The 71,295-nt window shown below is 42.1% G+C and overlaps 3 protein-coding genes across 3 annotated transcripts; all 3 read left to right on the top strand.

Annotated features, from left to right (window-relative positions):
* Nucleotides 1-12,755: 12,755 nt before the first annotated feature.
* Nucleotides 12,756-16,317, top strand: LOC112947823. Its single transcript, XM_026039964.1, has 4 exons — nt 12,756-12,807; nt 13,947-14,567; nt 15,508-16,155; nt 16,298-16,317. Exons 1-4 carry the CDS (start codon nt 12,756-12,758, stop codon nt 16,315-16,317), a joined length of 1,341 nt encoding a protein of 446 aa, XP_025895749.1.
* Nucleotides 16,318-16,605: 288 nt separating this feature from the next.
* LOC112947831 (zinc finger protein 431-like) lies at nt 16,606-18,721 on the top strand. The gene is made up of 2 exons (XM_026039972.1): nt 16,606-16,622; nt 16,841-18,721. The coding sequence occupies exon 2, from the start codon at nt 16,857-16,859 to the stop codon at nt 18,153-18,155; it is 1,299 nt and encodes a 432-aa protein (XP_025895757.1). The 5' UTR covers nt 16,606-16,622; nt 16,841-16,856; the 3' UTR covers nt 18,156-18,721.
* A 1,626-nt stretch (nt 18,722-20,347) lies between these two features.
* CDC5L (cell division cycle 5 like) lies at nt 20,348-53,065 on the top strand. The gene is made up of 16 exons (XM_026039969.1): nt 20,348-20,451; nt 22,214-22,317; nt 23,272-23,433; nt 24,189-24,316; nt 24,951-25,050; nt 25,300-25,518; nt 26,423-26,567; nt 27,076-27,264; nt 28,612-28,760; nt 30,925-31,087; nt 32,667-32,831; nt 34,299-34,379; nt 34,716-34,961; nt 37,466-37,663; nt 50,414-50,626; nt 52,645-53,065. Exons 1-16 carry the CDS (start codon nt 20,407-20,409, stop codon nt 52,744-52,746), a joined length of 2,409 nt encoding a protein of 802 aa, XP_025895754.1. The 5' UTR covers nt 20,348-20,406; the 3' UTR covers nt 52,747-53,065.
* The last annotated feature ends 18,230 nt before the right edge of the window (nt 53,066-71,295 follow it).

Here is a 71,295-nt window from a genome sequence, read left to right as displayed (position 1 = left end):
GTCTCTGGGGTACAGAGGATCCCCTCCTGGGAACATCCCTGCACCCAGCACAGCACACGGGACACCAGGGCACTGGGGCCAGTGGCGCAATGGACAACGTGCCTGAGCACGGATCAGGAGACTGCAGSTTCSACTCCTGCCTGGCTCGGCCTTTTCCTTTGCCCAGCTCAGCCACAGTGCAAGTGATGGTGACAGTGCTCTCGTTTCTCCTTCGTGCTCCACCACTGCCTGTTCTTTCTCCCAGCCTGATGCTGCAGAATTTGACATCTAGAAGCAGCATTTGAAGGAATGGAGCCTTATCCAGAGCAGCAGACATCTCAGCCAGGGACCATTACATCTGATCTCGTTGTGGACACCCARCAGGACTGTTGCTTTGACAGGCTCTGTGTCCCACAGGCAAACTCTGGTGGGAAGGGGGAGACACGAATGGAGGAGAAGCAGGAGGGAGAATGGAGGGATTAAGGTAGGTGGGGAGGAAGCGGCAGCCAGCAGTTGCAAAGAGGAGCTTGCCAGATAACACAGTCTTTAGAAAGTATAGGAGTTTCTGGGGCACCCTAAGAGATCACTGAGAGAGTTGGTGAAGAAATCGTGAGCACGTTCTAAACACCAGAAATCCAGATGTCTGTAGGGAAAAACATCCCCAGCTTCTCAGCTGTCATGATGCAGTTGGATCCCCCAAGGACAGAAAGACATCTGTGCAAGGGCCCCCAGATCCCCCAAGGACAGACCTGGCTCTCCAGGTCTGTGGTGCGGCAGCACTTGATGCCTGTCTCAGAGACCAGGCAAGGGAAAGGCGAATGGTGGTCTCTGCTGCACGAGAAGCCTCTGCTCAAGCTGCTGCTGTGGCACATGCAGGACAAAGTGAGCAGACTCCCAGAGACCAGAGAGGGAAAGACTTAAGCCTTCTTCATTTTAATTATCTTGATATAAAATAGTGTCCGTTGTATGACTGGAATAGGCTAAGATTTCACATATTATTTCCTGCCCAGGTCCTTAGAGTTGATGTAGCACCTGAGGACACACAGACCAAGATGGCCCTAGACTTTACATGAGATGCTGGGAGGCACCTGAAGCAAGAATATTGTAATCCATTTATTAGAAGGAAATCAGAAGGAAAGGTCCTCCTATGTATAAGTAACTGAAGGGGCAACGTAGAGAGGTGTAGGGAATCGGCCAGGGTTACAAGGAATGGACTCAATATGAGTTTATCACCTTGCCCCGCTTATTGCACACTCCAGCACATTTTTATACAGTAAGCTGTGCTCCCAGCCAATCATAATTTAACACGCTCTCCTTTCGTCCTGATCGTGTCACTTGTCTCCAGGCTGCATCCAATCATTGGGCTGCTGCATGACCATGAAGCTGATTGGATAGTTCTGATGTAATCCTTAAAAACTATGTTTCACTTGCTTGACCCAGTTGAGTTTGGCTGTATCAGCAGTTACTGCATACACTTATGCTGCATCAGCAGTTTACTGCATACTCTTGTCCGTTAAGGATCCCAACATGGAGCAAGGGGTCAAGCTCTTCTCAGTGGTAGCCAGTGACAGGACAAGGCGCAATGGGTATAAGTTGAAACCCAGGAAGTTCCATCTCCACATGAGGAAGAACTTCTTCACCGTGAGGGTGACCGAGCCATGGAACAGGCTGCCACAGAGCTTGTGGAGGCTCCTTCTCTAGAGATTTTCCAAATCTGTCTGGATGCCACCCCATGCTCTGTGCTCTACGCGTCCCTGTTGGAACAGGGAAATTGGCCTAGATGATCTCCAGAGGTGTCTTCCAACCTTAACCATTCTGTGATTCTGTGAATCTGTTTAATCCTCTTTAATTCATGGCTTCCAGTTAAGCCTTCACTGATTTGCCACTGGATCAAAATGGATTTTGGAGGAGAAATGACTTCCTCTTTTCTGTATTCCACTGCAGATTTCTTCTGAACATTTTCTCAAAAGGAGAGCATCTCTCTAGAGTGGCATGAAGAACAACTGCTAGAAAGTCACGAGGGGGCAAACAATAAGCATTGTGAAATGGGGATACCAAAGAGTTCCTATAAACAACAAGGCCGTGTCCTTCCCACATTTTCAACGTCTGCAGTATATCGTGGATCACCACAGGAAGCTGTCCTAGAGGCCTGTCAAAATCTGCCCAGTTGACTGTCATTCCTTTCCTATGTTCAGCCCCATGGACCATCAGGAAGAGAAGGGGAAACTCAACACAAGGGGATCTCCACAGGTCACAGKGGACAGGGAGAAGAGACAACAAGGCAGAGAACAATATGAATTTATGCGCACGGCATACAATTATGGTATGGACAATTACTACTTTCTGCTCAAATGTGTGTTGTCATAAGTGCAGTTCAAAGGTCAAGATAAGAAGTTAATCAGGACATAACGACCCAAGAAGTACAAAATTGCTCTGAGCATTGCATTCCTCACAGCTGTTCACCATGGCAGGAGAAAGAGGAAAAAAGGACAGGAAGAAGAATCATCATATATCTGTTTCTTTAACAAAAAAGGGGAAAAGCGTGCTCACTGAGAAGCAGATTCCATGTCATAAGTAGGTAAAGAGACCACAGAATCACAGATTGCTTAAGGTTGGAAGGGACCTCTAGAGATCATGTAGTCCAACCTTCCTGCTCCAGCAGGGACACTGAGAGCATGTGGCACAGGGTGGCATCCAGGCAGGTTTGGAAGACCTCCAGAGAAGGAGACTCCACAACCTCCCTGGGACCTGTTCCAGTTCTCTGTCACCCTCACAGGAAAGAAGTTCCTCCTCACATGGAACTTCCTGTGTTGCAGTTTGCACCCATTACCCCTTGTCCTGTCACTGGCCACAACTGAGAAGAGCTTGGCCCCTTCCTCCTTTTATTCTCTCTTGATGAACTTAGACATGTTAATCATATCCCCTCTCAGYCTTCTCCAAGCTAAACAGGCTCAACTCACTCAGTGTCTCCTCATATGACAGATGTTCCAGTCCCTTAATCATCATTGTTGCCCTCYGCTGGACCCTCTTGAGAAGCTCCATGTCCCTCCTATACCCGGGTACCCAGAACTGCACACAGTACTCCAGGTGCAGCCTCACCAGAGCTGAGCAGAGGGGCAGGATCCCCTCCCTTGACCTGCTGGCAACATCCTTCTGATGCAGCCAGGATCCCATTGGCCTTCTTGGCCACGAAGGTACTGCTGCCTCATGGTTAACTTAGTGTCAACCAAGACTCCCAGGTTTTTCTCTGCAGAGCTGCTCTCCAGCAGGTCSACCCCTAATCTGTACTGATGCCTGGGGTTATTCCTTCCCAGGTGCAGGAAACTGCACTTGTCCTTATTGAACTTCATGAGGTTCCTCTCTGCCCAACTCTCCAGCCTCTCCAGGTCCCTCTGAATGGCCGCACAGCCCTCTGGAGTGACGGCCACTCCACCCAGCTTGGTATCATCCGCAAACTTGCTCAGGTATGCTCACTTGCTCACTTCCATTCGCAAGGGCTCTCTTCAGCAGAGTGCACAATGACAGCTATGAAAAGTGCTTCTTAACTAATTAACTTACATATTTTTTAGCTGAATTGAGAAAAAATATTTGTAGGTCCTCATAATTACACAGCAAGGAAGAGCTTAAGTCTTCTGCTGGAGCAGATTGCATTAGAAAACACTTTAAAGTCTAAAAATTTTACTCAAACTGTCCTTCACTTCTGCCCAGAAAAGTCATCTGTGACAGATATGCTCCTTCCCCACTTCAGCCTGGCTTTTCACATGTACTGGTGGTGTTAACCACCAGTGTGGTGTTAACCACCAGTGATATTATGTGATCCTGGTAGGTGCCTCCTTGATTTCTTCCCCCACTCAGACATTAACCAGCTATAACAGTCCTGATGGCTGCATCTTGATGGGGAGATAAATCTAATAGTGCAGACACCAGCCAAAAGTTGTTTGAAATGAAAGAATGACTATAAGTCAATCATCTTATCCTATAAATATGGGGAGAGCCCAAGAACCCATTGAGGTCTCCAAGCACGGCAGTGGGCTGCATTCCAGGATCTCCCCTCGAGCTGGGATGCCTCTGAAGGACACCACTTAGGGTTGAGAGACCCTTGCTACAATGTATTTATGGTTACGTGACTATAGAGCAMTCTCTTTCTGAATTTGTGAATTTAACTTGGTAACTGTGCAAAAAATACCTTAGCCATAAACTGTTGACCAGGTCWGGGACTGGGATTGGATCCAGCCACACCCACACTCCTCTGAGAAGGAGCTTGGAAAGCAAGAGGGTCCAGTCTGAACCTTGTGACTCAACAGGAGGGTGTCCTTGATAATTCCATTTACCATCTTGAACCTTCATCTAGTAAATAATAAGCGATCTTGCCAGAGAGTCTCGTGAAACCATTGTCCATATCAAAAAAAAAACTATTATTATTTATTTCTTGAGTGAAGCGCATTGTGTCATTATAAAATGGTGCAGAAAAGCAACTCTAAGCCTGTAGTGCAAGACAACATTTTATTTCTACTTACTAAATTTAAGCATTTAATTACCAAAAAGGACCCATGACAACAGCAAAGTTAACAGAGATCCAAATGGCTTGTACATAACTACATGGAGAAGAAAGACAGCTAATTATTTGCTGAATATTGTCTGGGTGCTCTGTACTTAGGGTCTGCGCAGTAATGGTGTCTCTGCAATTGTGGCAATGCTGACACCAGCAGCACACACCGAGCACAGCATAACTGGAATTCAAGCCCTGTATCCTTTAAACATGAGGGCACCTGCTCAGCTAAGGTCCTGCCTACAAGACACTACTGGAGAGGCCAGGACAGCTCCATCTCCTCACAAAGGCAGAAATTGGCTGCTGGGATGTTTTTGTCCCAGAGATATGGATAGACAGCAGGATAAACGCGGGCCAGTGCTGCCCCCTGAGAGCCAGGAAGGAAAACGGTATCCAGGGATGATCAGAGCCAGCATAGAGAGCACAATGATTCTTCCCCTTCGCTATCCCCTCTCCGATAGCAGGGGGTAGGAGCAGATGCCATCGCTGGCCTTGCCCACGGTCGCCCTTTATAGGGCGGCCTCGCGGGCTGCCCAATCTCAGTGCCGCATCACAAGGTGCCCCAGTAGCAGTACAGAGCCCTGGGGAGGACCCACGGTGCCCATGCTCCCGCGCRGCACTGTGCTGGTGCGAGGCAGYRTGGACAGASGTGTCTCCGAGCTCGGCGTCGCTGCTCGGCAAGGGGACACGCGTCCAGGAGAGCCTCTCGAGTGCCAGCTGGGTGCRCGGTGCTGCGCGGCGTGGGACATCACTGCAGCGCAGCCGCCTGCCCGTCCCGGCGCCATGGGACAGGCCAGTTGCTGCGGCACCCGCCGCGCTGACGGCCCCGCTGCCGCCACGTGGCCACTGTCCGCGGCGCCCGACCCCGCGGCTCCTGCCGCCCGCCGCGGCCTCTGGGGCAGGGCGGCCTCACGGCCCCCGCTGGGCACCTTTGTCTCCAGCAGGAGCCCCCGGCTGCTCCTCGCCCTGCGCGTGCAGGTGACGCGGCACTAGCACACGTGCGACCGCTAGCTCCTGCTCTTCGACCACCCCGTTGCCATCGCCAGCCTCAAGTAAGAGCAGCCCCCGCAGCCCTCCTGCCTCCTTTCCTCCCGGGCACTGTGGGGCTGCCCCGCACTGCAGCCCTGCACGCCACCGAGGGGCCYGCCATGGGGGACACCTCCTGCTCTGCCCCTGCAGATGCGGCCCCTTCTTCCGCCTGAAGCACCGCGTGCGGCTCCAGGAGCTCTGGGTGCTGTACAGCCAGRAGGAGGAGGAGGCCGCGGCCGGGCCTGCGCACGACGACGAGCTCCGGGGCCTGCGCTGCAGCCGCTCCATCGTCCTGGCCTGACCCACGGGCGGCTGCGTGGTGACCTTGCGGTGAGTTGGGGCCCAGGGCCAGGGCCGCGCGGGAGCCCCGTCCTGCTGCCCGCCCGGGCGCAGCGCTGGCCCACGGCCTCTGCCCACCCGGGCAGGAGCCGTGCGGGGCCGGCGCTGTGCGCGGAGGCGCAGCAGGAGCCACGTGGCTCACGCCGCCTCTCCCTGGCRCTGCAGGTCGCAGGAGGAGAAGCAGCTCTGCCTGGACGCCCTGCTCCGGTGAGCCCTGCGCGGGAAAGGGGCCGCGCGCCTGTGGGGCTGGGCCGTGGGCAGCGYGCCCGGGGRCAGCGGGCAGAGCAGCCAGGCCTGGCGCTGAGCCCGCTCTTCCCTCCCCTTCCCTGTGCACAGGCAGAGCCCGGGGGYRCCGGCAGCCAGGCTCACCCGCCTGCGCTCCCTGCGCCTCCTCGCCAACATCGTCGGCTTCTCGCGCCCCGTAAGTGTCCTGGCGCCCCGCGCTCGCCCGGAGCCCCTGYGCTCCCCAGAGCCCCTGTGCGCAGCGCGGCTGCTCACGCCGCCTCTCTGCTCTCTCGCCCAGGAGCTGCYGCCCRACACGGTGCAGAGGCTGCTCTCGGGAGAGGTAAACGGGGGCTGCCCTGGCCCTGCCATGCTGCGTGGGCGCGCGAGTGCTCCCAGCAATCCCGGCATCCCTGCGGGGGGGGCTGGCAGGGTAAGTGCAGCCCTCTCCTGCCAGGACTGTCCTGGGCTCTGCCTTAGTCCCACAGGCAGGAGCAGGATGAGCCCGAGCCACGTCCCCTCGGCACTGCCAGCAGCACGGTGCCCTTCTGGGGACACCGGGAAGCTCCAAGCCCCCTCCTCACTCCTCACCTCCCTTCTCCCTCAGAGGTACCCAGGCATGGATGGTGGGGTGKCTGAAGAGCCTCATGGTGCATCCCCACCTCAATGCCGTGTGCGGTTTGGGGCTGACCTGGTGGTGATACTGGGGAAGGGTGAGGAGCACAAGCTCCTCCACTGACTCCGGAAGGAGCCCCACCTGAACTGGCCCCCAAACCAGGTGCGCAAGTCCATCTTGCGGCGCACCAGGGCACCCACTCTGCTGGTCACTCGGGCTCCATCACCGCCCAAGTTGACCAGCATCTCCAGCTGCGAGGAGCCCTCCAGCACCCCAGGCTTCCAGTGCTGGGACACCATCCAGCTCTGCTCTGGGCACGCTGAGTCTCCCTCCCCTACCGCAGGCAGCGCCAGCTGGTGACTGGCGTTGGGCTCCCTGCTGTAGCCCGGCTGCGTGTGCAGAGGCTGGCGGTCCCTGGCAGGGGGCTCTAACAACGCATGGCCGTATTCTAGAGCAGGCAAGGACACATGGGCCTCCACCGGGCCACAAGTGTCACCTGCAGGACGCTGTGAAAGCAGCCCCTGCGCAGAGGTTGCGATGAGCAGCACCCACTGACCTGGTGCCCCTGTCCCCTTGCGGTTGTGCAAAAACATCTGTGCACCATGACAGAGGACATGAGGCCAATCTGCGCACTGCAACAGAGGATGTGAGGCCACCATCATCGGGGAGAGATGCAGAACAACAGTCCCTCTCCCTGGGCCTCTCCATCCATTGACCCCTCATGGTGGTGCAAGAAAACATCTGTGCACCGCCTCGTGGGACTTGAGGCCACTGTCATCAGGGAGAGGCACAGGACACCAGGGCCTCTCCCTGGGCCTCTCCTGTGCCCACAGGCAGGCAGTGAGCACCGGGATGGAGCCACAGCAAGTGATGGTCTGAGAAGTGGCCCAACAGCTGAGCTCAGAGCTGAGCTCTGGGCACAGAGAGTCAGGGAAGTCCAGAGCTTGCGGGGGACTCCCCAGCTGCCTGGCCTTGGTCCAGTTGAACCAGACGGAGCCGCTGGGCCAGAGGGAGATGCTGTGGGAAACCAGAGAGCTCACTGCCAGAGGAGCACAGGAGGCTCCTGGGCTGCAATGAGCCCAGTGTCCCTGTCACCTCCAGTCAGTGCAATAAACATTTTACATGTAAATATGCAATAAACATTTGTTCGCTGTGCAGTGGGAGTCAAGAGTGATTCTTCTTCCCCAATCTCACCCTCCCCTTGATCACAACAGTCCTGCGTGCGGACAGGCACCATTGGGGCAGAGCCAGAGGAAGCCCCCCTGCTCCAGGCACTGCCCCATGGCAATGGTAGGTCTGGCAGTGCCACCTCCAGCCCCGCAGCAGCTCTGCGTGGAGGCCAGCTCCAGCCTGGAAGGAGGAGAACAGGGTAGTCAGACACATCCCCAAGGGGAAAACATGCTTAGCAACCCTGAGAGCCTGCCATGACGGCTGGGTAGATGAAGGGAGGGGAGAGCATGTGGGCTACCTTGTCTTCAGTAACACCTGGACATTGTCTTCTTTACTTGGCATGTGAAGGGCCAGAAAGGCAGAGCGTGGAGTTGTGCCTGGGGGCACAATGTCCAGCTGGAGGCCTGTGTCCCTACAGGTCACTCCTGTCTCTGGTCTTGTTTAACCATCATCGGGGAGAGGTACCCTTCCCCAGGCCCGACCCCCTGAAGAAAGGTGTCACTGGGGAGTTGCTTTTTATGTGAGAAAGCAACTGGAACATATGGAGCTCCGCCTAGAGGTGGATGAAGAGTGATGTGAGAACTTCTGGGTAAAGGTTAAAGAGCGGGCAAACACAGCAGAAGCGGTCTTTGGTGCTTACTACAGGCCATCTGACCAGGATGAGGGAGTTGATGAGGCTTCTACAGAAAGATGGAAGTAGCCTCATGATCATAGGCCACGATTCTTATGGGGGAATCTAACCACCCTGGTATATGATGGAATGACAGCACAGTAGAATATTGACAGTAACTTTTGGACACAGTGGTGCAAGAGCCCACCAGGAGTGGTGTGCTCTTGGTGCTAACAAAGAAAGAAGGACTGGWTGAATATGTGAAGGCTGGGGTAGCCTTGGCTACAGTAATCATGAGATGGCAGAGTTCAGGGTCCAGTGAGAAGGAAGCAGAGTGGTAAGCGGGATTGCAACATGGGCTTCAGGAGGGCAAATGTTGGCCTCTTCAGAGAMCTGCCTGGAGGAGTACCATGGGGTAGGGCCCTAGAAGGAAGAGGGACTAAGAGAATAGTGGTTGCTTTTCAAACATCASTCCCTCCAAGCTGTAGGTCGCTGCATCCCTGTAAGGAAGATGTCAAGCAGATGGGGCAGGAAACCTGCAAGGATGACCATGGAGCTCCTGGCAAAATGCGGACAAAGAAGAAGGTAGACAGAAGGTGAAAAAGAGGGCAGACTCCTTGGGAGGAGTACARGAATGCTGTCAGGCCATGCAGGGATGCAATGAGGAAGGCTAAGTTGCTTCTCGAATTAAACCTGCTCTGGGTTGTCAAGGAGAACACCAAGGGTTTCTTTAAATGCATCAAGAGAAAAGGAAGACAAGGGAAAATGTGGCTCTACTGCTGCATGGGATGGGTGTCCTGCCTATAAAAGACACAGAAGAGGCAGAGTTACTGTATGCCTTCTTTGCRTCAGTCTTTACTAAGGCCACGCCTCTGGAATCCCTGACAGCCACAGAGGWTGTCTGGAGAAAGGAGGAATTGCCCTTGGTTGGGGTTAGAGGTCTCTTAGGCAAACTTGACCTAACTTGACTAACCAAATTTGACTTGGGATGTACCCAAGAGTGCTGCAGGAGCTGGAAGAAGTCCTTGCTAAGGCACTCTCTGTTTTGAAAGGTCATGGCGAAGAAGAGACAAATCTAGAATCTAGAAGAAAGCCAATGTCACGCCAGTCTTCAAAAATGGCAAGAGGGAGGAACAACTATGGCCTCATCTCCAACCCTGCGAGGGTCTCTAGGCATTTGAAGGACAAGAATGTAGTCAGCATGGATTCACTAAGGGGAAATCAAGCTTAACCAATCGAGGAGCCTTGTGTGGTGGAATGACAGGCTGGGTAGCTGAAGGGGGAGCAATGATTGTTGTCTACCTTGACAACAATCTTTTTGACTTTTTTTTGACTCTCCCACAACATCCTCATAGGCAAGCTCAGGAAGTGCAGGCTATTTGAGGGCCCAGCGAGGTGGACTGAGAACCATCTGAATGGTGGAGCTTACAGGGTTGTGATCAATGGCAGACAGAGTCAAGTCGGAGGCCTGTTGCTAGCAGTGTCCCCTGTGGTCAGTAATGGTTTCGATCCTGTTCACTCGTGGATGAATATCAACGACGTCGATGAAGGGACAGAGGGCACCCTGAGCGATTTTGCTGAGGCTACAAATCTGGGAGGGGTAGCTGATACTCCAGATACACCAGTGTTGCCATTCAGATGGATATGGGCAGGCTGGAGAGATGGGCAGAGAGCACGTTCAGCCCAAGCAAATGCAGGCCCTGTACCTAGTGATGAATAATTGTGGAGGTCACTCTCAAAGAGAGCAGTAAGGAATGTCTGCTGAACAGAAAAGGAATTATATAAGAAAAACAAGAAACCTCAACCACATGGCTAGCACGTGAYCAAGAAGTTTATTGGACTATTCTGTGTGTGATCAGTTACACTATTGGTTGAACTGCAGCTGCGCTTTGCCTGCCAAAGTTGTGTCCAGGGTGGTAGAATATGTAACTTCTTGCTGTTGCTAAGAGAAGGGTTTTTGGTATGCAACACCAAAGTCTTCATATACTGCACATTACCCCATTGCACCAAGACAGGCTGGGGGCTGTCCTTCTGGAGAAGGTGAATGGTGTCCTGGGCTGCATTAGGAAATGTTGCAACAGGTTGAAGGAGGTGATCCTTCCCCTCTGCTCAGCCCTGATGAGGCCCTATCTTGAGTCACTTTCTGGGCACAGTACAAGATGGATGTGGAACTACTGCAGAGAATCCAGCAGAGAGCTGGAGATGATGAGGGGACTGCAGCATCTCTCCTATGTAAAGACGTTGAGAAAGTTGGGCCTGTTCAGCCTCAAGTCACTTTCTAACTGCAGAAATGGGCAGACAGGAATTTCTGAGAGTCCAACAAAGGGAATCACCAAGTGCTTTAATATGGTATTTCCTTTAATATAATACTTGGGCTGCAGGGAATGATTAAACGAAAGTCTCTTCAATGAAAAATAGGGTAATCTAAGTGTCCCACTGCTGCAAGGTGTAGGCCTGCTTGCTGATGTACCATGAGAGTGACAATGTATGTATCTGGGAGGACACATAAAAGATAACTGATGAAGACCAAGTTATTCTGATTCCACATACTCTGCTGCTTCTGCTCGTTAGGTCCTCTCCTGTTCCCACTGGCCTCAGTGTGGAGAGCATCATCACCACCTTCCTCATAGAGAACTGCCAAGGCATTTTTAARAAGGACATCAGCCTGTCCCTTGATGCCTCAGCCGAGGAGTCCYCCGTGGACACCAAGACCTCCACAGGTAGGACGATTCACTGAGGCCTSTCAGGCCAGGGCTGCTGGGGGACAGGTTTGTGTTGGCTCTGGGAATGCATCTATGGAAAAACAGAGAGCTGCAGTGGGTGCTCCCACACACACAGCGCCCTGCGATCTTCCATTGCCCCAACAWATCCCCAGGAGGCTCTTTCTCCCCACAGGACATGCAGGGACTCCTCCAGATGAAGGCTCTACCAGCGACTGCCCAGAGCCAGCGGCTGAAGGCAGCTCCCCAGCCRTGSAGMYGGAGCAGCCCCAGGGGAGGAGGAGCAGCAGCRTCCCCAGGCCATCCCCAAGATGTGCCTCTGCCCCTGGCCTGACAAGCGCTATCAGGGACACSAGCAGGATGGTCTGGTTTTGCTCAGAGCCAGACCTGTCCATCCAAAACTGCTTTGAAGATAGGAGGAAGGGGCAGCTGCTCAGCAGAAGTGAGGCAAGTTTCCCACTTTAACAATAACAGCTGGGGCTGGAGAAGGCAGCACTTGAAACATACTGTTCAATATTGCGTTCACAGTTATCCAAGAGTTCTCTATAATCAGGTCTTCCTTCAACCGCTGCCTAGAGAGCTCCTTTCATAGTATGATGCTTCCTGTTCCAGCAGCTCCACATTAATCTTCTCTCACACACACAAAAATCACCCTTTTACCATAGACACAACTGGAAGTGTTTCTCCTAGACTGACTCATCCTTACAAAGCACTTTGAAGCTAGGAGGGAGCTGGAGTCACACTACCAAACAAAGGCTGTAAACATGGTTAATTTATTCATCCTAAGATTCTATTTGCAAAGACCAAATGATAAGCTTGGCCCATGTCAACACTTTTTTTTTTTTTTTTTTTTTTTAAATTTTCCTTTGGGAACTCTCCTTAGGTTACCAATTTGCACTATTAAGAGAGAATAGGCTCCTTCTAAAACGCTGTGCTGGAACACTAAACAGCTGTTAATCAACATTCTTGTGTTTGTATTGCAAAAAGAACTATTTCTAGGCCAGCAGGTACAAAATAGCTCCACCTTGTGTTCATCTGGCACTTACCAGAATTAAACAGTACAACAAGGACAAAGTCGAGATGCCACTCTTAAGCATCAGATATGTATATATCAGATAAGCATCAGATACGATGCTTAAGATACGATGAACAGATAAGGAGATGGAAAAATCTGCTTGGGTATGTCAGAACAATATCAAGCATCCTCACATCTTCAGAGGAAGAGAAATAACAGCTTGATCAAGAAAATTGTGTGTCTACGCTCCTCCTTTCGGAAGAAGCGGTGTTTGCACGACTTTGAGAGAGGGTTGATGAAGGAGAACAGCCTCCCCAACAACAGCACCAACAGCACCAACCGCCATCGCCCTCCCGCCTCTCTCAGCTTAAAATGGCGCCGCCTCCACYCCCCGGGCGCGCGCGCGGCGCCGCCCCCTCCTCTTTCCCGCTGCGGCGCGTGCGCACTGCGGCGGCGCCGGGAGAGCTGTGGGGCTTCGTGGGCGCGCAGCGTGGCTGCGGCGGGAGATGGCGGCGGAGGCGCCGGAGGCGCCGGTGGGTTCGGAGGCTGCTGATGGCTGTGAGTGTTCGCTGCCTTCATGGCTACCCGGCGCGGCCCGGGCCGTGTGGAGAGGAGAGCGGGGCGCTGCGGAGCCGGCGGGGGTGGGGAAATGGAGCGTTGGTGTGGTGCTGCGTACGCGCACGAAGGGCTTGGTGGGGGAGGACGCGCACTGGCCATGGTTCTTGCTGTGAGTTTGTGGTGGTGTGGTTTTTTTTTTTTTTTTTTTTTTTTTTTTTTTTTTTTTTTTTTTTTTTTGTTTTTTTGTTTTGTTTCGGAGTGTTTCTTGATTCGTTTTTGTTTTTTTTTTTTCCTCTGTCAACGCGTCATGAACGCTGAGGGTGGAGGGGGGGCACCTACAGGGGCTCTCCTGAGAGAGATCTGCTGTGCAGAGGGAGCTGCCTGTGGCGCAGTGGAGTCCAAGTATGTGGAAAAGCAGCTCCTGGGCGCTGGGCAGGCCGAGCAGGTAGGCAGGACCTGTGCCTACTGCCTAGTTCACTACCAAAAGCAGTGTGAGGAAGCAGTTGCACCCACTGGGCGAGTTAAGCTGAGCTGCCATCAGGCAGAGTTTTTTTTTTTTTTTTTTTTTTTTTTTTCTTTTAGGCTGTGTTTTGCTATTTGCATTGGTTTACACTGTGTCTTACCGGGTGGTTTTCCAACTTGAGAGTGAGAAGTCTCATGGCTTAACGTGGAGTCTAATGAAGATAGTGCAGGGGGTTGAACACTCTGTTCCTCGATGCTTTGTTGACTTAACATTTTATCTTCACCAAGTCACTTTATCACTTCTGTTCCTGTGCTGTTGCATCTCCTCTCTGGTATGTTTTCTGTTTTTCTTTCTGTTTCTCACCTAATACAGGAGTGAGCTCTGCAATATCTATATAGTTTCTGTAAAGATAATTTCAGCAGTGAATGCTAGGCACTTCTAGAATGCAAGTAAATTATAACACTTCTTAGTGCTTGATGGTGAGGGTTGCAGAATGGTATCACTGCTGTCTGCAACTATAAATGTCAGGGGTTATTTGTGTGTGGAAAAATTGAAGAGATGGAGGTGCTACATCTTGTAGCTGTGGGATAGTGCTGTGCTATGTATTTGATTTAAGAAAAATATTTACTTTTCATGTTTTCATAACATTATTAATATTTTCTTTTTCTATCCTTAGGCTCAGATGTCTTTGAAGTTGTCCTCCCAATCACTATCTTTGTTCTGAGTGATGATGATTTTATCCAAGATGACAGTGAAGAGCAGGCAAAGTTGCTTCCTGAACTGAAAGCAAAGGACGAGCAAGAGGCCAGCTGGGATAACAGCAGCTTCTTAAAAAGCAATGTGATACCTGCAGGTGAAAAGAACAGATTAAGGAGTTGGGAAGATGAGACTACTTCAAATAAGCATGATCAGGTAAAATGCTTGGAAGAAAAATGTGCACAGAGTGTGTGTAACAAATCAACATCAACTTTATCATCTTTAGCTGACCAGTGTGATCTAAGCAAGGATAGATACAATCCAAATGATGCATTACCTACATCAGCTTGGAAAACAGAGCTTGCAGAGGTAGATGAAACAAGTGAGAACCAGGGATGTGACAATGTTGACTGTTTTCAGAAGATTACTCTTCTCTCCCCTGCTGGCAAAGAGACCATCGGTGCAGATGGAGAGTTGACTTTAGCACCGACATCCAAAAATGAACGACCACTTGCCAGCACTGCAAGTATTCTTTTTTATGGCAGTCAAGAGAAAGAACCTGAAATTCACCCAGGGCTGGAGACAACTGCTGAAACAGGAGGTAACTTCCTAATGATATGAGTGCAAGGGTGAAAGAAACCATATAGATATGAGCCCTAGTGTTTAATGTTCAAGTTTGAAGTAGGTAGGAAGGCTTATAGAAAGGATGCTGAAAGAAGATGTGTTAGTAAGAGCCTTCAAATAGAAGGTAAGATGCAGCTGAAAGTGGGCACTGGCTGGAGTGTTTAGTTCATTCACAGGCCTCTATGAAAAAAGAGTTAAGACGCAAACTGAGAATGTTTCATTTGACTGCAGCTTGGGAGAGGGATGCCTTTCATTCAGAAAGAGAATCTGAAAACAAAGAAGTCTTGGGGATTTTCTATTCATAGGTAGATAGATAGGGAGAAAAAAGCATTGGGGAATTTATATTCATCAATGTAGACACAGACAGGGAGATGCGTGACTTGGGTTTAAGCTTCAGCATTTTTTGTAGCAGATAAAATCCTTCAGGAGGGATGGGAAAAAGCATAGTACCAAGAGTACTTTTAAAAGAGAAAGACAGAAGACAGCAAAGTACACCTTGTGCTTCTGTGATAACTAAGCTGATTGCTGAGCTTCTTTCTTCAGATGATGAAGTTCAGTAGTGCCCTGATAGGAATTCTGGCATAAAGCTGTTTTGTGAAAGCTTTAAAAGAGGTGGTGGTGTGTCTTGTGAAATTCAGAGCTTTGAGCAAAAGAGTGAAGCAGGCACAAGGTAGCTTCCAATTAGAATTACTTTTCTTACAATATTACTCTGATGGTTGGGTGGGTGGGGTTTGAGGAAAGAAGTGGCCAGGGAAAAAGAAATGGAATAAAAAAATACTAAGAAAAAGAGAAAAAAAAAAAAAAAGGGAGGAAGTACATAGTACAAAGTACATAGTAGGCAGTTTTGGAGTATTTCTATGGAATACTCATGAACATTGGTTAATGTGTGAAATCTCATTTGTGTGTGTGTTTTCTAGATACTGAGTCTTCAAAGAATGGAAGTAATGAAGTTAACAGAGCAAGAAAGAGACGCAAATCTGAAGATGAAATTCAGAATTTTCTCTTGGAGCATGAGCTGAGAGAAGAACTGAGGCTTACTCTTAGTAGTTCTCCTCCAGTTATTAATAAGCTTTCTCCTAATTCAGAAGAATTGCTAAAAGATGTAGGGAATATAGAGAGAAATCCTTTTCTTTGTGCTGAATCAAATTCTCCCACAGAGCATATTTATCAATCGTTAACTCCATTTTCCAGAAAAAAGTATCGTCGACAAAATGCAATTTCTCATGCAAGCCCAAAAGAATTAGAAAACCAGCAAGAAGGTTTATCGTGGCTAAGTAACAGTGTGAGCATCAAACCTCTTTCTAAGGGATCATGTTCTATAAATAAGCATGAAAAGCCAAATTTGAAATGCAGGTTCTGTAGTTCTGTATTTAAATATAGTGCACTTCTAAAGAAGCATGTTTATGCAGCTCATAAAGATAAGAAAAAATATAAATGCTGCTTTTGTAAAAGAACTTTCTTCTTTTCTGCCAACCTTAAAAATCACCTTAAATTTCATAAGAAAGTTACCAGATTGCAAAAGACAAGAAAAAATAGGATGAATGCTAAAAAAAGAAGGCAGAGAAAAACTGAAGAAAGAAAAACTGAAATGAAGAAAAAGGAAAGTAAATATGAGAATTTTTTTGTCAAAATTGAGAGGGACTTTACTGTCGATGTTCCTGTTACATTTTCCTGTAAAATTTGTTTCTTTGCTTCCTCAAATCCTAGGATGTTTATCCATCATCTGAAGGGTCATAAAGAGAGACCACCTTACCAGTGTCCTCAGTGTGATTATTCCTGTGTTACTTTATCCTATATGTTGAATCACATGTACTGGCATGCTGGGTATAAGCTGTATAAGTGTAGGTTCTGCACCTTTCTCTCATTGTATTTTACAAGCATGGTGAGGCATAGCTATGTCCATTCAAGAACTAACCCATATAGCTGTGAGTTGTGCCAGTCAGCGTTCACAACCGCCGCTGGATTAGAGAGACACAGAAGAAGATTACATGCCGTGAAGGAAACAGGCCAAGGGCAGCAACTCAGTGAATGTGTAAGTAAAAGAAGGAGAACCCAAAGACCTTTAACGAGTTATGTATGTGATGAGTGTCACCTAGTGTTTTATACTAGGGAACATCTTAACTTTCATAAGAAATTTCATGAGCAGACTAACAGTTATATGGATCAGAGTAATGAATACTGTGAAAGCAAAATATATCAAGTTGACAGTGATTCCCATGACTGTGTTTCTCTATTTCTTTCTGAGGACAGTCATCCAACTGGAGAAATGTGTAAAATGATGGAATTGGACTTTAAGCAGGCAGGTGGCATGTGGGACAATAAGAAAATGTGCTCTGGGCAGAAATTCCTTGAAAACAGCTATGGAAGCAGCGGTTTATCTACTTCTGAAAATGAATCAAAAGTTTTTCCAGAGTCGAACGTAGCAGACACTGTGATTTGCAAAGAAGAGCCTTTCTTCAGCCCTGTGGGCACTTATTCCCAAGTTCAAGATAATGATGATGCATACCATAAACGTGTGGAAAATTTTAAGGATACATGGCCTTCGAGTTTGTCCTCATTCAAAATGTACAAATGTGAACACTGTGATTATGCAACTGCTGCTTATAACAGCCTTAAGGCGCACCTAAGAGTACATAGACATAAACTGTTTGAATGTAAAGAATGCAGTAAGACGTTTAGAACTTCAAGCCATTTGCAGAGACACAGCCGTCTTCATGTGAAGAATCAATATGAGTTTGGTCACTACTTCTGCGTAGATAGCTGTTTAGAGGATTTTGAATTGCGTCGTGAAGGGCATCTAGGTATGTATCCTGAAAGAAACTTTGTTTCCTCAGAAGGTTTAAATGATGTCGATTCCTTGCTTTCTCTGAAAGCGAGTGGTCAACACACAGAAGTCCAGAGGATCAAACAGTGTGATTTGGCAGCACAGAGTCAGCCTCAGTTCTATCAGTGCTCAGAATGTGAATACACTACTTATATTTTAAGCAATCTTAAGCTGCATGTGAGAACTCATACAGGTGAGAAACCTTACAGCTGCAATGTTTGTCAAAAGAACTTTCGTACTTCCAGTCACCTGAAACGACACAAGGTCTTACATTTTAATGTGAAACGTCTCAAATGTAGGAACTGTGACTATTCAACAGACAAGTGGTTAACCTTGAAACAGCATCTGACTTTACACTCTGGTAACGAAATCTCATCTAGTGGGAATGTCTATGAACAAAAGGTACTGCCTGTCAAAACATTCACATGTGAAGAGTGTGGCTATAGCACAACCCACAATGGAAACTTTAAGCAGCACTTGAGAATTCATACAGGGGAGAAGCCATTCAAGTGTAGTCAGTGCTCAGTTTCTTTCCGCACATCTGGCCACCTGAAGCGTCATTTGCTAACTCATCTAAAGTTACACTGCAAAAGGTGTGCGTTTTCTACAATAGATAGATACGCTATGCAAAAGCATGCAAAGACACACAAAGTGTGCAGGTGTAAAAAGTGCAACGTCACTTTTTCTACCAAAAAGCTGCTTGAAAAGCATAAATGGCAACATTTAAAAGCTGGGATGTAAACATAGAAGTTGGAAGCTGGGTCTTGATTTTGGAGGGTTTTGCATTGTTTGAATTTACTCATTGCTTTGCATTTATAGTTGAGACTATAAAATCAAGATTGTCTTGCCTCTGGTTCTTCTGAGAGCTGTTCCAGCAAAGGTTGTGCTATAAAGAAGCTCTTGGAGTTGCATTTTCACGTTGAAGCAATTTTTCTGCTSTCTGAGGTCAGAGCTGTGATTTGCCCTATGCTTATCAGCTGAAACACTCGTAAATGGGTGATCGTATTTTCTGTCACTCTTTTTTCCTAAACTGAACTTTTGTTTAGGTGAAGTAATGTCTAAAGGGAGAGTGATGTGTATTGTAGTGCGAAGTAATAACATTTGAACTAAAAATTTGTAGATGTAGTTGGAGGCTTAATGCTAACTTCCATCTGCTGAAACATGTATTCCTTCCTGCAACCTTCCTTCACAAAGATTGATGTAATTGCTGGGTAACTAGGATATGGAAGTCTTTACTACTTATAGATGTATATATGAAATGTTTTTAAACACTTAATCTTGCCTGTAATTATCATTGATAGTTCTTTTGAGATGTCTGAAAAAAAAAAAAAAAAAAAAAAAAAAAAAAAAAAAAAAAACAGTAATGTTGCTAACTAACCAGATCTTTTAAGATACTGAGAAACCTCAAATCCATTTTCACGGATTTTATGTAGATGCCTAATAGTAGTCCCCTATGAAATGCCTTATCTTTCCTCAGGCTGGTAAAATGTAGTGACTGCTCTTCGGGGGGGGGGAGGAAAAAATAACCATATTGTCTATTTTGAGAAACAAAGAATATATCCATTCATTTAGTCACTTGTCTGTTGCAAATACAACCTGGATTACATTAAAAACTTTAGCAGTATCTTGAATTGTCAAAYTTATTTTGTTAAATTAAGAGCTTTATTGTACTTTTTAAATGATATGTATCATGACATGAACCAAACCACACTTATTATATAATAGAAATGCAATAAGGTGAACGTTACATCCACTTTGTAATCACACTTTGAGTTATATAGTGCTGGACACCATGAAATCTCTACTATTGCTTTCTTCAAAGGTATCCATAACAGCAGTGTTATCTTGAAGGGAAATAAAATGGCAAAGGATTTGTACTAATTGTCCTTTGGTGCTGTAGTTCAATCCACAAAGTAGAATAAGCCTATAGCTAAACTTGGAGGTTATTAAAATAAATCATTGTAATTTAAACAGTTATGTTACTGTTCTGAAATTTATGTTTTTCTTTGTTAATAAGGATGATACCTTGTAGAGATAAACTTAACCAATAGGTGCACGTATAKAAGGTAGAGCAGCAAAGGAATTTAAATAATCTGGTGATTTTAGTGAATCTAGTGATGACTTCTATTGATGAGGTTATAGTAAAACTCTGTAACCCCATGAAGGTGCTGCTACTATTGGGAAATGAAACRAGAACGTTTCAGATCTTAAAATTACTGTGCTAGCTCTTGGAATAAAACTGTGACAAGGAAGTATGTTAGATGCTAACACGTTGTTAGTACCCAATTGGGAAATGCAGCTTCAGCGTTTTATCATCATTATTATTGAAACAGAAGCTCTGCAATCTTAGGTAAATTCTAGGTAAAGACCACGATACACTAGAAGGTCCAGTAAGCTGTCTTAACATGGATGTATGAAACCTGGATGCCACTGCTCCATTTTTTTTTTAATTAATAGTAAAAGTAACAGTGGTAAAATCSTAACTTTCTTCTGCTCTTCTGTCTCCTTCCCCTGCTTTTTGTAGGTTTAGGAGCACGAGGGGCTTAGTGAATAGTCAGCTTGTCCKTTAAGATCAGCTGCTCTTCCTATGTGCTTCCTCATAGAGTGGAGGAAAAAAAAAATGCCCCTCAAATATGTATCAAAATATTTGATGAGTTAGTTAAATAAATATTTTTTTTACGCGCAGTATTTTGTTGCGCTCCCAGGAAAAGCTCCGCCCCCTCCTCCTGGCCCCGCCCCCAGGCCCGTCAGCGCCCAGCGCTTGGCGCCTGCGCACAGCGCCCTGCCGGGCGCACTCTTCGCTGCGCGTGCGCAAACGGTGCCGCCCCCTCCGTGCCGCCGTTGCCGCATCGCCCGTGCGCATGCGCAGAGCGCGCACTCTTCCGCGGACGGCGCCTGCGCGGGGTCTCTACCGGGGCCGTTGCGACGAGCGGCGCTTCGCCGCCTTCCTCCCTTTCTCCTCTGCCCAGCTTCGCGCCCCTTCGCCGCCAAGATGCCGCGGATTATGATTAAAGGCGGTGTGTGGCGGAACACCGAGGTAAGAGCCGTTGGTTTCAGTCCCCCCCACTCCTACTCTGGGCCTCCTCAGCGATGGGGGGAGGTGGGGGGGGCGGTCCTGGGTAGGTGCGCATGCGCTATTGGAGGGCGCCGTCCTGCTGCGCATGCGCGGAGGGTGTCCCTGTTTTTCTCTAAATTGCAGATAAAAGTGAAAAAGAAAACAATAAAGCAAAAAAATAGTTATTTTAGATTATTTTTTTCCAGGTGTTATGTTCAAAAGCAGAGGAGGCACCTGACACTAAACTGTCATGTGCCACTATATGCTGTGGACACTAATCATTTGCATTGTTCAAAAAGAGTGGGGAAAAAGTAATAAATCTGTTGTATTCTCTTAAATATCCTCGGTCTGTATCAGGAGATTGTTGAATYGCAGGTCAGCTGCGGGTAGGGAGTACCACTGTGTATTTGCCCTGTTCTTRATTTCATAGCTGACTTGTTTTCACAGCATGAGTTGCATAAAYCATTTTTTTACAAGTGTTTCTGTATATCAGAGATGAAATAGAAAGCTCCTTTTATTTGCTCCTTTGTCTATGATTGATCTAATATCAATATACAGTATTAAAAATACAGGAAGTGGAAATAGTTGATAGTTATTAGAAAAATGACTGATAACTTGCAAATCAGTCTGCGAGTGTCATCAGTATAGCTCTATCATCGTCAGTATAGATAATTTATGTATCTGTTTTTCATATAAATCATATGAGCTTCTTTGCAGTAGCACCTGAAGGCGAAGCTCAGTTTACAGTGAAAGCTGCCGTGTACTGCAAGAGCTGTGTGCACTGGACAGGTGACTTGCACTGCACTGTGCACCCAAACAGGTTCTAAACAACTGCAGGTGCTTATTGGATAGAGAACACATCCATGATTGTCAAGGGTACAAAAACGAGTTGTTCAGTATTTAAAATACTGTTGCTGACTTGTGAGAAAAACAGAAGTAATGAACTCATTTGTCCAGAGAAGGAGAAAATAGTGGATTGACGAGTTGATCAGATTATAATTACTCATTTTCGGCATTTGATTATTATCTCTGGGCACAGTTCTATGTGTATAAACAGACTGATCTCCAAGCTAAAGTAGTAGTAACTGAATCCATTACATATTTTTCTCTATAAACTTGTAAGGAGAAGCATTTCTGATCTTCAGATTCAGAATGTTTAAGAGATTTATTTTAAGGATTGTTTGCAATAGAGGAACTTCATAATTTGTGATGTATCTTTTTTAAAAACTGAAGTTTTTAAGAACTTTTTTCACTAGCAGGTAAATATTTCATTGCAATATAGATTTACATTAAAATTTGCAAATAAATCACTTCAGGGTGTTATTTAAATCAAGACATTCCAGAGCATTTTCCTTTTTTTTTTTTTTTCCTTTTTTTTTCTTTTTAATGTATTTCACTAACAGACAAACAAACCTCTCCTTTCTTATTGGTATCCTTTAAAAAAAGACCTATCAGAACTATCAGAAAAGATCTATCAGAAGCTAAAAATATAAGAGCACTGAAACTGTTCTGTCAGGTTGGCAGTTAGGCTGGTCTTTTTCATCTCTATCAGTTTCAGCAGGCTTTGGAGTACAATTCTCATTGATCTTGAAATAAAACATGGAAAAGAAATATCAACGCCATGTCATTTCTACTGGGTCAGCCCTTTAGATGAAACCAACTGCCTTCCTTTTTGCTTGTGCTTAGACTTTCTGCTTTGTGAGCTTTGGTAATCTGTAACAATATAAATAATTTTCATTTTAAGGATGAAATTCTGAAAGCAGCTGTGATGAAATATGGCAAAAACCAGTGGTCTCGTATTGCTTCTTTATTGCATAGGAAATCAGCAAAACAGTGCAAAGCCAGATGGTAAGTAAGATAAATTCCATGACTGGTAATATGAGATTCGGAATTACTGTGAATTTAGAGTTTGCTGCAGATTAATTTATGCACATGGAGGAATAATGATTTCAARGTTGTTTGAGTTCCATCTTTGTGTACATTGCAGTTTCCTATTGCATAAAAGGATGATGAAGAAAAATAACCAAATGATCATTTTACAAGTGATCACAGTGTGATCAAATAGAGGGTCACTGAATTTTTATATAAGTATATATAATATACATATATATACACACATACGCCTATTGCTTTGTATATTTGCAAGAGTTTTAAATCTTTTTTTTTTCCAAAGAATTAAAATTCTCAAGTAATTTACAGACATCCTGTTTTTATATAATAAGAGTTTGTCTTGGGTATTGATTTTTAGAATTTTCACTTCAAAATTTCAATTAATAGCAAAAATGTAAGTATAAAACTGGTGCAGATAATGCAGCATRAATCCATTTAAGAATAAGATGAGATTTCTTAAGTACTGAATTAATGCGTATTTCTTGGATTCTTGGATTGTTTAGCCTGTGAGTAACTACTGATACTGTTAAAGATAAGACAACTCTTTAAAGGATCCAGATCAAACAAGTCTGCTCCTTCTGGTACCTCTAGTTGCTGTGGGTCTTGTCTCATCTTTCTTTTCTTTTGAGTTAACTTTAAGATTCTCTTCTTTGTCAGAAGAGAGGGAAGAATCAAAAAAGAAGCAATATCTCTAGGAAAAATGATGCATTATTAATSCATTCTAAAATCCAGATATATATTATAAAAGTACATTGCAGTGATATCATTTTATACACAAATAGGCTTAAATATATATTTCTATCAGGATTRCAAAATCTTCCTACAATGATACTTAGAAACACTGCTTCAAGTTAATTCAGGGTAGATCACTGCACAGGTTGCATCCCTCTTAACTACTTCACTTTTTAATAGGTACGAGTGGCTAGACCCAAGCATCAAAAAGACCGAGTGGTCACGGGAAGAAGAGGAGAAACTGCTCCACCTGGCAAAGCTGATGCCCACCCAGTGGAGAACCATTGCACCGATCATTGGAAGAACTGCTGCACAGTGTTTGGAGCACTATGAATTTCTGCTGTGAGTTTCTGTTCTGTTGGAGGTGCACAGTTGCAAAGTCTGTGCAGTTTCCTGTATTGATGTGTCGTTCTCTCCTTTCAGGGTGCTGAATAGTTTCCGGTTGGCAAAGGTATTATTTTGTAAGCAGTCCTTCCATTTTAGGTTTATATGGAGTTTTTTTTTTTGACTGACCAGCATATCTATAAAGAGATAAAGAGAGGGAAAAAGAAAAAAAAACACATTATTGATATGACTTAATGTACAGTCTGTACCTCTGTGCACTACTGAGAGTTTTTTGGGTCAGGACAAGAGAGGGCATGTACTGTCTTCCCTTGTGAGCCTTTTTTTTTTTTTAAGTTTTGAAATGACTGGTAATATTCAAAAACATAATGTGCAACACTTAAGCATTCATCACTGCTTGATTTCTTGTCATTATTATTAAACTTCAACAGTTTACAAAAGCAAACTTCACTGTTASCTCCTTTGTTGATACCATGTTTTAGTACAGTACTATGTAGTTTCTTTCTGCTAACCTTTGATTATTTAGGTAACTGTATCATGTTCATGGTGATTTCATGTTCGTCATGATGTTCATGATTATTTTGCAGTAATTGTATAAAGATTCTTTTATGGTACGTGGTACAAGCTTTTATTTCTTAGTCAGTCTAATGGTCTGTTTCTTAGACCTTTCTTTGGGATGGTCTAAGAAAGGGATGGCTAATATTAGCCCAGGGGAAAACAAAAAGCTAATTATTATATATATGACATTTGTTCAGGGACAAAGCTGCTCAGAGAGACAATGAGGAAGAAACTGCTGATGATCCTCGGAAACTTAAACCTGGAGAAATTGATCCAAATCCAGAAACCAAGCCAGCCAGGCCAGATCCTATTGATATGGATGAAGGTTAGAAAGGAATTTGTTTACTGTTTTGTACAAAAATCAAATGTCTCAAATTTTTCTTTTTACATACCTTCTGTACCTATAAGAAAACCTATTAAAGAAATGAGCTTATTTTCTTCTTTTTCTCACATTTTTTATCCTGTTTCTCTGGCAAGTCTATTTCTGCTCTTTCAGGTTTTCTTTTCCCTTTATTAGTATATTTGATACTTTCTCACCTGTCTGTTATCACTTGCTGTGACYAGCTCTTCTTTGCTTTCAAAACTGCTCTGAATCTTTCTGTATTTTAATCTTATTTAAATCTTTCTGTATTTTATATTCTAAACCTTTCTGTATTTTCATACTTTCCCATATTTTGCCTCTTTCTTTACATGTTCTGATTTGATGCAGAAATAAGCAGAATCATTTTCAATATTTTGGTATTTTTTTTTCTAGAAATCTTGGTTTGAAACATCTGGCTGATGGTTTAGAAAATATTTTTAGAAATTCAGAGAAAAATAGAGTTTGGAGATGATATGGAATTCTGTCAAAAATTGATCCCTTGAGTTTTTAAAGATTGCTTTCAGATCTTAACATCATTTTTTCTCTACTCCCCTCTTTAAATGCAGAACTGATAACTGTACTTATCTTACTTTTACAGATGAACTTGAAATGCTCTCTGAAGCTAGAGCTCGTCTAGCCAATACACAAGGAAAGAAGGCCAAAAGGAAAGCAAGAGAGAAGCAGCTGGAGGAAGCTAGGTACATTTATGCTTAATTTTATATAGTGGGGCTCCTTTCATTGACTTTAAAGCGTTTAAAAATCTATCARGTCAGACATAGAGATTTGATAGTGCTCTTTGATAGTAAACCATGAATTCCTTCTTGTGTAAGCATGTACAGCCCCTGTCACAAAAACAGTTTTAGGTTGTCCTAAGATCAGATTTTAGGATACAGTAGTTGCCAACAGCTGTGCACTTTAAATCACATAGTACTGCTGCATTTCTGCAGACGTCTTGCTGCTCTTCAGAAGAGACGAGAGCTTCGAGCTGCTGGGATTGAGATCCAGAAGAAAAGAAAAAAGAAGAGAGGAGTGGATTATAATGCAGAAATTCCATTTGAAAAGAAACCTGCCCCGGGTTTCTATGATACATCAGAGGAAAGCTATCTGTCACTGGATGCAGATTTCAGAAGGCTACGTCAGCAAGACCTGGATGGAGAATTAAGATCGTAAGTGTGCCTATGTGTGTGTATTCTACTAAGTAGGGAATACTACATCAATATACATGCATGCTAAAAAAAAAAGGGGGGTCCTGAAATGTCTGAAATATTATGTGGTCAGGAATTGTATTTTCCTTAGGGCAGGTTCTATCTTCTATGCTTCTATTCTATGTTTTGTGCTATTAACCAGAATCATCTTAAATCTAACCCCTGCTTCCCAACATGCGTTAGAGATGGTAAATGCAGATTTTCTTCAGCGTACTTAATGGTACAATTACCTTCCTATTATTTCTGACATTTTTTTAATTGAGATATCAGATCTAATACTACATCTGTTTTTTTTTTTTTTTTTTAACTTTTGGTCTAATTAATTCTTTCTGTTTTAATTCTTAGTTCAGAGAGTCTGTCAGGAGCTTCAGACTGCTGTGATTTACTAAACTAGAATTTCACAGGCTCACTGCACTATTTGAAGAAAACAGTGTATACATTAAACACCAAAGAGAAYTTGGTTCCTATATCCCACAGAGAATGTTTTTCCTATATCAAATGCAGGAGGAAGAGGGTCTGCTTCTMTACACTGATTCCTGCTGTCTAAGTTCTTGTACTGACATGTTTCATAACTCCAGTATTTCTGAATTGAATAGATGAAGCAACCCGCCTTCTCCCCCCCATTGCCTAATTCCATAATTTGGAAGCATTGCATTGCTTTGCTGTAGGTTTTGCTGCAAGATCTTCAAACTGTATGTAATGACATAGCCTCTAAACCCCAAGGCCATTTCCTGTAGCATGTTCTATTTCAGCATATCCAGCTTTTAATTAGGACACAGACTCTGTTCTTTATTGATCTGCTTGTTTATTTTCCTGTGCGGCTGTTTTGTGTGTTCTAAAGTGACTCTCTTGTCCATAATGACAGTGAAAGGGAGGGAAAAGAGCGCAGAAAGGACAAACAACACATGAAACGAAAAAAAGAATCAGACTTGCCTTCGGCCATTCTGCAGACCAGCGGAGTGTCAGAGTTTACAAAGAAAAGAAGTAAACTAGTGCTTCCAGCTCCTCAGGTAAACTGTTCCTGATCAGTAAATATCTTTTAAGCACAGTGCCAGGCAACAATTYCTGTTTTATCCAGAGGATCTAGTTGTCATGTGTTTTCTTGTGTCTTGGGATTTTCTCCCTACTCTAAAGTATGAGTTGACCAAAGCCAAAAGGCATATACGAAAGATTTATCTCAAAGTGATTTATTTTAAGTTAGARTTACAGGAAAATGTTGGGGAGAGGTACTGTGTTATCTTAGATTTATGCACATAATTGGGCTGGCTCTTGTGACCATGGCATTTTAGAGATGATAACTTGGAGTATTGTTTGTTTGCTTATTTATTGGATAGACATAGTAACCATGTAGGCACGGTTTTAAGTAGTGTCACCCAACGTACACCTGTGAAAGGGGTAAAGGTGAGAGGAAACCATGTGCAGAGCTATCAAAGCAAGTACTAAGTATTTCTGACTTGAATCTATGAGTTACATTCTTCTTATGGCAATGCATTACTTGGTATTGTTTTCCTTTTAAAGATATCTGATACAGAACTTGAAGAAGTTGTAAAAGTAGGCCAGGCAAGTGAGATTGCACGCCAAACTGCTGAGGAATCTGGAATTACAAACTCRGCCTCCAGCACCCTTCTGTCTGAATATAATGTGACAAACAACAGCATAGCCCTAAGGACACCCAAAACACCGGCAGCACAAGACAAGATCCTGCAGGTGATGTATAAACTTACAGAGCAGGCTTTYGGTTTTAGTGCAATAATGAATTGAATGGGAGTTGTAAGTACCATGGAAAGCATTGCTTAGATTTTGTACTGGAATGGAGTTTGAATTTGTGCGTGATGCACAACGTGCACAGAAAAAGGGTAGATGCTGATCCACTTGTACCTGATCAGTTGTGTGGCACCACACTTGAATTTTTTTTTTTTTTTTTTTTTTTTTTTATATATGGCATGTCACTGTTAGCACGTCACTGTTAGCATTCAGCCCTCTTGGTGTTCTGTGCAAGTCTCCGGAACATTTCAGTTTTAAAATTGTATATTGTATTCGTGTCCTTAAGACCATTTCTTGTGCATCATTTGCTATTTAGTTTTATCATTCAGCTTTTATTTCAATTAATTGACAATAATTAGTGGAAATAATAAAAATATTCTTTTACCATCACTTTATTGTCTTAAAAATATTTAAGAGTAGGATATTCAAAACCTTCCTTTTTAACCACCTGAGTTAGTTTTGAATTGTGTTGATTGTATGAGTGAATGTAAGGGTTATTCCACAAACTGGTAGCGCTATGTGTAATGTTTTGTTAGATTTGTAGAGATGAATAAATTGCATTAGTGCACTCAGTGCATTTAAAAAAAACTGATTATAAGTTGTTTTTCATTCATTTTTGTTTCCTGTCATGATCTATAGTCAGGAACTTTCTCACTTTTCGTAAGTCTCTGTGCAGTATTTGCAGAAATGGCCACATATGTCAGCTTGGAATGATGTACCTCACATCAGCTACAGTACCCAAGTAGATGGATCATTATTACATCATAATTATCTTGCTAGTATACTGAGCAATTTGATATGGGACAATTCCATATTAGTGCCTAAGTCTTTATCACAAAAAAAAGGGCAAAATCATTTATTTATTTATTTGTTTATTTAGTAAGAAAGACCTTATTAAAAGCTGTCATGGACCAGAAATCTGAAATGCGGCCAAGTATTTTGGAACCTTCTATTTGTGTGTGATTTGGATAAACTTAGGCCTTTATTGGCATTGGTTTTCAGAAGGCAAGCATGCTGTTCCTTCTGAAAATAAAGATTATAAGGATGGTTTGAGTTTTCACTTATATACAAAATTTGCAAATTTTTGTTATCTGTGTGGTATCTAAAATATACTTTAAATAAAGTTTTAAATCCTTGGAGTTAAAAAATGYTAAATATTTTCCACAGAATATTTTGATATTTAGACAACTTTTTTGCATTTCCTATTGCTGCTGAAGCTGTTAAATGTGCATAGTAGCGAGTGACTCTGAAAGTCCTAGTAACGTACTCCATGTGTTTTCTGTTCCACAGGAAGCGCAGAATTTGATGGCTCTCACAAATGTAGATACCCCCCTGAAAGGAGGTCTTAACACTCCTCTGCACGAAAGTGACTTTTCAGGGGTAACGCCGCAGAGGCAGGTTGTCCAGACTCCAAATACTGTGCTTTCCACACCCTTCAGGTAAAAGAAACTCTTCTGCAATGGCTAACTGACTGTGCGTGTATCTGGTGAGGTAGACGAAGCTGATCTCAACGTCTGAAATAGCATTTGATGAATGCTTCAGATCCAATTTCAGCCTGTTTTCATGTAGAGCCCTGTTATACAATTTCCAAAATCGTYTTGTCTTCAACAATCTTAGCCACTTCGTTGTCTTCTGTGTTTGTACAGCATTTTGCTCACTGGGATTTTGGGCCAAGATGGGGGCTTTGGTGCTTATTATTAATTGTACTGAAGTATTATAGGAGTATAAGTAGCAAGATTGGGTGTAATTGTGCATGTGGATCCCAGTCTTTCCAACATATTAAAGATGTGGGAAGTCTCCTAGCAAAGTCAATTGTGAACCCTTGAAAAGTTGGGGTAAATATTTTATAAGTCATACCTATCTAAAATAAAATATTTCTTAGACTGCCAATCTCAATATTAGGGAATTGTTGGTTTAACTTTTACAGTGGATCCTGAATAAATACATATTTCCCAAATGCCAAATACTATGGAACTTAAAAACATTATACTTGGTATGTTTTGTCTGGCAGATTTTTCAACTCGAGTTCTAATTTTACTTGTATCATGGCAATATTTCAAAAGCAGCTTCATTTTGTTGTTTAGAAAGTTGTATGCTGAAGGCCCGCTCCTGTAGACGGATTTACATAAGTTAATCTTTTTCTGGAGATCTACTGAAGTCAGTGGGATGCAGAATAAATATAATTTGACCTGGAGTGATCTGGTTACATTTGAGCATGTAAATAGGGAAGTTTTGTGTCAACTTTGTTTGCATGCAGAAATGAAGAACAGAGATCTTGAGCAGAAAAAAATGTGGTTAAAATAAATAAAAGGAAGCCATAGTTGTTTTGTAAAACAGAGTAATAAAGTAGGGTAGCATATAGCTACCTAGCCAAGTAGATTAAGTACTTAAAGTACTCTTTTCCTTTTCTAAAGGAAATTTGAGTCACTTTCCACTCACTGACAAACACAGTAAATAAGAGGTTAGGTTATCACTCCACATAGGAGCAGTGGAGGGGTCAGGCTGTATACACAACTGTCTGTTTCCATCATTATGGCATCTTATTTTCTTCTTATTTATGAATATGGCATTACAGAATGACAGTAACTCATAGTAGAAACGATGTATTAAATCATCTCATCCCAGCTATCTCTGCCAGGTTTATTCTGTGCAGCACACCTTCTTAGCGCTGTCTGAAGAAATTTACATCCTGTTTAAGTAAATGCAGGTGGCTGCATAAATGTAGGGGKTTTTTTTCTGCATTCTGCAGAAGTATTTCTGCACTCCTGATCCTATTTCCTTTGGGCATTTAACAGCATTTTGTCAGTTGTTCTGCTGCTTTGTTTTGTAATTGCTGTATCAAATATCTTTGCAAGCGAGTAAGAGAGAACTTGATTGTCTGTATCCAAGGCACCCTCTGTATGCATTTGCATCTTTCCTATAGTTAACCCTCAAAAGCTTGTTGGGATAGAGAACAATATTTTTTTTCCCCAGTCTAAGAGGGAAAGGAACATAGGCCTGAAAGGTCAGAAACTCCGTTCTTGCCCAACCTTAGCTACTTAGAAATAATTAGTTTAATGGAGCTACTCCCTCAGTAATCAGCGAAAAGAAAGAAGCACCTTCACGGTGGTTAGTAAGATGAATTCAGAGTGAATAACTTGCCCCAGGTGGTAGGGAAATCAGAGGTTGCAATTAAATCCTGATTGCTGAATCCCACAATAATGTATGGTGCATGGTGACTGGGTGATCTTTTCTCTCAAAAGTAGTGGTAGGAAATACCGTTGGATTAATTCCTGAAGCTTCTCTTAACATAGTGCCTAGATTATAGCTTGAAGGGTCCTTTTTTATACCTTGATAGGCATAAACAGTTTGTTTTGTTTGATCTTTTTAATCATGTGTTATGGTTTCACTGTCTTTTTAAAAAGAGGTTTTGAAATCATTAACTGTACAAACAATAAACTTTGTTATAACTTTTGTTTATGTTATTTTTATTATTTTATAATTATTATTTTATAATTTAATTTTACTATAATTTTTATTAACTTTAACTTTTTACAGCATTCATATGTTTGAAATAGAGCTCTTTGAAGAGAGAAAAATTAACTGTGTTTGCATTTTTCTTAGAACACCTTCTCAGGGGTCAGAAGGCTTAACTCCTCGTGGAGGACTAACTCCAAAACCTGTAGCTGGTACAACACCTGGTAGAACTCCCCTACGTGACAAACTGAACATCAACCCAGAAGACGGTATGGCAGATTACAGTGACCCATCTTATGCCAAACAACTGGTAAGAAGTATATGAGAAGCTGGAGACATGGGTATTCAGTAATTTTAATTTCTTATGTCCTGAATAGAATTTGATTTTATAACAAGTGTTATTTGTACCACTTGTCTAGAAATCTGTACTCGCCACATGATAAAATCATTTCTTTGCATTACTGTAAYATAAAGAATCTTTTTGAAAGAGCAGAAATCTCAAAAAATAAGCTCAAAGCAGCTTCAAGTTAGCTCAGTGAAAGCACTCCAGGACTAGTCATCAGAGAAGACATAATTAGATTTCAGTCGTACTTTTATCTTTGGATCTGAGCAGGAAATATTCCTCCAAGAGAGAGTTGTGGTGTGGTTGGTGTTTTTTTTTTTTTTTTTGTTATTTTTTACTTTTATCTTTTTTTGTTTTTATGTTTTGCAATCCTACTCAGCCCTCAAATCCCACATCCATCCAGCTTCCCAGTTTACCTGCGTGACCTTTTCATTAGTCTTTCCTGTTGACAGCACTCAGTTAAAGGAGTGCCTTTAAAATTTGCCATTAGGAGCACTTGGTTTCAAGATGTCTAGTCAATCTGAGTCCTGTCCRCATTTGCCTTTCATCACCTTTGGCAACAGATGTTTTCATTCCTGGATATTCACCCAKATGTACCCTGCCAATTAGGCGTGATGTAAAAAGGCATATAACTAATAGGTAGCACCCTGAGAAGTGCTTTTATGTGGCTTATTCTGCAGCCTTAGCTGTGGCTTTGAATATTTCCCACCAGAGCTATTGATATTTTTCTCTCTGGGCTAGCTAAAGCTATCCACTCAAAGTTTTTGGTATGTGTTTCTCATGAAAATAACTCTTTGCTTCCAGTTTTTTAGATTTGCCCTTAGCATAAAGGACAAGGTATATTTGATGTCCTTACGCTTATATGGTTCTCTCTCAGCCTTTTTATGGTAAGCTTGACTTTTCTGCTGTTAGAAGGAAAAGTAGGGTTTCAGTTTTCTGATGGAGTTTCCAGATGCACTGTTCTTTAGGTCATTCTTGTTCTGCACACAATTCCCAGATCTGTGAGTAACTGAATGGGGAGGAAAAAAAAAAAAAAAAAAAAAGTAAAGTCTGAGGGGTAACCTTCCACATAGGCTTGTAGATAAACCTGTGACCGTCATCCACATAGGCAGATTTTCATGCATCATTAACAATATTTTGAAATGCATATATGTGAATCTCCTCTCTTGGCCCGAAACTACCAGGAAGTGAGGGTACCATACTGTTTTACTCCTTGGATATTTTTCAAAAATTGTACATGAAGTTTTCATTACTTGTCTTAATAAGTGAATTATATGTTGTCCTGTAGTGTCACAGAATTGCTGTGCTCAATAGAGGCTAAATTCTGAGGTGCTGATTAGTAGGCTAATCTGGATTAGAAATGTGCCCTCTTTTGTCAGATGTCAAAAAAAGAAAGTGGTTTCTRTTGGCTTTGCAGTAAACTAAGGTTGCCAGGTGATACTATGTACGTGTTGTTTGTATCTGTTAATGTAGATGAAGGGAATTTTTGCCACATCRTGAATCAGTGCCTGAATTCAGAAGCATTATATCCTAACTATCTCAACAGGAAAAAGAATCTCGTGAACACCTGCGACTTGGGCTCATGGCCCTTCCTGCTCCAAAGAATGACTTTGAGATCGTTTTGCCTGAAAATGCAGAAAAAGAACTTGAGGAGCATGAAGTAGATGAAACCTTTGTGGAAGATACTGCTGATATAGATGCTCGCAAGCAGGTAGGTCATACGTAATGCAGCTGATGCTTTTTGTTTGTTCTCCGTCTGTTTTTCCCATAGTTTCATACTCATTTAGTGGCTGTAGTAAAGTTTCTACAAAATAATGTTAGATGTACTTGATTTTTGTGCCACTGTCAGAGTAYGTGAGATTTACAGGCTAAAACAATCTATGAATCATTTTCTTAATTCATTAACATTGATGTCTTTTTAATAATGGAATCTTTAAGAATGTGTGTATCCTATCCTCTGCTGTTGTCTTTTTAAATTGAAAATACAACTAAAATACAGTTAAAAACTTCTTTCTGCAGAGGTGTATGCATACGAATTTTGTAGTTTTTGCAATTTCTGCATATTCTTTCAAGGTCAATAGTTACTGTTTGTGAAATGTAAGGCAAGTGAATGCAAAATGAGGCAAGCAGGTAGAGCATATGGAGTGAGCTGATCTGTGTATGATTCATACCGAGGATTACCAGACGACCCAATTTTGGATAGATCCCTGTGTATTGGGGTTGGAGAATTAAAGGTTTGACACAGTGGTGTCAAAAGCACTCTTGTGTTCTGTTGGTTACGCAGTGTGCTAACCAGTAGTTAGAGATATTAAAGCTTTTACCTTTGCATGAGTAATCTCTTTTCAGTTCATTATTTGTCCTAGGCACAATGTGATGCAGATCTACTTTTGTTGCATAGATTTGAGATAAGAGGGGAATTTTTTTTGTGAATGAAAATGAAAAGTTGAGCTCTGACACCTGATAAAATATTTTTTTTTATTTTTTTTTTTTTTAATTTTTTTTAGAATTTTTAGGCTTCCTAAAATGCCCCTATTGGGGGAGGAATAAATACCCATACAAACACAGGTCTCTATCTTTGTGTATAAAAATAATAATAAAAAAATTGCATATGTACATTAATGAAAGCTCTGCAAAAGTTCAGACAATTCAGGTATATAGTTTATCTAGAGAAGTGAGTATTAGCTATAAGATCGTAMAATAGAAAGGCATTCTGTCTTTAAAGCAAAGGTGTGACATGGCTAGGGTTAAATTGGAAGATCTTATTCATCAATCTTGAAATTTTGGACAGCCTTTTCATGTTCGTTATACGGTGACGCGATAAAATAGTGTTGCTTCTCCTAACAGGAGTTGCAGGGCAGATGYCAAACTTGGCGTGGAGAAATTTTTTTAAGAACTCTGTCTTTGGGCCTAGGGCTGAGGGAAAATATCATGGCAATGACTTGTTAGGTTGTCCCTCTTGTTAGATTTATTCTTGTGTACTCTTTCTGTTAACTTCAGTGTCTGAATTACTATGCTATAGCAGTAACTGTATTATTATTCTGTAGCAGATAACCTATTACTTAGCTCTGTCTTGATATCGTTACACTGTGAGAAATTTCCATTACAGTAATGAGGTTGTACCTATGCCACTAATATGTAGGAAGTATCTGATTGTATAACATTTAGCGTGTTTGTCTAGGCCATGCGAGAAGCTGAGCGTGCAAAGGAACTGAAGAGAATGCACAAAGCTGTTCAGAAGAACCTACCACGGCCCTCCGAAGTAAGTGGAAACCGAACTCAAAAAACAGAAGTAAAGGTTGCATTGTAGGAAGAAATGCAAACCGGATCATGAAAGAATGAATTTTCTTTCTTGAATATGCTCATTTCAGCATCATGGGAAACTTTCACAGTTAAATTGTCACTGAGTATTTCATATGCACAATTGAAAGCAAAATTGAGGATATAGATTACTATGCCTGTGTCATACAGCATGTGCACCTGTTCTGCATAGTTAGGCTGATGGGTCAAACTCCTGCTCAAGTGGACGTGCATGAATTTAGTGTAATCCTTGGTGATGTGTGATGTTTCTAAACATTCTTCTTTTATTTCTGGACAGGTTAATGAAACTATACTAAGACCTTTAAATGTAGAACCACCTTTAACAGATCTGCAGAAAAGTGAAGAGCTGATAAAGAAAGAGATGATTACTATGCTTCATTTTGATCTTTTACACCACCCGTTTGGAGAACAGCCTGTAGGTAAGAAGGGGAAAGGTCCAGGATTTGGAACCAACAGTGCAGAACATATGGCTTACCTGGAACAAAATCCTTATGAAAAGTTCACCAAAGAAGATCTCAAGAAGGTGAGAATTGTATGACTTAACTACTGCTAATCTAGTGTCTTCTTGKGTCATGGTTCAGTCATCTTTCAAAAAAAGGTGGCTTCTGGGTGGACCCAGAACTTAGTTGGGAAAATGTAGTTATAGAGCTGTAAATGGAGAGATATAGATAATTAAGCAGGCAGCACACACTTTTCTTTGAGGTAATGTTAATTTAGACACKCAGTGGGATGATGGGTGTCCCAATGATGGATGTGCCATATTTATTCAGACTCATTGTCTGTTAAATGCAATCATAAAGTGCTGTGATTGCTTAGCATTCTAAGTATCCTCCAACAGTTGCCAGATCCTACTTTGTACCTATAAAGTGACATTAAATGACTGAGATTTAAATTAGCTGTAATCACTAGCCTCTCACTGCTGTGAAGTTCATAGCCTTGCAGATCAAGTATGAGAAAGGCAGCATCAAATCAATCAGTTTAACTGTGGTATTCACACTGATCTAACAGAGCTGTGCTAATACAGAGCATGGAGGGGCTGTGGCAGCTTATGTTAAAGCGTTCCCAGGTAAAGGATGATGAATAGGCAGAACAGGTTGTCGCTGGAAGAGCCCAGTAGCCCATCTGGGCACTTTGTCCTGTTTTACATTGTAATCCCAGATCAAACAGCAGGCCTGTACCATGAGTTCTAGTTTGGGATGTGCATTTATTTTAATAACTAGAGATGTTTCATTTTGCCCCTGAGTGACAGTTCACATGGGTCGTGCTGTGTCCACTCTTTTGGGAAGTTTTGCCTGTGAAGTTTTGCCAGTAACCTTACAGGAATAAAAATGAATGAATAGGACAAATCATACACCACCAAATCGTGTCAGTTTTTTGCAGGCTCTGGGTATCTCTTGCTTAGTTTTTGAACAGTAGTCGTGGAATCTCAGCATCCAAATCCTGTGTTCTTTATAGTGACTCTAAGGATATGCAAACAAATTTTAAATCTGTCTGCCTGAGCATATCTGATTCATGCTTTTTGAGCCTAAAAAAAGAAGCACTGAACAGTATGTACTTCCAATTTGTTGTTAAATGAAAAATTATACTTTGAAGATTTCCTAGCAGGAGAATTGAAAGATGGAAAATTCAGTTAGATCATGACTTCCACTGCCCTGCCAAAGTGAGATTGTTCCCTAAAGAACGCTCTCCAAGTGCTTTCTCTGGTTTGTTTTGAAGAGCAACAAGAATTGGATTTTCTATCACTTCCCTTAAAGACTGTTACACAATCCAGTAGTTTTTGTCTGGAAACTTCCTTTTGAATCCCTGAAAATTTTCTTAAGTTATAGGTGGAACTTTTTTTTGCATCTTTGCTTCTGCTTGCTGCCTAGCATTTAGAGTCCTTTTCCCCCTTCTCCAAAATGAAGTGAATTTATAATGAACCAAGAAGCTTTCTTTTAAGTTTTTATTTAGGGATGTGTTGTTTTTGTTTTCTTCTTTATTAACTTTTTAGAATTTATTCCTTCTAAATGTCTYTCATAAAATACTCTGTTCTTGATCTGTAGTCCTCTTTTGAGGAGGATTAGGATTAGCAGTGCTGCTAATTGTGGTGCTCTCAGCTAATAAAGTGTTGCCATCACCAACTAGATAGTCTAGGTCATTCCTCGCAGTGTTCAAATAGAAGCTCACTGAAAGCAAACCTTTTAGCAATGTCTGATGCTTAAATTACTTACTTGCCAATGTCTGGTTATGAAAAATCAGTGGCTAATGAGATATTTGGTATGGAAATTTGTGGTGCATGTGTCAATCTGTTGAAAATGGGGAGATACCTTTGGAGTCAGTGAAGTCCAGATCCACAAAGATGGTTAGGCCCTAAGCTACCAGTGAAACCTGGAGGTATCTGCAGAGTTTTGTGGACCAGACTTTTTGCTAAAAAAATTAAGAGTTGTGGGAACAGCGTGAATCTTTCCCCTTCACCTTGATTTACTTCATAAACTGCACTGGAAACAGCAACACGCTCAAATCTCAAAAGAGAARCGTAGAACAGAGGTATTATGACTATAGTAAGAGGGATTGAAGCTTATACATCTCATCCGTTACTATTTAGTGTTGACTTTCCAGATTATGTGGAAAAGTGCAAGCGAAAGGAAATGAAAAGTGAAAGGAAATGAAAGATTTCTGTTTCATAGAACAGCTGCTTCTGCATGTGCAATTTTCCCTTCCTTCAAGCCCCTTGCTTTTATCTCTGTTCTTCTCCAGCAAGATGAGGTATCTAGCTGTGTCACTGCTTTCATTAGCTACAGCAGAGTGATGTTAGGTTTGGCCAAATTAYATAAAATGAGGGATAGTTGCTCTGTGAGTAGCCTTCTAGCCTGGATTTCATTTCTAATCCACAGCATCTGTGTTAGATTTCATAATTAGCTTAACCTGATGGTATGAAAAGAGAAACTGCCCCTGTGAATTGCACGTTGAAGGATTGAAAACAACAAGAGGAATTTTCTTGTATCCTGTGTATGGTAACTGCAATTTATTTCTCGTGATTTCCAACAGGCACAGGATCTACTGGCACAAGAGATGGAAGTGGTAAAGCAAGGAATGGGGCATGGAGAGCTCTCAAGTGAAGCTTATAACCAGGTGTGGGAAGAATGTTACAGCCAGGTGTTGTATCTGCCTGGACAGAGCCGCTACACAAGAGCTAACCTGGCCAGCAAAAAAGACAGAATAGAGTCACTTGAAAAGAGGCTTGAGGTTAGTGTCACTGCTTTTTCTCTCCYTTGGTTTGGGGTTTTGTTTCTCTTTTTATTTGTTTGGCTTTTTTTTTTTGAATGAGACTTACAGGTCACTGTAAATTATTTAGATCTCCTGGTGGGATTCCTTTTGTAAAGGTTATTAAGAAGTTCTCCAATGGACTTTGTAAATGCTCTTAGAATTTCTTCTCTCATCTTATTCCTTCTTTCTTAAAGTATTCCTAGAGTATTCTCCTACATAGGAGAGATGTAAGACTCCCTACCCTTTTCTCAACTAGAAAGTCAGACTCTATTTTGTTTTAATTTCTCATAGATTCTGTACTGTTTTGTTGATCCCTGGATCACATTGATCTCTCTAGTCCTGCATTTTGATGCTGATAGTGGCCATTGATAGTGAGCAGCATGAGGTATTTCAAAGAATGATCCTTTAAAAAAAAAAAAAAAAAAAATCTCAAGTTCTCTTCTGAATTGCTTTTGCTTATTAGGCTTAATATCTGATTTATGAGAATTCATGCCATATACCTTCCAAATACTTCGCCATTGACAATTATGTAAATAAAAATTCAGATTCTGTTGATTGAGACTGCATCCTATGCAAATCCTTAAAAAACAGGACAGTGAATGTCGTGATTCCATCCCACTTTATCAGAGAATATTAGGTTTCCTAGTATATGCATTTTAAACTCGGAGTTTGTGTGTTTGCTTAACATTTTTTTTCTTTAATATAAAATGCCAGAATTTAGATAGCAGCCTCTCACTGATGTGGCTGCAGCTGAGTACTGAAGGAGGGCACTGGATACCAGGAGACTAGCAAATGAAACTAGACCTTTGTCTGCTCTCAAGGAGCCAAAATCTGCTCTTCTTGCCTTACTGCTATTTTGTTGAGCGGTTCCAGACTCCTTCATATGTTTAACCTATTAACCATAAATACGTATTGTAGGTAGAATACAGAGTACCTGCACAGTTACCTGGCTGGGACTAAGCTGTAAGGAAGGCATGTCCTGATCCGTATGGAAAAAAATACAGTTTATGTAGATTACTGCTGCTTCTGAGGTCATTTTCCTGATCCCGGTTATGATGTGGCTTTGAGGGTTCCTGAGCTAGCACAGATGGGTACTGAAATTGAGTGATTCTTATTTTGACGGGGTTATTTGTGCAGTGCTAGCTCAGATCACTGTGGTGAAGGATATTGTTTTCATTTTTGTTTGCTTTCAGTAAGGAGCAAACTTACAGTTTTCTGGTGTGATTAGTTGGGTGGGGAGAAAGAGGGGAAAGGGAGAGATCAACTGAGGTGTATTGCACTAAATAGAAAAAAATAATTCAACCCTTTTGACACTGWTTGCCCTGTAGCATCTTCGTATTCCTTCATGCAGATACTCCACACAAAATGCAGAACCACACCGCTCTCACGAGGCAGAGTTTTAAGTGGTTTATTCCTGTAGAAATGTGTTGGTTTAGAAATGAACGTGTATTCTGTAAAGTCTGTTGGTCAAACGTGGCCTCCCCATGTCCCACCCCGCACTTGTTGACCATTTGGGCCCAGAGCTCTTTGCATCCATGGAGTTCAATTGCTGGGTTAARCTGCTGCTGAGCAGTAGCAGCAAAGCCCTTGTCCTGCTGCTGCTCACCCAGCAGAGAGCACCCTTGCCCTGCCGATYGCTCCCGCTCGCTGGAGCCTGCACTCGCACTCACTGCTCTGCTCTGTTTTCCTAAGAGCAATATCTGAGTATGGCAGCAGAGGCTGCCCCGGCATCGTGCCAGCAATCTGAGGGCTGTACCTAATTTGTGGACAAATGCTTTTGAAATTTAAATGCCTTACGCCCCAAACGACATTAAAGTACATTATTAAAGCTGCAAAGTCAGGCAGTCAAAAGTTAGGGAATGCACAAGGAGCTTTACTCAGGCAGCCTTAATTTGCCTATGCATACACATTGAGAGACAGTCTTTAATTACATGATTACAGCCTAGTTTTTCCACAGGCTCATTTACYGTGCAGGGTGAATGATGCTTGCTAATGAGCTTTTCTTTATTGTTCAAGTGTGTGGCCCTGTGTCTTTATGCTGTGTATTATTATGTCTGAATTGGTTACTTCTGTGTGGGCTTTCTTGTGCTGTTGATCTCTGTTCATCTCCTCCCCGTATTTCAGTGAGGGGTTGGCGGTAGTACAGCTCATTAAGGATGATGAAGCAAAGAAAGTAAATTCAGATCATCTATTCATCAAAGTGCTGTTGCTTGCATTYACTCCGTGAGCGTGCGTTGCTCTGTAAGCACAAGGTGGGCACACATTAAGTAAAGGTCAAATCAGAGGGCCAGTCAGTGAAGAATCAGATCACATGTATTTACCCAACATGGCACAGAACCCTGTAGATGAGCTAGTTAACAAAATGCAGCTATGTCAATGGTCAGTTCCTATGACTGTGGGGCTTAGTGTCTCACTGATGTAGCTGCACGTCTTCAGATGAGCTAGGAKCTTTGAGCAGTGCTGGAAAGGGTGTCATTACTCCAGGCACAGGTAAGAGCRAGACACCAAGCTTGGAGATGCCTTCGTATTACCACGTACCCCAAATCAGAAGCAGCAGACCTTGCTGTGTCGCAGAGCTGCAGGTGCAGTGAAAATACTGCACTGCTTTCCACTGCTGAGTGTAGGTACCATCTTTGTAGAGGTGTGTTTGAGCAGCAGAGCTCTCCCAAATGCATGCAAACTGCAATTTATGGGGTGATTCTGTAGCCTGACCTATTTACAAGGTTCTTCTCAAAAGCAGGGAAGCCTGTAGTTTTCAATGTACAGGTCACCAGTGGAATCGTTTCCCTTTTTTCTTTTTAATAATAAATAAAAAGCATAGCAACTTAAGAAATGAATATGCAATGAAAATGAAAAGCAAAGCAATTATTCATTTCTACCTCATTCTCAAAAATGGCCAAACCACCTTCATTTTAATGTTTTTTCAAGGAAACATGTCTGAAAGCAATATCAGTTGAAATAGATATTTTAATGGGAAGTATCAGGCAATCTTAATGAAAAGCAGGGATATTAGCTCTGCTTTCACTAGTCCAGGTCATTTGCTTGTCCTCCTCCTTCCTTTGAGAGAGGAGCAGAAACTGCAAAACACTTTGCCAGCACCAGAAACTTTTAGGATTTCGGCTTTTGGGGCTGAGCCTTCCCCTTCAGACTGCACCAAGAAATGTAGCCAAAAAAAAAAAAAAAAARAAAAAGAAGAAAGAGCATTTAATGGTATTTGCTAGAAACAGCTGCACGTAGGGTAGTTGCCCTGTAATACTTCCATATGGGCCTACTAACACCCTGTGGATCTGGTGCAAAACCAGCATTATTTCTCATGCTGTCTTCACCACTTACAGATTGCTGAGGGGATTGATGGGATGAACAAATGGTCAAYTTTTCCCTAATTGACCTCTTTTCACTGCTAGAGTGAGTTAGCAGTGCTGGTCTCGTATCTGCTGAGATGACATTTGTCTTGCTGGAATTGTGATACCGCAGCCAGATTTGTGCTGTTACCCGTGGGCTCGGGTAGGCAAAGGGAGGACCTGTGGAGAGCCACTGTTTGGCGAGACCCTGGCCAGGCATCTCCCCAGTTATGCCGTCATAATCACCAATAATGTGCAATTCGGTGATAATTTTTAATTTTGGAATGCACTGTTAATGCATTAGTAATATTTTACATTCTTATTTTGAGCATTTTAGACTCTTCAGATATGATGAAGGCTGAGAGAGCTGGGCATGTTCAGCCTGAAGAAGAGAAGGCTGAGGGGGGACCTGATCAGTGTGTATAAATACCTCAAGGGAGGCAGTGAGGAGGAGGGGGCCGGCCTCTTTTCAGTGGTGGCCAGCGATAGGACTAGAGGAAACGGCCACAAACTGAAGCACCAGAAGTTCAACAGGAACTTGAGAAAACACTTCTTGACAGTGAGGGTGACAGAGCCCTGGAACAGGYTGCCCAGAGAGGTTGTGGAGTCTCCTTCTTTGGAGATCTTTAAAACCCACTTGGACACAGCTCTGTGCCACGTGCTCTAGGTGACCCTGCGTGAGCAGGGGGGTTGGACTAGATGACCTCTGAGGTCCCTTCCAACCTTAAGCATTCTATGATTCTATGATACTCACTTTGCTGAAGACTGTTACGAGGATTTACGTGTTACCAATCGGCAGTTTCAAGCCCATGGAATTTAATCCCCATGACCTCACTGTATGTCTTTGATATAACTTAGATTTGCTTGATTCTAGGTGGGATGTCTCCAGAAACTTCTAGAGGTTTAGCATATTTTCTCAAGACTAGACTAGCCTGCAAGGCCAATCTTTTCAGGAATGGGAGTTCTCTGAGGTGAACTCTACCACATTTGGTACTTGCTTCTCTTCCAAGTAGCCTATTTTTAAAGTAAAATATTCCTACCTAAACTTCCAGGTTTAACACATATCCCCTAAGGTAAAAGATAGTAAAGGCATCTATTTAAGAAACTAGTTGCTTCGCTTCATAATTCAGAACATAAAAACTTCCTGCCAACACTACTGGGTCTTTGAAGAAAGTTCATAATGTTGGCTTCCAACATGCAAATACTTTCCTACCAGTGTGGTAGTTATGTCATCATTTCAGTTGATTGCTAATTTATAAACGTTATTGAAAGTCTACAGGACATGAGACTCTAGTTACATTACATATGCAAAGCATACAGAATTATCCACCCCACAGTAAGATYTGCAATATCTTCTTGTGACCACAACGTACTGAAGCTGCATTGAGTTATGCATTTCTCTTGGTTGCTCCTTTGTACACAGTCCTAATGAACAAGATGGTCATTTACCAAACCAAAGAGGACACCTTTGCTTTTTTTTTTTTTTTTTTTAAAAACTACCTGTGAAAAAGAAAAGAAGAAGTTATACAAGAATTTGTAAAGGAAGTTAGTCATGTAACTGAAATATGGTGGAAGAAGTGGGGCAGTAAACTTTTGTGAACAAATATATTCATTTGTAGTATGGTGTTACCTTAAGGAAATCCCTTTTTTAACAAGGTCTGTGGAAATACAACTGGCATTAGAGTTGTGATCACAGCAGGGGTGTCAGTGTTCTTGAATATTGTCTGTTCAGATTCTACTAGAGAACTGAGTATTTATGCAAGACCACTGTTTTGTCTGTGTTTCGCTTAATATGCAGTTGATCATCCCTTTTCAAGTCTATTTAGTAAAGTAGGTTTTGGAATATAGTTTGATATATATATATATATATATGGAATATAGTTTCCTTGGAGAACATAAATGAATGGCAGATCTCTCAGGAATCATCTTTACCTGTGTATGAAAACCCTTTAACTGCTGTCAGAAAAGGACAGGGGGCAGCTGGAGAGTTACCTCTGCCCTTGCCCTGGTGCTTGTAACTCTGTGGTTGTATGGTTCGGTTCATTGAACTGGTAGAAAATTAATTATTTATAAATTAAAAAGCARGCTCCTTTCCACAGCAGCTAGCTGTTAGTTTGGCTTAGCTGTAACACAAAGTCAGAGTTTTGTTTGCAGAATTTTGGAATATTTGTGGGACCCATAAGGAAGTTACTGCCCCTAACCTAGCTGTTGAGGACAGCAGTAAATAAAAATTATTCTGTTGCCAAGTATTGTTGATGTCTACAGTAAGAAAAAATATCTTTTAAGCAAAGATGAATTGATTTAGTCTGAAATGTTGATTTGTCTTTCTAGTGCGACTGAGTAGGCAGTGCCTAGTTTTGAGCAAGTCCCAGGAGCTTAGATTTAATGCACCTCGTTTTAGCTTCCTAACTGAAGCAAATGGGATAGGACTGTAATTGCCTTAGGCTCCCTTCATTGCTGGTAGAGAGACAAGGTACCTCCTGAGAGCAACTTGGCCCACTTAAGCATTGAATATCCCTCTGGAGGCACCTGTTTTTCTCTTTTGATTACAGAAGCACCTCGAGTGCATCAAGTGAAAGAGAACTAGGTCTTAATGCCTCTTCGTCCCTAGAATGGGAGTAATTCTTGCCTTACAAGGCACTGCAGTTCTGTTCATGAAGTACTTGCATAGCTGTGATTGAAAATCATTATCTGAAAGTGCCAATTTTTAAGTGTGCTTGTCGTATACCTGGAGAGCAGTGTTCTTTTTCAATCGCATCTCCTTGACTGGAGCTGAAGCTTTATATGTGGCATGTCTGGAATAAAAAAAATTGTCCACCGTGCTTGTGATGAATTAACTTAAATAGGAGGCTTCTTTTTCATTTTAACCCCACAATTTACATTTGCAGTCAGAAGCCTTCCCCCATCTCTCTCCATCACCATGAGCATGTCCTGGCGTTGCAAGTCATCTTGTGTAGCAGGAAAGAGATCCAATTGCATTCAAATCTAAGTAGTCCTCTAGGACTTCAGCTATTACAGCAATGACATTTCCCACGCTGCCTGTTGAACAGCTTTGGGAAACAGAACTATGCTACTGTTAAACTGTTATTTTCAGAGGGAAATACAAATAGTTGATTTTTGTACCAAGTCTTGATGGAACACTTGACTTTAGGACCTTTGGAAAGAAGCGGATGAATGCTAATAATAAGAGAGTTCTTCATATTTCTGCTTGTGCAGCCTTGGTGTGTGTCAGGAATTGGTCTTCAGGTTAGGCTGGTACGTTGTGCTAGCCTGGGTTCTTCCAAGGTCTTCACGTCTGTAGGGTTGGATAAATCATCTGCATAGAAACAAATCTTTATTGAAATAAATCTTTATTGACTTCAGGCTAGGAGTGTAATACAAGCCATGCCATATCCTCAATCCAGGATCCACCAACACATCTAAATGAATCAGGAAATGGACGCAAAAAAAAAAAAAAAAACTTCAAAAGTGGGATTAAATTGGGTAGCAGTTACTGTATCTCATGAAGTCGTGGAAATTCACCACTCACCTCCAACCTCTAAAACCATTAGTTTTCTGTGTGTTGTTGCAGTGAAATCACGTTATACATTTGAAAATGCAGTTCGCAATGAGAACCAGTGTGTTTCAGTGCCACTGCTGAGAATTGTTTTTTGACAGAGAAATATATAAATCACTGTGATCTGCGGCTGGAAGCCACCTCACCTGCAGGCCTGTTAGCTCTCCAGGGGCTCTCCTAATGCAAAATAACCTCATGATTTGTGAATGTTGTGCCAGGGTGAACTGCTGCCGATGAAGTAACTTGCTTCATTGATGCTTGCCTAATGATAGCTGCAGGAACAGAGCAGTAGTGACTGCTGCAAGCTGTTAACTCAGTTACATCAAGTGGCTTCTGCCATGTATTGAGAGGAAACCAAGCTCTCTGCTAACTTGGTTATTGCACTGACTTCCACAAGATTTTTAGCCTCTTCTCTGGACGAGATCACTCTGAGAACTCTGCATTTCCAATTATTATATTTGAAGGTAGTTCTGCTGTGCTCATTGCCACTCACGTGCAGCACTGATCCAGTTGCTTACTGTTATTGTAATCCTTTTTTTTTTTTTTTTTTTTTTTTTTTTTTTTTTTTTTTTTTTTTTTTTTTTTTTTTTTTTTTTTTTTTTTTTTTTTTTTTTTTTTTTTTTTTTTTTTTTTTTTTTTTTTTTTTTTGTCTTGTTTGTTTGTTTTAGTGTTCTTTTCCTATTTAATCTGTGCTTTACTTGAGGTAAGACCTGGAATAGATAATACTGGTTAGCAGAGGTAATGCTAACTCTGAAGTCAGTTTGGTAGAGTAGAGCCCATATGTGTTGCAGTCATTGTTACCCCTGGGTTGGTCTGAAGTACTGGAAAACCTGTTCGCTGTAACCAGCTGTTGAGCAGAAAGGTGTGATCTTGGTGTGAATTTTCTCGTTGCAGCTACTCTGCTTGCTTGAGTCCATGCAAGGCAAGTTTACACATCCTGCTACTTCAGCTAAGTTAATGCAGATCATCAGAATTGAGTGTGGGAGGGCTGCTTGTGGGTCTGAGATGAGGAAAGTAGTTCCATTTTGAGTATTCCTGTACAGATTCCAGCTTTATGATGATATGTGGACCCTCTAAGGTCATGCAACAAGTTGATTTACTTTTGACTAGCACTCTGGTAGGAGCACAGAGCACTTCTTTTGTGGTTGTTGTTACCCATTTGGCGTGGTCTGAAAGATCAAGTAGAAAACAAGCATGGTGTACACAGTACTGGTGTAAAGGAGAAAAAAACAAAACAAAACACTGTGTATGGGGAAAAAACAGATCTTTCGAGTGAGGAGGAATGTCCACGGTAGATGTAGTGGTACGAGGAACTGTGAGCTATCTCAAACATTTCCAGTGAATGTTTAATCTTAAGGAAAGGCTCCATAATTCCCACAGTCAGTCTATCCCAGTTCTTTGTGGTCTTCAGTTAGACGTCACAAGTAAACTTGCATCTCAAGTTTCCTCGCTAAATTTAAATCTCTCCCCTTCCTTATGAGCGGACATAAGAATAGACAAATTCTTGCTTACAGTGATCTTTCAGATATTTAAAACTTGTTTTATCTTCACTCATTTTCTCTATTTTTGCTGGATGAATCCCCCTTATCTAGGTCATATTTTGTAAACCTCTGGTTACCTGTGTTGTTCTGTTACGGATTCTTTTCATTTGATCTCTTGTGCACTATCAAAAACTAGGCACAGTTTCCTAATTCAGGCATTACGAGGCATGAGGAAAAGCTTTTATATAACAGACTTGAGATGAAATGAGGCTCTTGAATTTGCCTTAAGATCAAATGTCATTTTACCCCTKGCCCATACATGCTATTTCATTCTGCTGTAGCCAGTACAAAAGTCAGTGGAACCAAAGTTGGCCAAGAAGCAGTACAAAATAAATAACGAAGCAGAGAAATCTTTCAAATGGCTTTACAATTTCTGCTAGATTCATGGGGGAAATGGCTGTCAGATTTTACTGAAATGCATTTCTTAGCTTTAAGCAAATAATGTAGACTACTGTTCAAACACACCTCTTCATAACTGCTTGGAATTTTTAACTTGGTATCTGAGCCTTAAAATTTTACGAAGCTTGAACTAAAATTATATGCAGTTGTTGGCATTAGTGCAGCAGTCAGCAATTTTTAATAAATAGGATTTGTTGAAAAAGTTGAGACCTCCTTTTGACCTTTCCATAGTAGGTCCTAAAACCCTGTAGATGGGAGGGCGGAGGAAAGGTGGTGAGTGTTCACATTTCTCTCTACAAGCTGAGAAGGAAAAAAGGGCTGTTATTTCTGGTTTCGGATACTTGTAAGGCATTTATTATTTTCTTTTTGACAGCAGTGAGGCCTATAGTAATCCAAATGGACATGGAGCTCCGTAGAAAAGCAATGTCTGAATTGAAGTATGCAAACTAAGGTTCTGTAGTAGCTAAAAATAAGAAMATTCAGGAAAATACAGACATGCTAAGTCCAGTTCTACAATCCATTGTTTGCAGAAGGATCTGGGCTGACAAGCTCAGATGTTGATGTCTAAAGCCAAGCAAGATGAGGCCCAACTAGAGGTGTAGAAATGTGAGAACAACCAAGTGCTGCCACTACTGGTCGTACTTGGTGTGTACTGACAATTSAGGGCTTCTGACCCCAGTGCCTCCTTTCTGTAGGATGGAAATAGCATTTGTAACGTTGTCTCACATCCTCATTTACTCAGTGTTCAAGAAATTAGTAGAAAAGGAAGTCACAAACAGATTTTCCCTCAGAAAGGCAGAGTAGCAGACCTTTGCTGAATAGCCTTTTCTGAGAACGTTCTGTCCTAGAACAATGTCGTTCTGCTTGGAGCTTCATTTTGCACCAAGCCTCCTCAGTGTAGGCTGTGAAACAACATGGGACAACCTCTCCTTGTTGCACTAGACCTCTGCTACAAAGAAAATCCTGTTTGCCTGAACATCCATTTATTCCAYGGTCTGCAAATGTCAGTGGCTCTCAACACGCCTTTTTCATTCAAGGAATAGTAATTGGAAAATAGTTCATTTACCACACAGCTGTATTTGTTGTTKCAGTAATAGCATATTATTTACCAGTGAAGACATTTAAAGCCTTCATACTTTTCCATCAGAGAGTATCCTCACAAATCCCTAATCTATTTATTTAATTTTCTCTAGATTTATGTAAATATTGAAAAAGAGGCGCCTTTCTGTATGCTTAAAGCACCTTGGGCATGACTTAAAACTGCATTGCAAACAGTATCTGAAAAGTGTAGCAGTCCCCATATGTCTCCTCAGGAGCAAACTAGACGGCTCAGAAGGTCAAATTTCTCTTTCCCTCCACCATTAACAGCTTTCTCTTTTTACTGTTCGCTTTGTTGCTCTCTGCTCTGCACACTGAAACGGTTTTAAAACGAGTGAATAAGTTGTCAAGGAGTAGAGCATTTTCAAAAAAACATGCAACTCTGTAATAGATAAAGTTGGACTTAATGAAGTTGGACTGTTGGAAGGTTTATTAAATGCACTTTGCCACAGCTTGGTTCATAAAACTGCAATGGACAAATTGTAGTGACTGGGGTTGTCTGGCTTACTGACCTTACCACTGCACAGTACAGATCACAAAGTAGTTCTTTCCCTAAGGAGTTTAGTTTCATAGCTAAAAGTGGATAGTGTRTTAGGTAGTCACAGGACTCAAAGGAATTGAAAGTGTGGATTTGTTTTGTTTTGTTATGCTTTTTTGTGTAATTAGTTATAGCTTTTGTCTTTGTAGGAATGTTAGCAACTAAAGCTTTGATTTTCAGTAAAGTAAGGCAGTGATTGGTGATGTAGTCACTGTGRTTCTGAGTTAAATTTGTATTCTAATAGTTGGGTCTCTTCAGCTTTTTTGTTGCATTACTGCACTGATACACTTTGTACTGCGGTAAACAGCAACATCTGGTAAGCTTGATTCCCACTGTTGAGTTCAGCATCTTTCACACAATGTTTTTTGGAAGGAAAAGAAAGGAAAGCAGCCCAAAGCCACCAGGAATCCCTGTGTTCCTATGTGTAGATGCTGCACCACACCATAACTTTCTTCAGCCCTAGGTCGTGGTTGTTTGTTGGGGTTTTGATTCAGTATTTAGCATTACCTTGGTGTTGCCCATCAGGCTTTAAATCTGTGGACAGCCATTTCACACTTGGACTGCTCATTTAATTTTGCCCCACTGAATAAATTACAAAAATATGCAAAGGATTTTGGTGCCTTTCACACACAAGAATGTTATATCAAACATCAATAAAATCTACTGTGACTACAGTTGCTTTTTATTTTGTTGTTTGTCCAAGTGGCAGAATTTTGTAGTTTGCTTAGGTATTTCAAATTCCAGYATTGGATTATGGCTTTAGAAGATTGACCTGGGCTCTTCTGGGGAACCAAAACAAGTAAATTCAGAATGCTAAATCCAGAGTGCGATGGGTGGCACTTAACAGAACGATACAGGAGAGAGAGCTTGACTTCTAACAAGCTAAATGCTTTGTGGTTTTGATACTGCATTTTAATCTCATCACTTCGTCACATCTGCTATGTGCCATATGAGATTGTAAATTGTGGCTTTTGGCTTTTGGTGTTTTCCACTGACCCTAGGCAGTTAATTCATCTTTCTAACTCAATATCTGTCTGCTATTTTTAGACATTAGCAGACATTTATATTCTTGCTTTGCGATCAATAAGGGAAAAGCTGTGTGAAAGTAATGCTACTCTTGAGGCCACTGAGGATTTCCATTTTCTCACTACATAAGAGAGCATAAGAGATTATAATATTGGAATGTCATAGCAGCAATGTAGTAATGCTCAATAGGCAAGACTGTAAGTAGGCAAAATTATTTTATTTTAGAACAAAACCGTTTTCACTCACTTGCAATCTGCTACCCACAATCACCAGCATTGATGGCCATGTCCAATGCTGGACATGTGTCCAACGTTGAAGTGCCAAGCCGCTTGTATCCGAGTGGTCTGTCCAGGATTCCTTGTGATGATACAGGGAATGAAGGGATACCAGTTGTTGAGGCCTCATGTTTTCTGGGTCTTCTAAGATTGGTGACCATATGCTTTTTCTTTTAGATATATCTTTCCTATCTTTTAGAAGCTGATGTGGTGGTTGAGGTCTCCATCCTCTGTGAGTTATCAGGACTTCGTGGTCTCCTGGTCTGGATGTCCTGAGCAATGCATGCAGAGAGGTGATAGGACCTAGTCACCATTCTGATAGACCATCAGTTGTTCCCGTGGCACTCCCATAACTGATATTGCCATTAATTGTCCAGGCAGACTGGTCTTCATGTTCCTGTTATGATTGTCTACCATCAGAGTACATCTTCAAGACTGCATTAAGGTTTCTACTTGCCTTTCTACATTGCAGAATACAGTTTAGATAAATTCTGTTAGAGTAGGCAGGAGGATCAAAAGATGTGGCTGCTTTTCCAGGAAAATAATACAATATATCAAAAGGAGGACACTGCCTATTTAGTTTTCCTTTACCCAAGGTACAAAACAACTTCTGTGAAAGTGGGAAGTTGCATGTCAAGCTGTTATATCCTGGCTGTCAGCTTTGCTCACTAACTGTAAGAATTCCTGACTATAAAACTTGTCTATTCATATACCATGTAGTCACCCTCTTGTTATGACTATTAGCTGTTACTCTTGAGTGACCTACTCATAATGGAAAGGGCTTGATCAAGAAATCTTTCTTAGGTTCTTGTAAGCTGTACAGTGTATGATTTGTCAGTAGAAACCAGGCGACTGCTTCTTCCATTAACTCTATACTTTCTCATTGTTGTTGTTGCCTTTTGGATTCTGGATAAATTAAACAATTCCTGATTATTATTTYTTTTTGTCCTGACAGATAAATAGAGGTCACATGACAACTGAAGCAAAAAGGGCTGCCAAGATGGAAAAGAAGCTGAAGATTTTGCTTGGTGGTTATCAGTCTCGGGCAATGGGCCTCATCAAACAGTTGAATGATTTGTGGGACCAAATTGAACAGGCTCATCTGGAGCTACGTACGTTTGAGGAACTAAAGAAACATGAAGATGCTGCTATCCCACGGAGACTGGAGGTGAGATTCCTAAATGTAACCCAACTGGCCAAGTACAGGCCTTTTATGGAGAAGAAAAAAACGTGATTTACAGTGATTGGGCTCTGAAGTTCCCAACCAGGTTTTTATTAAGATTTTAATGATCTTAAATTATTGTAGCAATTACACAACCTTTATGCATTTCATATCAAGGATGCTTCAATATCAAGGATGCTGTGACATACAACATTGTTTTATGTTTTAATAACTTTTAGGATGTTTTACTGTAGATCTGARGTTTGTGTAAAACCTCCTACTTTTGTGAAAGTCAGTGATGCGATGCCCGTTTGTACTAGTGTGGAATCTCCTTCCTTGTCACATGTTGATCATATTCTTCCCTTAAGCTATTGGCAGTCATTAAAGTTGTAGCTGCACTTTCATAAATCAGTACGATAACCTTAGTTCAGGACAAGCTTTAAGTGTGGCTCCTACTTTCAAAACATGAGCTGTTGTTTGGTAATTTTAGTTTAGAGCTATCCTCAGAAGTCCCTGCAGGTTTCTTGCTGGCTAACTCTACTCTGCCATACACTTGTGGTTTAGACATTGTTCTCAAAAAACAACCTGCATTRCCAGTCTCAATGTGGTCATCAGGGCTATTGGGATGAAGATCCATCTCTTGTATCCTTTGAACATAGTCTTAACACAGRACTGGCAGAAACTGGTACGCTGAGATGTGTGAAAAACATGTCTCAGAGCTACCAGATTTAATTGAACTATGTCCAGGAGATTCATTCTCAGTTGTGTTTGGCTGTCAAGTCAGTCATCACTTGTATAACCCCCAGCTAGGACTCAGTACTCTGACAGTTCCCAATCTGAGGCTTGCTTTCCAAGAGAGAAGTGCTCAACACAATTTTTCTTTACTTTTTTCCATCACTCCCTTTTTTTTTCCAGAAAAGAGAATTCCAGTCTTTTCAATGACTTGCTATAACTTTTTGTTATAGCTTGCATGTTTTAAACAGCTGACATTAAACCATAGGTTATTGACTCTCATCCCGTATGAGCTAAATATCATCAGCCATAATATAAAGGGAATTTTCAATATCTGGATATATTTATTTTTCTGTTTCCTGCAATCTCCTGGATATTACAGATGGATTAACCAGGCTGTGATTCTGTGATTCATCACTATGTAATAAAGTGGCCACTGACTATCATCATAGGTGAATGTGAAATGGTGCAGATGGAGGAAAAGATGTCTGAGCTTTACCTGTATTGACTTTTAGCACTCAGGAATACCATTTTGGTCTTAAAAAAAGACAAGTCTGTGAAAACAACATCTCAGTAACAGTTCACAAGAAGTGAATTTAGAAGCTATTAGGAGAGAAATGGCATAGTAATAATCATTCTTGCTGTAACTACATCCACCTCTGACTCCTAGTGTGGTTAGGAGTCCTCCATCCACATCTTAAAAGGATGTTGTAAAAACTATACGAACAAAAAGCTACRTGTTTTGCAGAGCTGATCTTAACTATGGAATGGCTTCTGGGGGGTGGGGGGGAAGAGTTCTTCAACCTGGAAGAGAATCTGGTTATTGGTATAAAATCTTTAGTGGCGCAGGGAAGGAGTAGAGATGAGTGTTTATGGTCTCTTCTGATACAAGAGTGAAGGTCTTTCAAATGAGTTGGCAGTTTGAGAACAACCAGAATTATGTGCAGTTTCAGATAGTGCCAAAGTTGAAAGCTTTGTCACAGTGCCCTGGGCTAGTAAGGAAGATGACCTGATAATAGGTTTGAAAAGAACTCRTTGAAGAAGAATTCATAGATACCTGTTAAATGCAAAGGCACTGTGGGAAAGTTTCTAATTTGAGACCTCTCCTTTTGATGCATTTGATACTAGCTGCCAAAAACAGAATGCTGAAGTAATCTGACCGTGATTCTTAATACTCTTTGTCAGTTGCTTTTCTTTAAAATTAGTTTTATCAGTCTCTTATTTCAGCCTAACCTTTGTTATTGATGTGCAGGATATAACTGGCTGGTTATTTATTTGTATTTCCCTTTCAGTGTCTGAAGGAAGATGTGCAACGACAACAGGAGAGAGAAAAGGAGCTCCAGCAGAGATTTGCTGACTTCATGTTGGACAAAGAGACTTTCCAAGCAAAATAACTGAAGCACAAGATTCCCTACTTCACTGATGTATCATTTTTAAAATGTACAGATACTTCTTCAGCACCTCCTGCCATCTGCCGCAGAAATCAAGTGTAGTCTACTCTTAGCATCTTGTCAAATTTTGTTCCTTTAACGGACTCTTCCAAATGCTGTAGGTATGAACGACTTTGTCCGGTATTAAAAAATTGGATTGAAACATCCAAAATGTTACTAAAAGAAGAAAAATCACTCTGGGATGATTTTAGCCATTTGCTGGGATTATCACATTATTCCTAGTATTTTGTCATTCTTAGGATCTGTAAGATACATGCCTGCAGAGTAATGTCTTTTGAATAAACCTGGAATGTTAAAAATAATAAATGTTTATTTATTTATTTATTTTACCTAAAGTGAGTTTCCCTCTTCCCCTACAAATTTTCTTCATGTTTCCAATACACCACCTTTTGTTCCTGCACCTACTTCATATTTTATTTTCAATTATTGTCATTTGTAATAGGTAGTAGCTGGGCAGATCCATAGAAAACCATGGTCCCCGATTCTTTTATGTGCCACTGACTCAACATTCTCCTTTATATCAAGGGATGTTCACATGCTAATACCATCAGTAAGGATATCTTCACCACCGTGAAGCAGGTTAGATTGAAGTTTTATAAAGCATGCAGCAYAGCCTAACTGTTCCCCTAAATTGCATCTGGAAAGATACCTTTGAGATTTCGCAGRAGTATTAACCTCTGTTTACTCATCCTCTTCTGTAGCTGCATCTCAAAACAGTGTTCCATTTTCTGTTTGATTGAATTTCTGAAAGAAAAGAACAGAGTCACCAAAAGGCCTTCTCCATATAATTTTTCCTAATTCACTGAGATAAATTTTCAGATCTCATCCAAGAAATATTTCCTTGTTGAATAGATAGAGCAAGAACAGAGTTAAATGTTAAAATTTTAGCAGCTATTCTATTCCCAGCGTTTTTTAATGCATGCGTTTTCCTGAGTTGGGCATCTGGCTTAGAGGAATGCTTTTATATATATTTTTATATATATATTTTTTAATTATTTTAGCAGAGGTGTTAATCACTTCTCCAGGAATCCCTTTTATTCTCAGCTCTTATGCTTTGCGTATTTTGTGGAAATGCATTGGGGAAAAGAGGCAAAACACTATGCCATGCTGTGCATTGTTAACAGCACAGAATTTGGCAATTAAATGCATCACATTGGTTTCGACATCATGTAGTTTGCATTTAAATTCAAATATATAAGTAAGGACTTTGCTGTTGACAATGCTACCACATTACAGAATGTCCCTTCTTGTAGGCCTTGGGAAGATTGTTAGGGGGACAGTGTGAGAGTTGTGGGTGTGCAGCTGTTAAAATAACCAGCTCCTGTGTTAATCCTCTCTGGAAATCAGGGAGGTTTTCTAAGGATAACCCGTGTGGTTCCTGCTGGTAGCACATTACACAGCCAGCATGAGGGTATCTCCTCCTGTATTCACCAGAGGTCATTCTTCTGAAATATTAACCCAATTGGAGACTACATACTTTTAAAAATGTGTTAAATATTTAACTAAACCAGAGCACATCTGGGGAAAAAAGGATTAAGCATCAATCCTTTAGCATTTGGGATATTTTAGTATGGATTTTAGCATGGACTCAAAAGAAAAATCATATAAATCCATATCATGACCATTCTTGTGGTTGTGTGGTAGCTGGAGATATTATTGGTAAACCTTCAAGGGTTTTCTGTTACCACAACTAGGACTATTTCCTTTWTTACTAAGGTGGCAGCAGAACCCCTTTGATGTTCTTTATATTTCTTGTCAGGTTCATATTTCTTGTCAGCTTCAGAGCTAGACAGGTATTCAAACATTCTGCCTTTGCAAGTATTTTTAATGGCAAATATAGAAGGACTGATGAGTCATGAAAAAGACTTTTTTTCCTTCTTGAAACACAAACCTGCTACAATGAATGATCTCAGAGATTGAAAGGTATTTGCAGGAGCCTTGCACAGAGTTTTCTCCAGCATGGTTTCTTTAGACCGTGCTTAATCAAATTTGCTGTTTTCCCTGTCTCTAGTCAGCTTTTCCTCTGAAGTTCTGCCTGTCTCAAAAATGAAATAATGAAAGGAAGTTTCTTGTCTTACTTAATATCCAAATATACCTTGGGTTGTCTCTTTATTGCATGTCCAGAGCTGCCAAAGAATCTGTAAAGAAACTGAAATCACCCGTAAAACCTCACTTTGGGCATTCTCTGAGCATGTCTGTTGGATCCAAAGGGATCTGAATGGAGCTAAGGTCTCTTCACCTAATCTTTGCAGAAGAGCTTGGCTAGGACTGCCCTCAATCAAGGAGTTCTTGTATAGTAGCTTGAATTTAGGTGCTGCAGCAGTTTGCCCACCCAAATTTTGGTGCTTGTAGACAGAGATCCTTTTGCAGATCTTTTCCTTGAGCTTGGCCCGATTTGCCTGCCAGACAGATCTCTGTAAAGCTCTTTGAAATTGAATACAGATGTTTGGTGGACGCAAAAATGACCACCACACCTCGGCACCAGATTTCTGTTTTAAACTTTTGAAAATAGCTGCTAATTTGGTCTTTGTTTCCAAGAACAACAGCAAGTATAACCATGAACAGTGTGAACTAGTTAACAGCTTGCTGCCATGGGGAAAGCAAAGCCTGATCGAGTGATAGAGACAAGGTGGGTTGAGTTTTGTGTGTTAATAATTATTTTGAGAATTATTTAATGCTCTTCCTACGAAGTTCCGTAGTTTCCACTCAGCATGCCAAGATGTATCTGCAAGTCTTTAAAGAATTTCAGCTGATGATTTTCCTCTCTTCCTGGAATCAGACTTGACATTTATGTATTGGATCAATCGTATAGTTGGAGCCTGCTTCAAAGTCCATGGGAGTCGATAAGACTGTCGTTTATTCAATGGGCTTGGAATCAGGTACGTGGAGAAGTTAATGGGGCAGCGGTGAATTACAGCATCTCGGTATCTGATCAGTACTGTGAAGATAACAAAAATCAAGCATGTGCTAGAGGAAAAACACAGACTTTTTCTAAGGCACAGGACGTTCCCAGTGACAAATCCAAAAGGGTTGGAGCCAGCTCTTCATAACATGGCAGATCTCCAGCCAAGCAAGCGATGTTTTAACGTTGTCATTAATGACCAGCAAAGGCCAGCTCGCGCCATCGTTCCCCGGCCGCCCGCGGCAGGCGCTCGCTGTGCTGACAGGAGGAGCGTCCTGTCTTCACCCAGTGCTGCTTGTTCTACTTAGCAGCCTTGTTTGCTGATGCAAGCATTGGGAGAGGCGCAACTGGACTAAAATAGCTGCAAAAAAAAGGCTCAGTTGCCTTAATCCAGCTCCATTGCCCAATCCACTGAACCACTGTGTGCAGAGCCAGCTGCAGGGGACTTTGTGTCTGCTGGAAGTGACTGTGAAGCGCAGTGCTGCAAGGCAAGAGCTTGATATGAGGCCACTTTGGTACACCACGGGGCACCCCGTTACTGAACCTGAATCGCTGACTGCAAATCTTGGCGTTTCGTTGCCTTTTGAAAGCATAGCATGAACATAGATAATTCTTTTCTAAATAAAAGGCCTCAAAAAAAAAAAAAAAAAAAAAAGTTTGAACTCTTGGCTGCAAAACAGGATCTTAAACTAGTATGTAAACTTTGGCTTGCCTTCGATATCCCAGGACAGTGATATTGCTGGAGAAGATGACATTATTGTGGTCTGGACGTAATCTGCCTTGCATTCATCTCAGGCATCCAGCTAGCAGTTATCTTCCATGCTGCTTGTTCAAAGCAACACCTGTCTTCCAAGCAGGATTTCAAAGCAAAGTATCAAATAGCATTTYCCCCATTTTCTCTCGTGTAGTGAAATGCATGTTGAAAAATAGCCAGATACTCATCTATAAGCAAACTGTCCCCATAACTGCTTCCAGACTTGCATATTTTCACTTGAGACTGCAACTTCTACTTTTGCTTACTAACAACAGACAGGTTTTTCCTTGTGTTGAAGATTTACACTCACATGAGCTCCTATGGGAGTGAACTCTGGACAAGACTTAAAGCATGTACTTAACGTATATATATATATATGTAAGCACGAATTCATCCCATCAGGCCCGCTGATGTGTGTGAAATTGTCCCTTTAAAAAYTGAGCATGATCTCAAAGTGCTTTGTTGAACTTAGCAATTCAGTGGCCTTAGCAACTTCAAAGTGAAGGGGAGTAGCGGTGCATGAGAAGGAGTCTCATTTTCCAGCTGTGTGCAGGCTTTGGCATCAGATGAGCCTCTCTTCTTTACCCTCAGTCTAGCTTTGGCTCGTTAGTTCTTTGGTATATCTAAATGAGAAAATTTTAACCTATTCCTACCATCTCCTGCTTAGCTGCAAGCCACACCATAGGTGGAGAGATTAGAAAGTGCTTTAGAGCATCACTTATGCTGCTGGTATGATCAATGGTAGTGGGTTTAATTATATACTGATTGCTGAGGCAAGTGTTTGCAGGGGGGATTTTTTTCTTTATAATTTATTAAGAGATTTCTTAATGGCAAGGTTAGAAAAATTTGCTTTTCAAGTTCAAGTCAAAGGCTTTTCATGTATCAGATTAGACAGGGTCTGCCTCATTAGATCACTTTCAGGTTTCCAAGTTACAGCCGTGATTCTGATATATTTGGATTCCTTAACRGTTTCTCAGAGGAAATGCAAGAACCTCTTTTAAGATCATTTATGTACATTGAAAACATTTATGAATTGTGACACGAGGAAACACAGGCTATTTTCTTATTTATTCAGTTCATATATCAGATCTTTTGCCAAGTATATGCTGCAGGTAAATGGTTCATAGGATCAGACAAAAGCATGTGTTGGATTACCGCCGTGTTCTCCTTCCACTTCTCCCATTCCTCCCCTTCCCCCAAAATATGGGGTCTATTTTATATAATTACCATGCCAATAACATCTTAAACCAYGTTATGCACCTTAGGTGAGAGCCTGGCCCCAGTGAAATCAATGGGAGATTTGGCTTCAACTTCAATGAAACTAAGATTTCCTCTCCTCTCGTCCCCTGCCTGTGTTTGATGAGCTTTTCTGTCAGGAGAAGAAAAAGATCCTCMTTTGAAAAATAGTCATAGATTCTTTAATAAGGCTGAAGGAGCCAGCCAGGATTACATTTTTAGCTGTATGGTCAGCAAAATCTATTCCAGAACTAATTTTGATTAAAGGGGCTGTGTCCACTGGTTAAGCCTCAGACACAAAGGCACCCTTAGAATTGTTCAGCTCCATGATTTTTAACTGATTATTGCACTCATCTTGATAATACCTTGCCCTTGCTTAAAGCATTGATTTTTTTAAAGCCCCCTGTCTAATTCATCTGTTAAACACTYGCGATTTATATCAGGACTCAGGCAAGTCAAGTCCATCGCTGCATCTGGATCTTGAAGAAAAGACTGAGTTCACCGGACATATCTTCATGGCAGAAGAGATGACTACAAGTAGAAGCTAAGTTATGCCATAAATTTCTCCCTCCCACTCAATTTTCTCCTCATTCAAACTTAATCGACCTCAAGAACAGAAAAACAACCGTATGTCCTCTTGGTTTAAACCCTTACCAAAGATTTTCAAGGGTCTGGGGAGAGGCAGGCTCTTTCACTAGGCCGTGTAGGTGGAAGGGCCAAATATTCTTTATGTTCTGAACTCGGAGCCTGAATTCTTATCTTGCATTGCCAGCTACATCAGCTGATTTATCCCTCCAAATCACACTTCCTTTATCTCCTTAGCTCATGGTGGCTACAACATTGACCTCAAAGATTTTGATTACTTTTTTTCTGGCACTTTAGCTGAAAAGCAACAATGATGGCCTGTAAGTTTATAGAGGGAAGCTAGACAAAAGCTAGGAGCAATAAGTCCCTAGGAAAAGAGGGTAAGATACCTTTAATATTAAAGTCTCCCAGCTCCAAGGCATTGATTGATGCCAGCCTGCTTCGGAAACCTTAGAAGGCCAAAGCACGAGACATGTGAACATAATAAATGCTTTATATGTTCTCCCGTCATGGTGATTATTGCAGGGGAGGCACAGGCAGGGTGCAACTGAGGTAGAGTCTCTAGGAATTCTGAGGAGAAAACACAATAACATCTAATAAATGTATGGAGCAGTTGGCACTGACCAGGGAATGACACCACTTTGTGCATCTTCCCTATGCCTGTTCCTTAGGTTCCATCTYAAAAGGCTGGTATCTATATCATAGTGGCATATCATTGCTTAAGGAAGACAGCCTGGGCTGTGAGAAAGAGTTTGTCTCCTGTTCTAGCTGACATTTAGTCACACAAAATAACTATTAGTCCTTGTTGGAAAGAGACACTGAGCTGAAGGGGCCTATCCTCTATCCCATGATCTTCTYTGTCCTTCTGAGGAGCTCCTGGAGCACGTTCAGGCCTCCTGTGGTGTAGAACACTCAAGAGGTGGATGGACGGTCTTTCTCCATGGATGGATGGAGCCAGGCTGTGTTGCCTGTCCCAGTTCAGGCTCCRAAGGGTTCTGAAATCACCTTTCTCATTGTCCACCGGTCAAAGCAGTTCATAAGTGTAGTTTCTTGATGACAAAATGCCTTTATTTTGGAAGTGACAAATTCTCTGGGATTTGAAGGACCAGAGCTGTGGTGGCCAGGATGCCTTTTGCTTTTTCCASTTATTCAGCTGGGCCATCTGAACCCACTACTTTGAAGGGAAGTACCCAAACTCTGATGATGCAAATGTTTTTGAATTTGGCCTGTTACTTATTTTCTAGATCATCAAGTGAGAATATCTATCCATTCTCTGTCTCACAAAAGCATTGTGGAGAAAGGTAAGGTGGCTCCAGAATTCCACATCGTAAGTGTTACAAGGATATCTCCTGGTCTTTTATTGCTCTTAAAATTTATTACTTCTAAAAATGTCAATGCTAGCAATATTCAGGAAAAAATAAAATGTTTAAAGCCTAGTATCAAAGTAAAATAAGCCACCTAGTTCTAAATCACATTAAATTGGTGAACTTAATCATAGGAGTGAGGGCAGAGCAGTGAATCCGATTTCCTAGCTGGTCCCATACTGTATTGTTAGAAGCAAAACAACCCCTCCAGCACTGGATTTTGCTTCCTTTCTTTTGTTGCAAATGCCTTTTTGGTTAACAACAGGGATCTGTTTTAATTTTACAGTTATCCAGTGACCACAGGATGCAGATTGTGAATCACCAGAGAACGCACAACCATCTGCCTGCCTTCCCTTCTTCCAACAGCAAATGGCACTAATGAGTGATCACGGGAGCACAGCCAAGCCGATGTGGCCAGGCAAGGAGAGGTTGTGACAGTAATTGAAGAAAATGCCAAATCAGCCAGAAGCACAAGGATTCACAGTGAAGACTTGTGCCAAACATGTATCTCTGCACCTCCAAGTAAAAGATAACCATGAATGAATGGCAGAGATTTAGCCATGAGAGGCTGTCTGGGAATCACCTATCGACCTACCAGGAAGGTGTTGTAAGTGACAAATTTTCCAGAGGGCTTCCTTGTCTTGGGATATAGAGATATGGAGTGCCCTCTCCAAAATTCTCCAAGCACAGGAATAAACATAGTCACAGGCAATTTCCACTGTGCAGAACTCCAAGCTTGGAACTGGGTTACACTGGACATTGCCCTTGAGGAGGTATTTTGGCTTGGGCAAATCCCAGCGGCAATTACACTAGAAAGAGGCCCCCAGTCCATGCCAGCTCAGGGCATGTTTGCAACAAAGAAATTAAGGTATCTAAGGACTGAAGAGAGCTTTTTGTACCAGGGTAGCTAAACTCCCATTTGCAGGAAAATAAGTCTTCCTGTAGATCCCATGGTACTTTTACTCCTTCTGGTACCTTCAGGGACYTCTTTCCTGCCGTTTTCAAGGAGCAGTAGACACTCAGCCTGCGTGGACACTTCTGAGAATCCCACTTGGTACAAAACCTTGTCCTTGGGAACCGGTCTAAGTGGCTCACCAGGCATTTTTCCCCTGGAGACACAAGCTTTGTCTGCAGCGATTGGGGCAAACTCGTGGCCAGAATATCCGAGGTCATATGAGCCTCAGGAGAGTGATCTAAGGAGCCTTGAACAGCTCCCTCAAAAGGACTTTAACAGTATTTGGCATCCTATAAGACCAAGTCAGTAATAGGTCTAAAAGAAAACCACATTGGAAAAAAGAGAAAGAGTTCCCCACTCACTGTATACGAACATCACATGCAGACTTCTCTTTTTTTGGCCAAACTTGCTGTAAGAGAGGGAGATTCCCCAAGCAGTCATTATACTCTTCTTCCACTGATGTGAATGATGTGAATGACAGCAGACTGCTACAACCCACCCTGTGGAGATCATCATTTAGCTCTCACAGCCTCGTGCATCAGTTTAGCTTGTCAGAAGGGTCCTGTACTTATTGCTGGCAACTTCCAAAAGTAACTTCTGAAACCATGCTCAGGTAAGTGCTTATGAAGACAGTGAGCGGTGAGGATCGGCCTTTCTCCATCCGTCCCCTCGGTTCAGGGAGCAAAAGCCGGAGAACAGCTGCACTGTGGCTTGGGGCCTGTCACAGCTCGCAGCTGGAAGCAGTTTGCTCATAAGAGCTGAGTGCAGCTTCCAAGACCAAGCATCTACAGAGGATACTGCCAGGAAGCAGGGCAATGCAGAGGGAGGGAGGGAAAGAAGGGACTCTAATGAAGTGCACACATGTGGATGTGTGAAGGAACAACCTGACACATGAGCTGTGTGCCAGTGAAGGGGGAAAAAAAAGTGTCTCCTGATGGTTTTCTGCTCATGTCACACGTGCGGAGCTGACCTCGAATGCCTTCTGTCTGGCATCACCCAGATCTCTGAGACACAGGCACTCAGGTTACACACTGGGTATTTCACCATCCCTGGCTCAAGTGCTTCAGCAGAACATTTGGTCCCTGAAGACCAAGTGGACTCAGCCTTGCAGCTCTCCTCCGCAAGCACGATGCTGGGACCAGGAGCCTGCCCAGTTTGGCCTGGTAGCAGGGCAACACTCAGCTCCTCTTCCTCCTTCCCAGGCCAGACAGACAGCAGCACTCGAAAGAAGAGGTTAGGCAGTCACCTGGGGTTTATCTTTGCCCTGAGGACTGTTTATTATATCCARTGATATAATATTATTATATCCAGTTAAATGAAGAGAGAGGAAAAAAATAAATAAGAGCAATCCCCAGATAACAGTGTAGAGTCCAGGGCCGTTCAGAGACTGCTTCCCATCAAGGCTGCAGTCTTTCTTGCAATGCCTGGCTGCATCTCCACCAGAAAGTAAAATCATGCCAGGGCCCGTTGCTGGCCCGAAGGCCAACTGCTGTAGTATGACCATGCCCTTGAACTCAGCCACTCAAGAAAGTAACGGCATTAAAAATTGGTCCTGGCTCCTTGGGAATTGTCTGGGAGGCTCTGCTTGTGCCTGGCCCCAAAGCAGGCAAGGGAGCATCCAAGCATCCAAACAAAGCAGGCGTGCGTCCCAACGCCCTGGTGATTTACTGGCTGTGACGTGAGGCCGTGCTGGCATCTGTCATTGCTTTATGGAAAGTAGGACAATCACAACGGGGGAGGAAGAGCTGCTCTCACTCCCAATAGCTGGTACTAAAGGGACAACCAGAGCTTTTGTTGTGGCCGAGCATCTGACCCGTTTGGCTGCTGTGCCAAAAAGTGCCTCCCTTCCCTTCACCCCCCACTGTGTGTGGGGTGGAGGGAGAGGACCCGTTAGTTCGTGTGTGCCTCGTGAGGGAGCAGCTGTAAACAGGCTTTGACTCTCTCCTCCTCCTCCTCTTCCTCCCACCTCTTTTTTTTTTTTTTTTTTTTTTTTCCCTTCTCCAGCACATAAGATGGTCTCTGGCTCAGAAAGAGTGTCCTCACCTCCTGGGTCCAGGATAGGTCAGGTCTACAGGATAGGAGGACATGGTTTGTCATTTCTACTAAGTTACAAGACTTAGCCAAAGTCTGATAAACCAGGGACCGAGTCTTTGTAGACTTAACCGAGAACTTAATCCTGCCTCAGCCATAGCAGTCACTTTGAACAGAGATCCATTTTCCTGGACAGTGCTAAGAGTCAGCTCATACTCAGCCATGATTGTAGTAGGACCGAGTAGACTAAAGTAGACTAGAGCCAACTCTACACCCATTCTACCCTCTAATAGAGAGAAAAATGCTCATCTCAGTTTAGGGGGGATTATTTTGTGGTCCCTTATCAAAATATTGACCTACTGAGATGTAAGATATAGCAGCAAAAACTAACACCACCACAACCTCATACTGTCAGGCAGGACAGCAAGCTTAATTCATAGTAAACTCAGCTCATATAAGAGATGATCTTCTACTGCAGCAAGACAGCCAGAGCCACTGAAGCAAAACACTGTGGTGGTTTAATTTTATAACACAGTTTAAAAGTTTTGAATGTTTTCAAACAAGCCTTGTTTTCATTTTAAAATATTCCTTCTTCCTGCCAATATTATCGGCCTATTTGCTTAGCACACACTCTACCTGAGACTTGACTGATTTCTCCTCTCAAATCCTCCTTTGTAAAATATTCCAAGATTGGAGCCAATTAAGCAAGTTCCTTCTCTTTTGTGAGAGAGAGGGAGAAATGCTCTTTTTTGGAGTGGAATCCCAACACTGGGAACACATCCCCTTGAGGCAAAGCTGCAGAAATGCTGGGTYGGCCTTCTCCTTCTTCTGGAACTGCACCTGTGGTCCATGGTAAGTGGAGCACAGACCCATCAGTTGGTGCTGCTATGTCTGTGGACACCATCACTGCAGTATTTGAAGTCACGAGAGTGCATTAATGACAATGACATCAGCTTAGAAGACTACAGTGGCTGCCCATATGCAGCCATTCATCCACAGCCCTGAAAACGCTTCAGAAATGAAGTCCCTTTCCCTCTTTTACCAGCAATACAAGGGCTGCTTCCTCAGCACATGCTGAAGGACCCTGCTGGAGCAGAATGATGGGTTTTCCTTGGTTTGAAAGTCCTGACATGCTTAAAAGCTACATCCATGCCCTGCAGTCCTATCTACTGGTGTACATGAATCCTTCCTAGCCACATCCAGCAACACTCCATTTCCGCAGCCTCCAGCAGGGCAGCCTCCTCCCAAACCAGGTCTGCATGTCATTAAAGGCAATGCCAGACCCTGACTTTCCTTGCTGTATAAACACTGCAGAGGTACTAAAGATAGCATCAGATCATTTCTCAAAATCACATCTTTTCTTCTACACTGAGGCTAGAGAATGGCAAACAGGATACAGGATTTGGCTCTGCAGTATTCACTGGTGTTATGACTCATGAGTTATTTTTATCTTCTTTTTTTTTCAACAGAACAAATGTCTGTGGCAATTAATCTCTGTCTATTTGACAATGGCCTTGCCAAAACACATTTTGTTCTTTAAAACAGTTGAGAAAGGAGAGGAGCACAACAAAGCTCTGTGTGTGTGCCAGTATTTTAGTCTTTTCTTTATGTTTGCTATTTTAAATGCYTTTACATTAGGTTTATGCACCTACGTACTTTATTCAATACAGTAAATAAAGTCAAGAGGAATAAAAAGCGCTATTACATGGGTTAGCTGCATAGATATAAATCTCTGTTTTGATTAGCCAGGTTTGAAAAAGGGCTGATCAAATCATGGCAAAGGCAAAAATAATCTGATTATTATTAAAATCCAATTTTAAGGATCCAATGAGGAGGCACCCAGTCCCAGTGGAAACTTTAACCATGACAAGCTCCTTCCAATTATATTGGCTAATAATTATTTTTGAAAAAAAAATGTTGCAAGCAAACACTCCTCCAGTAACAATTTTGACTTCTCTAGAGTCATCTGAGAAATAAAAAGATTTGTAGCAGAGAATATATTAATCAGAAATTTGGGAGGAAAATTATGAAAATTATTTATGAAAATACTTATTGCTAGGATTTTAGATACACTTTTTATCCCATAGGGAGTAGTGGAATCTGCAAACTGTGTGCAGTTAATTTAGCACCTTGGAAATATTTCATTGAAATCATTATCGTTCTGATTAAGTATTTTCATAACTCAATGTCTGAAGGGGAATACCAATTTACAGTAGTATTCTAGACCTAGGATTCATCCATAAACTCAAAAGAGCATGGACTTCATTTCAAGCACCCCCTAATTGTTGCTTAGCAAAATATTTCTCCACAGGACTGTTCATCCCATAAGTATAAATTATGGTTTCTTGTCCTTTCCTCTCAAGCATCGTGTTCTCATGCTGTAGAGGATATGAGCTAGACAAACTGTCTAGCAAACTTGCCACTGTACAGCAGTCTCTCATGGGACTTACACAAATGCAGCATAAAATAAGAAATATCCAGTTTCAGTACCTACTGATCACTGTTAACAAACTAGCCAAATAATCCCATAATCTTTTATAGAGATTTCCACACAGTGACGAGTGAGGTAAAACAATAATTAGACTTTGTTTAAATTTCCCTACAGTCTGTTGCACAATAGGACATTCGTATAATTAGTGTTTAAGATCACTTGGAGCTTGGAGTTTTGCCGTTGCTGCTTTCAGACTTTGGAAATCAAAAAAGAAAGAAAAAAAGAGAAGAAAAAAAAAAGAAAAAAAAAGTCTTCATTTTTCTTTATCAAAACAGAAAATATGTCTGGAGTTGACCTTTTTCCTTCATCTATAGGAAAAATTTGCAGGTCTTCATTCTCCCACTGCTGAGATACCTGTTTTGTGTTGAAGATGAACAGTAACGAATCTTTCTTTTTTCTAATTTACAGAGCATTTGGACTGATGTGTTTCCTGGAGCTTCATGGAACTGATGTGCTTGATAGATTTCAAAAGATATTTTTAAAAACCATTAAAGGGAAAAACACAAATATTTCCTGATTTTGTTTCTTCTTATCCTATAGTTTACATGAACTGTACAGCAAAGGAAAGCAGAAGCTGAGTTTCAACTAAACCCAGACCAATACAGAGCTTCTGGTGGAAACCATATTGGGATTAAATGATTTCCTTTGGTTTCCATCCAAAACCAAGCTGAACGTGGAGTTCTGGGTAGAGTTTCACTTTGAATTTTTGGTTTTATTCAGTTATGAAGAATTAAGTGAAACTTGGGAGGTTCCAACCCTCATTGAATGATTCTGAAAAATGATCTACAAAATCCCTTGCTAAGGAGTCCTATTTCATACCTTTGATCTCTGTGGGTGCTGGGAGCAGCACTCATGTCTCTTCCAACCTATAACAAACAGGCCAGTGAAGCCACTACATTTTTATGCAAAGACTTTGATACCCAGCAGACAACATTCATTTCTAGCCACCATTCTGGGACTAGATAAAGGGTAGGAAATCCTGGAAATATTCTATCTCTCAGGCTTGTTCCATCAAAACTCAGCTCTGGTGAGGCCGCACCTGGAGTACTGTGTGCAGTTCTGGTCTCCCCAGTACGAGAGGGACGTGGAGCTCCTAGAGAGGGTCCAGCGGAGAGCGACAAAGATGATTAAGGGACTGGGACATCTCTCATATGAGGAGGGACTCAGTGAACTGGGCCTGTTTTCTCTGGAGAAGAGAAGGCTGAGAGGGGATATGATTAATGTGTATAAGTTCAGGAAGGGAGAATGCAGGGAGGAAGGGGACAAGCTGTTTTCACTGGTGGCCAGCGACAGGACGAGRGGTAATGGCCATAAGCTGGAGCACAGGAAGTTCCGTCTGCAGGTGAGGAGGAGCTTCTTTACTGTGRGGGTGACAGAGCCCTGGAACAGGCTGCCCAGGGAGGTTGTGGAGTCCCCTCTGGAGGTCTTCAAAACCTGCTTGGATGCCACCCTGTGTCACATGCTGTAGATGTGCCTGCTTGAGTAGGAAGGTTGGACTAGACGATCTCTAGAGGTCCCTTCCAACCTTGAACATTCTGTGATTCTGTGAAAACCCATAGATACCACCCCAAGCACATCCTGAGCCTCTTGGTAAATGCAGCAAGAGRTGGGCAGCCAGGATCCTATTAAAATCTTCTGCTAGGAGGAGGAAAGTATTTACTTACCACTGTCATCAGCTTGCGCTGAAGTCAGTCCATGTCCTTTGGGCTGCACATCATGGTCAACATAAGTCATGACCCRCAAAGCCATGGTTGATCAGCCCATCCTGGCTAATAGAGTGATGGGGAGAACATTTAGCTAACTAGATGTGTAAAAATTCGGTGTTTTAGTAGTGTCTTAACTACCCATCTACAGGCTTGGGAAATAATCTCATGCCATGTCCACTTTGGCAGAAAAGTTGATACAAGAAACTTCCTGCCCTCCTATCCTCCTATGCTCTTTATAGCTCGCTTTTTAACCAGGGTCATTTCCATGGTCCAGCCCAAGCCATATGTGGTAATACAACCTGGATGAAGCTAAATACATCTTTTTGGACAGGAGCTTTTGAAACTGATATCTTTCCCCAGATATGCTCAGGTACTCCTGTGGGCCCCTTCTTGTGGATATGTGACACATGTCTCCCAGTTAACTAATTATCTTTTTGAAACACATATTTCCTGAGCTCTCATGCATTTTCTTCTCCCTCCTCAAACATTTAAACATTTCCTGCTTTTGACATTCTGTGATTGAATACTCTGGAGACTTAGTACTCCTGGATTCACACTTCCCATTTTCAGAATTTGTTTTTACTCTTTTTTTTTTTTTTTTTTTTTAAGAAAAGAGTTTAAAAGAGGGAGAGGAACAAGAAATAAGGAGGGGGAAAAAAAGTAATAATTTACATCCACCAACAAAGGAGCAAAATACAAACAAACAAGATTATTTTCATTCTCAGCTATTCATAGTACTGGAGTGCATTTCATTTCAGAGTCTGCACAGGCCTTTGTAGAAGCCATCTGATTGAACATTACTTATACTGCACATTATATGCACTAATGAGAAAATGATTCTAAATTGCCCCTAGGGATGGTTATGATTAAACTATTTGCCTTCACTTCCTCTACTAAATTAAAAGCAATCAAAAAAAAAAAAAAAAAAAAAAAAAAACCAGAACCTGGAAAGCAGTCAGATAATGGTTTGGTAAAGTTTTTGAATTCCTTGGAATATTTTTATTCCTAACATTGCATTTTGGAGGGCTGCATGGGTAGGATTTTCTATGTTGTCAACTGGTCCGGAGCCCTGATCAGCTTTAATTGCACACAGCTAAAGCCACTAAAGCCCTCTCTACTACCAACAAGCTCCTCCAAGGCGTCAGATGTCTGTCTCTTAAAAAGAGCATTTCAGAGGCTCACATACATGGAGACACATTCAGACATCTTATTTAAACTCTTAAATCTTCTGAGCTCTGTGTGAATAAACAACTTCCTGAAATGCAATCCATTCTTGCCATTCAGACTTTGCAACTAGTTTTTCAGAGCGAAGAAACAAAATGTCATTTGTGTCTCCCTTGGCCTTTTTAAATAGACCAGGATTTGGGGTGGAGCGGAGAAGGCCTCCGTTAAATGTGTGTGTTCCTGTGCATACTCACACATTGGGCCATCAGCAGGAGCTTTACATGTGATTGTCCACAGCTGTCAAACTAATTAATTAATTAATGGATTGTGTGCACACTCACGGGGCAGGTTGTCAGCTTACACAGCCTTGGAAGTCCTTTTTAATATAACCTGAGCTCAATGCTCCCCTGCTGGAGTCTGCATCTCCCTGKTGGTCCCCAGGGCTCTGCAAGGTGCTCATGCTCCCCAACTTGAAGACTGCCGTTTCCTCCRTCTCCTGACCCAACACACTGACTCAACTGCAGAAACTTCATGGTTCATGGACTCCTCCTCCATTCCTACATGCGGAGAACTACCTTGAGATGATCTAGCATCATRTAAAAGCACCGCAATTTCTCTGGCACCACATGCACATCCCCAGCACAGAAATGCTTTTAGACCAAGGTTGTACAGGAGTTTTGCACAATGAGACCAGTAGATGTTTTGATGATTCATTGAAAGATAAATAATTGCAGAGTCTGGAGGCCCAGCAGTATAATCAAAAGCTAAGCTGCATCTTAAAGTCCTGTTATAGTGTTATTAATGAGGTCACATCACAATTTTCAACAACAYGCTGCTTGTTGTGTTCTATTCTTTACATGTCACACAGACATGAAGATGTTGTGAGTTTATCCATACAATACTAGAGACTATGAAAGTCACTTTAGTGCAGAGCTTGATCTCTCCTAACTTGGATTGAGATGTACTTGGCCTTCATCTTCCTTTTCTGTAAAGAAGGGGAGTGCTGACTTGCTCAGATGCAGATATCTATCCCAGATATATCCAAAGGGAGAGTTTTGTTGGTAATACTCCATCTTTCTGGGGTTACAGATACAGTCTCAAAAGGTCTCCGACATGCCACAAAACGATTTGGGTTCAATGCTTGCATTAAAGCAGAAGTTCACCAAGGCTTAGCTGTCTTGGGATGGGAGGGATCTGCTTTTGAGAGCTGAGATCCATGTAACTAAGGCCTTGATTTGTCCCTGGACTAAAGGGGCCCAGTTGACTGGTTCTCCTGAAGGCGACACTTCCATTCCTCACTAAGTCAACAGTGGGAGGCAACAGCCTTCAAAGGCTTCTTCAGGGAGACAGAAACACAAGCACATAAGCTAGGTAAAAGGGCTTTCTCCTTTGGAAGCTTTTGAAAGATTTCACTATTGAGAGCACAAGAAATGAAAATGGTCATAGACACAGCTACAATTTTGCCATTTAATCAGGAAGGGTTTGAGCAGTTTATCAAAAGTGATAGAACAAGGGGTAATGGGTGCAAGCTGAAACACAGGAAGTTCCATCTCCAGGTGAGGAGGAACTTCTTCACTGTGAGGGTGACAGAGCMSTGGAACAGGCTGCCCAGGGAGGCTGTGGAGTCTCCTTYTCTGGAGGACTTCCAAACCCGTCTGGATGCCACCCTGTGCCCCGTGCTCTGGGTGTCCCTGCTGGAGCAGGGGTTGAACTAGATGACCTCTAGAGGTCCCTTCCAACCTTAACCATTCTGTGATTCTGTGATATTATGCTTTTAGTTAAGAGGGGACAGAGTCTAAGTCACCTGTCTGACTGATGGACAGGTATCTACACCACCAAGTCACCCCAGCTGAGGTCAGATCTGTGCATTTCTCTGTACTTTGCATACAGATGGAAGGAGACAGAGAGAGGTGGCAGACTTTTCTGGAGATATATATTACAATGGAGATATTCTCCCTTAAATTTTCTTTCCTTTCTACAGAAGGATTCTGGTCGTGGTGGCAGGAATGCATTTCAAATGACCCAGCACGTAAACCTGAAAGCAGAGTCGTCTTCGTCCTGTTCCCTTTGTCCCCTTTTAACTGAAAAGTTATGTGTTTCTTAGCTACTGGTCAGACCAATAAGGCCTGCCAAAAAGCTTTCAGGGAATTTCCTCACTATGTAACAAATTTATGAGTCATATGAAAATCTGGGAAATGATTCAACCAGCTGTCTTTGGTTGCCTCAAAGATTTTTACAACACCTCAGTGCCTCATCTTTGATTTGAGCCAGTAGAATGGTTTATTGTAACATCAAATAGTCTTATGTTCACTCAAAGGATGCTTCCTACTACCAAAAAAAAAAAAAAAAAAAAAAAAAGTTATAAAACTTTTGAAATCAGCCCACCACTAACAGAATAATGCACAGAGCTACTACTATATCTCTTCCCTGGGAAGTATTTAACATAGCTGGATTCCACTACCCCGGATGTCTCTGGAGCAGGCTGTTGCTGATCAATGTGACTTAGCCACTTTAAGTRCAGCCTTCATGCATGGCAAGAAAAAGCAGTATCAGCATTTGCTTACTTTCTGGGCATGCTTAGGGAGAACTAGCTATTTTGAGGAATCTGAGCAGATCCTGGCTGAGCAGGAGCTGAGCTAAGGCCAGGGACTGATGTTAACTRTTATCTTTTCATCCTGCAGTCTCAGTTGCTGCCTTAGAAATCTTGGATTTGAACAAGAAGATAGGGATCCCAGCCAAACAAACACACAGCAGCCTTTGGGGAAGACTTCACAAGGGAAACCAGAAATCATATATCTTGTTAGACACCTCAACTCAACATGGAGCTCCTCTGACAGCCACAGAGCCCATGGCTGGGCAGAAGGGAGTCCTAACATATTCTTACACCATTTTTGTCCTATATCCAAGGASAGCAATTTGCAAGGAGTAGAACTCTAAGCTATGTCTTTACCAGCTGAGGGTGCATGAAAAAGTGTTTTTTCTTACCMCTTTTCCTACTGCCCTCATGTGTTTTGCAACCCTGCCTGCACAGAAGCCAGAGACAAAAGAAATGGATGTGTTGCAGAGCAGACTGAAGCCAGGATCAAGTGAGAGGGAATAGGTTTGCATCCTCTCAATTACAGGCAGGAATTGGGCTTGGACCTTCCATCATCAGAATAGCTCACCACAGGAAATTGTCATGAAGAAAATGGTTTACATCATCCTTTTTGAGTAAATTCATCTACAACTATTCTATGCCGTGTTGGAACCACCAACATTTCATGTTCTCTCAATATCTCAAAGCCTCACTTTGTGTAAGGACATG

This window comes from Nothoprocta perdicaria, unplaced genomic scaffold (genome assembly GCF_003342845.1).
Source record: "Nothoprocta perdicaria isolate Ctin4 unplaced genomic scaffold, notPer1 scaffold_248, whole genome shotgun sequence".
In the NCBI taxonomy this organism is placed as follows: Eukaryota; Metazoa; Chordata; class Aves; order Tinamiformes; family Tinamidae; genus Nothoprocta; species Nothoprocta perdicaria.
The sequence above is the reverse complement of the archived record's forward strand: the minus strand, read 5'-3'. Positions and strand labels throughout refer to the sequence as shown.

Excerpts from the sequence above, each read along its gene's own strand:
- LOC112947823 (XM_026039964.1), top strand. The coding sequence starts at position 12,756 with ATGGCGGCGGAGGCGCCGGAGGCGCCGGTGGGTTCGGAGGCTGCTGAT. Across the intron at positions 12,808-13,946 it reads TTCGGAGGCTGCTGATGGCT|GCTCAGATGTCTTTGAAGTT; the intron begins GTGAGTGTTCGC and ends TTCTATCCTTAG. Across the intron at positions 16,156-16,297 it reads TAAAAAAAGAAGGCAGAGAA|GATGTTTATCCATCATCTGA; the intron begins AAACTGAAGAAA and ends CTCAAATCCTAG.
- LOC112947831 (XM_026039972.1), top strand. The coding sequence starts at position 16,857 with ATGTGTAAAATGATGGAATTGGACTTTAAGCAGGCAGGTGGCATGTGG.